Here is a 72089-nt window from a genome sequence, read left to right on the forward strand (position 1 = left end):
TCCAGATCCCTGCTGCACACATGCGATCGCAAAAATGATCATCAGTCTGATCGCCATCCAAGCAGATTATTCTTATTATTTGGAACAAAAATAGGAATCCCCTTCTCGCAAGGCAATCCCCCAAATGTGTTACAAAGATAACTTTGTTATAATATATCATTGCCTATAACGATATCCGCTGTTTTCCATATACATCAAACGTAAAGATGTGTTTGTAATCATACTGGGGGCTGAATAAGCTTCCTCGGGAAAAACAACTGACAGCATGCACAAATAATAAGAAAAAATAAGGTAGCAAATCGGGAAATGTCTACTTACGATTTGAGGGGGTTCTGTACCGCTGTGGCCATTTTGATATAGTATGATAGAATGCAACACTGCAGAGCCCCGGTATTGTACATGTAATGTACCAGCAGCTATTTCAATTTCATTCATTCTCTGGGGCTGCGGCTGCGGCGGCCCAGCCAATGGGAGGCTGCGGCTGCGGCGGACCAGCCAATGGGAGCGAGGGGGGAAGTGACAGCGTTGGGAGAAGTTGTAGTTTTTTACGCATGTCAACATGGAACATGTGGCGGGTGGGCGGACTACAAGTACCAGCACTTCTAGCGTGTTCCGAGTGTGCCACTGGTCCCGCCTCGGACTTGTAAAGCATAGAGCCCACAAACCAGCGTTGCCATGTCAGCTTATTATAAGCGACTTTGGGCTTTTTTTCTTTACTTTTTTTTTTTTGAGTAGCCAATTGTTTTACTCCCTTTTTCTTCCCAATTTAGTTGTTATGCAAATTGATTCCTCCCCACACACATTTCAAATGTGTGTTGTCACTGCTGTTGTGTCCTACTCACCTCACCTGCCAGTGAGGAGCCCCTACCGGGAGGACGTAGAGCCTTCGTCCTACTCATCCCGCATTCCCGCCCAACACTCCCCACTGACAGGTGCTGGCGTGCCGCCCCAGCCCGTAGGAGTACATGCAATGACCAATATCACCCTCCCCGCCCGGCCTCCACCGAACACGGGCCAATTGTGTTCGCATAGACAGGGACGGATTTATAGGAGTTGAGGCACCTGGGCTAGAGTTTTTTTCGAGGCCCCCCTGCACGAAAACATTTTTTTCCTTTTATTTCGGGTTTTTGTCACTTTAATTCGGTTAATTCGGTAGGATTACTTTACAATTTGATCACAAAGGCCCCCCCAGTTGGGGGCCCCTGGGCTGCAGCCCACCCTCCGGCCCTACGCATAGACGCCCAACAAAGCCGGATGCACCACGGTGGATTCGAACACACAACCTCTGTGGTGGTGGGCAGGGACTTTACCTCTGCTGGGGGCTTCTTTTTCGGTGAAGTTGCTTGTAAAAAGCGTTTTTTTTTTGCCTGGTTTCTAACGTCGCTAATTTAGGCTTGCTTCACAAGTTTTTTTTTAAATTATTTAAACCAGTGGTTCTCAAATATTTTCATGAAAATGTTTTGTGCCCAAGGGACCATTTGTGTTGTTTAGAATGTTTAAAAAATATTCCACATTTTATATTCCAAGTTTTTGAAAATAGTCATCTACAAGCTCACACGCGTTGTGAGCTTGTAGATCGGTTATTTTCAAATAGCCGACGGTTTAAAGTGTTCATGTGACCTAAGTTGCTTCTTTTGGGCTTGTTTTCCTAGGCCTGGATGCTTATTTCTCTCACAAAGTATGGCAACACTGCCCCAAACCGTCTCCAGTTATGTCAAGGTTGGGTTACAGGACTGTCTGTCAGGCTGTATAGGTGCCACTCTTCTCTTTTTCTGATGCGTTGGTGCCTTTTCCTTGTCTGTCTGGCTACTGATGGGCGAGGCTGTGTATGCACTGACATGCAGCTGCAGCATGCATGCAGCAGCAGCAGCATTATGGCACGTTTAAATAAATGCAACAAAACATGTGATGATGCTGATCACTTACTTTCTTTCTTTCTTTTTGCTCTTTTTTGCTTGTTCAAATTACATCGAAATGAAGCAACAAAAATATATATTAATCCTGTCCCAATTGTCAAGGTGGGATGAAAAGGAAGTTGTTCTGGTCTCTGCTCTGTCTGTCTGTCTGTCTGTCTGTCTGCCTGCGCGCGTGCGCGCGTGCGTGCGTGCGTGCGTGCGTGTGTGTGTGTGTGTGTGTGTGTGTGTGTGTGTGAGTCTCTCTCTCTCTCTCTCTCTCTCTCTCTCTCTCTCTCTCTCTCTCTCTCTCTCTCTCTCTCTCTCTCTCTCTCTGGTAGCCTAGCTGTCACTGGTGACAGTGGTATTGCATATTTGCAGACCACAGTCATGCTCAATTGTTAGGCTACAGCACAAAAGCCCTGCTTCAATATTAATAAATAATGTGTTATTAGGTTATTTTCAGATGCAGCTGACATGGCTATAATAAGCTAATAAGAGATGCTCAGCAGTGGCATTGCAGTCTGACTGAGCCAGTCATTTGGAAGTGGTCAGTGAGCATGCATGTGCCTACAGTATAATTGATGTAACTTAACATTAGCAGTGACGTTGTGCTAGGACAAGGGATAATCTTATGTACAGTAGTGTCTATTCTAGGTGGCCCTGCACTCAACAGACTGAATTATTCATAATCCAGGGGGGGTTGAGAGAGGGAGTAGTGAGGATAACTGATTCTTCAGACCTTTGTCTCTTTTGCATTTGAGAAAACAGCGTGAACAATTCATATGATAGGCTACACTGTAAATTCCTTATCTCCTTCACTGTTTGTTTCCTTCCCTACTTCCCCTATTCCATCAACAACCTATCTATAGCCTACCAATCTAGGCCCATATACCCTTAACAGGGAAATTGCTAGCTTCTCACTCATGAATTAGAACTATATTGTAGACTAGTAGACAGAACTTTTATGGCAAATGATTTTACCCTTTAAAGCAACATTATTATCAAAGGGACAATCACATTTTGATCAATATCGGCCTAGATTTCAATGACTGAAATAAGGAAGGAGGCTGCCAGACCAGGCTCAGTCCAGGACAAGACATCAGCCATGCTGAAATCTCTCTCCCCATGTCAGTTTAGCAGCAGTGTGGCGCCACTCGGAAGCCATTCTGACATGTGATATTTATAGATCTGTGCTAACAAATATTTAATGAACATTAGCAAGCAGCTCTAACCATGGCAGCACTGCCCCAATAAAACACTTTGTGTCAGTTAAATGGAAATTAGTGTTTACTGTGTAGTGTACTAATAACTAGTTTACATGCATTCATCATCATCAACTGGCCTTTGGAAATAATCACCCCTAGCCAGCATGAATGTATTTCTTGTTTGTAAGAATGAATCAAAGTAAGTATACTCGACTGCCTCAATGCACGTTCTTTGTGGGCTGTACATTCATTATCTCATCTCATCTAATTTTACGCTTTCTAATTTATTGATTCTTGGAGTTTATAATACTGAATCACACAATAGTGCTCAGTTCTGACTTCAGTTTCGCATTTTCACCACAAGATGGTGCTAATTTCCATCATATACAGCGTGGTCCAAAGACGTGCGTCTGGTCTGTGCGTGAACGTCTTCCCTAGGCTCCTCCCCAAACGTGGCGTTGTTGTTGGGTTGAGTCTACATCCCATAGCTCGAAGGAACCGCCGGTTTCGGGCTAAGCAAAATGTCAGTCAGAAAAAAAAAAAAAAGATCTGACTAATAAAAAAAGATTGTATTGTGGTATTGTGGTATTGTAGCCTACTGATTTGTGTCTATTATTATTAAAAAATAAAAATATATTGTCTCAAAAGTTACAGTCAGAAATTACTAATAAATAATATGAATATATAAAAGATTTTGTCTAATTATTGAACATTTTTAAATCATTTTATTTTATTTTTTTGTACAGAATTGTTTCAATTATTATAATTGTAATAGTTATTATTATCATTATTATTATTACATTTAAAATACGTCGTTTCCGTGACAACAAACTTAAGTAGCCAATGGCAGCGTGGCGTAAAGAAAGGCCTTCCTCAGGGGCAATGGGATCTCTACGCTGTGTCGTGTGTGTGTGTTGTGACTGGTGGTGGGGTGACATGACAGTCAGACAGACAGACAGAAGTGGGTGAACTTTCGCTTTAGTCTGCTTCTCTGACTCCCTCCCTCCCTCCTCCCCTCCCTGCCTGCCTGTCTGTCTGTCCCTATACCTCTATGGTCTGTCCTCTCAGAATCAGAAACATGTCGTGTTGAACAACAACAACAACAACAACAACAACAACAACAACAACAGACAGATCCATGTCCGAGACACTGATGAGAGAAATGGACATGAACGCGTCGCTGTGTCTCGGCAACAAGCCGGGGGGCGACGGGCGGACAGACCGCAGCTTCCTGTTGGTGGACGAACAAGAAAACCTGCAGGTGAAACTCATTTATAGCTAAACTCTTTAAGCTAGCTGCGGTGGGTAAGCGTTAGAAGGAGTTCTCATTGACACCATGTTACTTTCGAGCCGTTGCCTGAACAAACACCCCCGGTAGAGCAGGCTGGGCAGCCTCTCGTCTTTAGTAAAAAATACGCTTTCGCTACTCACCAAAACAAATGGGGTTTTAAGATGGTGAAAGCCTACTTTCGTCAGTGGGGTCACTCGGAGCCCCCCACCTCACGTCTAAAATACACCTTTTGGACCAGAAAATAAAATATTTCACCGTAAGGAGTTGCTCCACTGCGCACACTACAGATCTGGTCAATGGAATGTTTCTATCGACCACATCTGTAGGGGGCGCAGCGGAGCAACGAAAACGTTTTTCCTTCCGGTGAAATATTTTATTTTCTGGTCCAAAAAAAGTGTATTTTAGACGGGGTGGGGGAGGGGCTCCGAGTGACCCCGCAAAGGAAAGTAGGGTTTCAACATCTTAAACTCGTCCGTGTTTTGGTGAGTAGCGAAAAGTGTATTTTGTATTTTCACTAGAGACGAGAGGCTGCTCTGCCGCGGGTGTGCGGGCAACTCCTTCTAACGCTATGGACCAGAGCTAGCCATGGTTCACATGATGGTGCCGAGTCCCCCTGGTTTATAGCGGTGTTCGATTTTTTTTTACATTGCCAACTCTCACATGTACATAAACGTTCATATTTCAAATATAAAGTGCTTACCCCCGAGCCACGGATGTTACAAGGCGACCCGGACCGTGATAAGTACCCGTATCTCCCGTATTGTTCAATAAAAAGCATTTTAATCCGACCGCCAGCCATTTTCTCCAAATTTTCTCCGATACTTTCAACCATGCGACACTAATGGTTGGGAGGTGTATTGCACTCTGATACATTACAAAAAAGAAAAAAGAAAATGGCTGGCGATGGGATTAAAATGCTTTTTATTGAACAATACGGGAGACACGGGTACTTATCGCGGTCCGGGTCGCCTTGTAACATCCGTGGTTCGGGGGTAAGCACTTTATATTTGAAATCTGAACGTTTATGTACATGTGAGAGTTGGCAATGTAAACAAATCGAACACCGCTATAAACCAGGGGGACTCGGCACCATGACTGTCAGTCATGTTTCAGGACTAGACCAGAGCTAGCGCTACCGCCCGAAAACAGCAGATCTAGATCGGCTGTTTTTGCTGACCGCCTGGGGGGGTGGCGGGGGGAGAGACTCAAAACAAAGTCCACATTAAGATTTAAAAGGCCACGCTTGTTATTATGTTTTATTATGACAGTTGCGTTGTTGGTAATTATAGCAAGTGCAATACATGACTGCGCCGTTATTTTAAAAGTTTTAACGATTGAACGTCATTTTAACGATAATAACCGAGCTATAATGATGATAAATGACAGGAATACTAAATGATGTTAGCCAATAGCTGTTAGCAGCAGCAGTTGATGACTTCCTGTATGGGTGATGCTGCCCACCATGATACTGCAACAATAATAACAACAACAATAAATGATATAGGTTTTATTTTATTATTACTGCCTGTTAGCTACGTTTTGTCTTTGCCTGGGTAATGTGCAAAGGTAGAGTGTTTTGGCCGGTGGTGGAAAAAAAGTACTCACATTTGTTGTTACTTAAGTAAAGGTATTAATATGTAGAAATACATACAATCTGTGGAAAATAGCAGATTAATGATGCAACGCATAGTGAGCTTGTAGATCGGCTATTTACAAATGGCAATAATAATCTAAATCTACAAGTAACTCAAGTTTTCAAATAATTCTAGTGGAGTAAAAGTATAATATTTCTCTCTGAGGTGTAGTGGAGTAAAAGTATAGAAAATTGGAAATACGTAAAGTAAAAGTACCTCAAAATTGTACTTAGGTACAGTACTTATATTGAAAGACACTTTGGGAAATCCCCTTGTGAGCCATATGACTCATGAGTCATAACTGCATGGACAGATAGAACTAGGACAGGAGCCAACACTGGTACAATAAAAGTGGTACAAACACACATAATCCTTGTGGATACTGTAGCAACGAGTGTGTTTAGCCTAGATAACTAATGAATGCAACCCAACTGCCTCTGATTGAAGCAGTGCCATGTCCTCTCCTATAGGTTTTTATCACAATATTTGAGTTGAAATATATCACTATTCCATATCATTCAACGTATTTTGAGGGCATAACATTGTTTAATGAGATAAACATCGATATCATGGCTGAAAACAGTATTTGCAGTTGTAGTAACTGATGATGATATAGTAATACCCAAAAGGAAAGTTTACACTATCAGCACAGAAAGGTTCCAATATAGACATTAAAAAGACAAAACACATCCTTTGTGCTATCCTGTGTTTTAACATGGTTCTCACCCCCCCCCCCCCCCCCCTGGAGTGGGTGGATAATGAGAAGGGGGCAGGATTATCCCCCCCAAGTCCCCTCTTGACATAATGGGGAGAAAAATCTGAATGGCTTGTTGAATCACATACTGCCATGCCTGCTTATATAAGCGACTTTGGGCTGTTTTTTCTGTAAAGTTGCTTGTAAATCTAGTTTTAGGTTGCGTTTTTTTGGGCCCGCTTCCTGGTGTTAGCGGAGCAGCTAAGTGCTACGATCTTTCAATTTATGATAAAAGCGTGAAAATTGGCGTGAGCAGTCTCCATGGGTCACTTGACAAGAATATTGTCTGAGCCATTTGTAATTTCAAGATGGCGGCCATTTTTCAAGATGGCCGACACCTTAGTGGGCAGTTAAGTGATATGATGGTTTATTTGGTGATACAAGCATGAAAATTGGTATGAGCAGTCTCTGTGGGTCACTTGACAATAGGCCACCCACAGCTATTTGAAATTTCAAGATGGCGGCCATTTTTCAAGATGGCAAACACTTTAGTGGAGCAATTAAGTTATATAATGGTTTATTTGGTGATACAAGCATGAACATTGGCATGAGCAGTCTCTCTGGGTCACTTGACAATAGGCCACCCACAGCTACTTCAAATTTCAAGATGGCGGCCATTTTTCAAGATGGCCAACACTTTAGGGGAGCAATTAAGTTATATAATGGTTTATTTGGTGATACAAGCATTACATTTGCCATGAGCAGTCTCTAAGGGTTGCTTGACAAGAAAACACTCCCAGCCACTTGAAATTTCTATTTTCAAGATGGTCACCCCCTGGATCCTCAAAAGACATTTTCTCATAGAAATGTACGGGTTTTTTTTTCATTAAGGACGATTATTATTATTATTATTATGCTAAAACAGTTGTGTTGATTTGTTGATCATAGATAGATTAGATAAGAGTGAATATCTGCACTACCAGGGCACACTGGTGATATATCACTGCTGTTAAACCTCAGAGTGGGGTTCAATGTCAGCTAATTGAAAGTTAGTATCCCAAATGCTGTCTAATTTACCCCAAAACAGTTAGATAGCCGCACCTGAATTGACAGGTTGTGCCAGCGCGGGAGAGCCTAGCCAAGGTTAATGGGGTTTTAATTAACCGGATGGTGTACAGATCACATGGGATTTAAATGGCATTGGATGAACGATCGGACTAAGTGTTGGGTTAAGGCACAAACTTAGTTGTATCCCATACATCAAAGTGCTTGGTAAAAGGTGGTAAAAGGATAAACCCTCTGCCTCTGCCTATGCTGCAGACATGGCAGAAGCCATCATAACAGTTGTGAAAACTAACTGGGACAGATGTTTCATTTGTCAGCAGGTCACCAAGGAAAAACTCATTCAGCCAAGTTTATTCAACAGAGAGCACGATCGTACTGGTCATGATACCATTGCAAGAAATGTTCCATTATTTCATAAGATCAATGCTCTGCCTATCTTACTTAGTCCAACCCGACTAGATGAAGGTGATGGCATAGAAAGCACATTGACAAGAAACAGAGCAACATATCATTCAAGCTGTTCAACAACACAGAGCTGGAAAGGGCCCAAAAGAGAGCATCTACATCTGCTGAAGACACTGAAGATACCAAAGATATCCATGTCAAGAGACTAAGAAGATCTAATGTATGACCGGTCCAGTGATGTCACAACTGTGAACGAGGCCAGGCTTGATCTCTTTGCCAGAAAGCAAAGACGATATGACTTGATCCTGCCAACTCAAGCAGCACTCAAAGAGCATGCCAAACGTGCTTCTTATGAGGCTGGATACGTGTGGGGACAGGCATTGAAGCGACCTCCACAAATGCCGAGCCCATCTGACTGGGGATGGGTGGAACAGGACGAGAAGTGGAAAGTCTTCTGGACTCCACTTCCACCTATTGCGGAGAGTTGTTGGGAGTTGACCAATTGTGGGTGCACCAAGGCATGTACTGGAAGGTGTAAGTGCTTCAGATATGGACCCAGTTTCACATGCCTATGTAATTGCCCCTGCTAGAACCTATATTTGCATGTTTATTTTGCCAGAGTTATTCCCCGTTGTCCTCTGTGTTTTCAAGGGTAGGCCTATGGCTCGGCTTCCCCTCGCCACATCGGCGCATCATGTTTTACTTTGTATCTAGTCTATTACTGTGTAATTTTCAGTTGTTACTTTGTAACATTGCTTCCACTACCTTCCACTGCCATATCTAACAGTGAAGCACATTTTCAGTTTAGTTCCTTAGTATAGTTTGTCATGGTTCCGTGGCTATTGCCATTCAGTGTTAGCCATTGCTCATAATTTTGGAGCACTGTCCGTTCAGCACCACAACTGTGCTTATCAGCACCACAACTGTGTTAATTTATTCATCTTATTTTTTGTTTCCCCACCCCTTAGTATCTATTTGACACATGTAATGGCTGTTAGTTTAAAAAAAAAAAGATATATATTATCCTCCCTTGTGACTGTTACCTTGTCGTGGTAAGGGAGCTTGTGCAAGCCTACCTCAGTGAACACTGAGAGCTATGCCGGTGGGAGGCAACTCCTGACAGGTTTTACCAAACTGGACAGCTTGTGGGCGAGGAGTCAGACAAAACACAGTCAAACAACCTCTCTTGACAGAGCTTTTTGAGGAACCCAATACATTTCTATGAGAAAAGGTATCATTTAAGGATCCACATGGCGCACGGCAGACATCTTGAAATTTCAAGTGGCTGTGGGCGGTTTCTTGTCAAATGACCTTTTGAGACGGCTCATGGCAATTTTCATGCTTGTATCACCAACTAAATGATTTCTTAAGCTTACTGCTCCACTAAGGTGGTGGCCATCTTGAAAAATGGCCGCCATTTTGAAATTTCAAGTAGCTGTGGGTGACTTATTGTCAAATGACCCACAGAGACTGCTCATGGCAATTTTCATACTTGTATCACCAAATGAACCATTATATAACTTAAATGCTCCACTAAAGTGTCGGCCATCTTGAAAAATGGCCACCATCTTGAAATTTCAAGTAGCTGTGGGTGGCTTATTGTCAAGTGACCCACAGAGACTGCTCATGCCAATTTTCATGCTTGTATCACCAAATAAACCATCATATCACTTAACTGCCCACTAAGGTATCGGCCATCTTGAAAAATGGCCGCCATCTTGAAATTACAAATGGCTCAGACAATATTCTTGTCAAGTGACCCATGGAGACTGCTCATGCCAATTTTCACGCTTTTATCATCAACTGAAAGATTCTGCCAGAAAAAAAGCATTTAGCCGCTCCACTATGTTGTTTAAATCAGTGGTTGTAAAAAATATTTTGTGCCAGGGACCCCCACACAAGATTTGTGTTGTTAAAATGTTTCAAAAACATTCCACTTTTACAATTTCAATATAGGTGTAAAGTGGTTAAATTGTATGCTATATATTAACACATTTAGCTAGGGCATGTGTATGTGATCATGTGGACTATACGCTTATTTTGGGCTTGTTTTAGTAGACCTGTATGTTGTTTCTGTCACAAAACCTGGCAACACTGGAGATTAATCTGAATGGCTTGTTTTCTGACCTCAGAAAACCTAGGCAGCCGCTGGCACAAGGTTAACTTATTTTACAGTTTTTGTGTTAATAGGCACACCAGAGACCCATAAGTGTGTGCGCAAGGCCCTCAAGCAGTTGAAGTGTTTTTTCCCGGGGACCGCGTACTCTGTGTGTGTGTGCGTGTGCGTGAGAGAGGCGACAGGCCATTAGTGTCTGTTATTCATAAGCCTGTTTGCCTGATGGAGCCTGCTAGTCCTGGCGTTTATGCTGTGGTATCACAATGCCAGACAGTAGCAGCTGAAACAGTCCGTGGTCGGGGTGAGTCGGGTCCTTTCATAAATCCTACAGGTTTAGTGACACACCATCCTAGATGGAGGGAAGCCCACGTCCACTGATGGGCTGTCCATACCTCCCTCTGCGTTTTTATTTTCACTCAAGTTTTCATAGCTTTCCGTCATCTGCTGCAGCAGACGTGCTGTGCAGACAAGGAAGGGGCAAAGACTCCATCCGTGCTTCTGAGTAGCTCTCTTGTTGGCGAAGAAAGAGAACAATGTGAGCATACAGTTCCAAAAATAGGGCACGTAACATAATGTGATTTGGAAATGATTGAGTTACAGGCAAAATGATACTGAACAAACAAACAAGTTGTTTGTAAGACGACTTGCATGAAAGATGTTGCGACAAAGACAGGCGACGCTAGAAATGTATTCAATCTGAAGATAAAACACGTTATCAACGTAAGTGCGATGAATGTATCAAGTTGACCCATTTAAACCGGGAACGCATCTGTGTAACCACTTTATCCATATTGTATACTTTGGCTGTTCAAAAATAGCAGATCTAAAAATTGTAGATCTGCTATTTTTGAACATTTATATTTTATATATTTTTTTTATTTTTATTTAAAGGGAACATTTGTAACTCAAATATTTGCTTCTGGGAGTCCCTGAAACTAAATATTTTGAGATGGGGGTCCGTGGCCAAATACATATAATTTTGGGGGTCCTTGACATGAAAAAGTTTGACAACCACTGATATAGAAAGAAACATACGTTTTTCAAAGAACTGTAGGATTTAGAAGACATTTGTAGAATACCCAGAAGCAAAGATGTGAGTTACAAATGTTTGCTTTAAGAATATATATATATTCAAAGCTCTTAAAGGCGCTATGAGCTTGTATACTGCATCTGCTATTTTTTAATAGCCAAAGAAATCTAAGAATTACACAGATTCTTTCCTGTTCCTAATGGGTTACAGAGTCGTGACTCCCTTTGACTCCTGTAAGAGTCACCACTGCCAAATGTCTGAAACTTTCTTCCTCTCCCCCTCCATCTCTCACATCTGTCCTACACCCCCCATCTTTCTGTCCCTCTCTCTCTCTCTCTCTCTCTCTCACACACACACACACACACACACACACACACACACACACACACACACACACACACACACACACACACACACACACACACACACACACACACACACACACACACACACACACACACACACACACCCCTCTTTCTCTCCCCTCCCTCTCACTCTCCCCCTCACACACACCCCTCCTCCCCCGTCTCTTCCTCTCTCTCACACACACACACACACCCTCTTTCATAGCAAAATGGTGTTAAGCTTGATATTGTGTGCTAATTCAATCTGAATACTATTCATATTCATATGTTGTAAAATCTTATATTTTTGCCAACACTAATTCCCCTCACATCAATTGTCTTGAGACTGAAGAAAACACAGCAGTGGTAGAAAGAGGAAGAAGTATCACAGTACTTTGTATTGTCCACCTTAAATGTTCCTTTTTAACGACTGTTTTGTCCAAAACAGAAGGGTTTTATGGTGGAAGGGTTCTTAGCTTTTTGCCTTTAATGAGATCAAATTAACAGGCGAGTTATTCATGTTGTTTTAACAAAGCAGAAGGCAGAAGGTAACAACCAGTTAGTGTACTACTGCAAATGTGATGTCCTGTGACTCTGTCCTCCACTTGCCCGTTGCCCTTTCTTCCCTGTCCATTTCCGCTGTGTTGTACTGTAAAACAGATAATACCATTCCAAGATAATCTTAAAGGGTCTGTATCTAACTTCCCTTGGAGTGTCCGGGTACCCCAGTCAGTCCTTTGAAAGTCTGCAAGGTTCTGGGTTCAATGTCGGGCACTCAGCATAATGAGTAGCACAGCTAAACTAACTGAAGACATCACTCTCCGCTGCGCCCCCTACAGATCTGGTCAATAGAACAATTCCATTGAGAGCTTGATGGTTGGTGTGGTGCTCCACCACAGCAACCAGTCTCCCAGTGGTGAGGGGTTTAGCATTGCATGGATTAAAGTTCTCAGTCGCCACGGCTGTTTTCAGTCATTTGCATTCCACTTAAAGGACGACTTCACCGCTTTTCAACCTATCTTCATATAATAGGTCCTCACTAATGCTCATGATAAAATTATACCATTTTTTTATACTTGGTCTCTGTCTCATAGCAGGGCTGTGGACTGTCCAGAAACCCGTCTACCAGTGACATCATCGTTAGGCAGGATTTTTTCCCCCAAAAAGATTACATTTTTTTAATTCCGATTTTTATTAAGGCGAGAACAATGGGATCTATTATTGCATTGAAACTTTCCAGGAATACAAAGCCTGCAGTTTCTATTAGCTTGGATTCCCCATCGATGATGTCACTGGGTTTCTGAACTGTCTAAAGCCCTCCTCTGAGACACAGACTGATTAGAAAAAAATTGTACCATTTTATCATGAGCATTAGTGAGGACCTATTATATGAAGATATGTTGAAAAGTGGTGAAGTCATCCTTTAATGTTCTTCTATGGAAGCATGTTGTGCAGCGAAAATAGCCTGTCTACTACCTCTCAATGCATCTATTTTTGGTTATTATTTTAAGATTAGAGCATTTGAAGTGATCAAACTAACAATATGTTCAGAAGCCTCTTTCGTAAAATCTTAATGGTCTCGGATATTTCATATAAAAGCAAAGGTTAGGGACAAGTCGAAATTTAGGAAATGGGGGGTATGGAGGAAAATAGGGGAGGGTCATGCCATTTTAAATTTAGTCCGAGGGAGGGTCAACTAATTTTACTTTGAGTCCAAGGGAGGGTCATGCATTTTTAAATTAATAAAATAGTCCGGGTTTTTATATATATATTTTACTACAGTTTTTCTGAATTCAGGAGAACTGTGATCAACACAACATCATCTACCCCTCCGTTTTTTCCCCCAATGGTACTTCCCAAAAGGTGCCCTCTCCAGACCATGAATGCAGCATTTATTATGGTGAAAAACGCAAATGCCCTCCTCCAAGGCAGCATTCAAGGCTAAGAACATTGCCCTTACTCTCTAAACGCGCATCTCCAGTAAAGCTATTTTCGGTACGCGATACAGCGCACAACGAAGTGTCCAATCGAAACCCTGCCGGGCGCACGCACTCACATGTACATTGTCCATTATACAACAGGTAGTTCCGACCAAGCAATCTGATTGGCTGAAATAGCTATCTAGCCGTGCTTCAAACCAGCATCATAGCACGGGCCTAATCACATTAATAAATCACTCCGCACTGAGTCCGCACCTGATTAGACCATATATCGCACAGCTGTGCTGTGAAGTCACGCTGTCCCACGGTAGGAAAACAAACAGACCCACCGCCGCCACTGGAGAACAAACAGCTATGCAAAATGGACTATGTTGTTAATTTTTACTTATTTGGTGGACTTACGGTTGATCAATGGTTAGAAGGTTATAAATATCCTCCTGTATAAAGTAAAACTACTCCCATTTCGTTAACAGTCCAGTGTATGTTATACTTTATCGTATAAAGGTATCGCACGGCAAAAATAGCCGATCTACAAGTTCACAACGCGTCGCGCGTTGTCAGCTTGTAGATCAGTTATTTTGGCCACGTGACACGGTCGTACGACGGAGCATATAGCCTACTGGAATTCATTCCACTGCGCAAGCATTGATAGCTCAGCTGTGTTGATGAGACGGTGCCTCAAACTCAAAGCGCTGCTACAGGGACTATTTAATGTCTCTCAGTCAAAAACTCTTCTCTTTACAGGGAAAAGGACAATAGCGAAACATTTTTATGATTAATTGCCGCACAATATGAATACATTTGGATGTGTTTTGTTGGTAACTGTTGTATAATCGCAATATTACACTCGAGGGTGTGCTTTACCTTACATTATTGGCACTTCAGTGATGCGCGCGGAACTCGGCTTCGCCTCGTTCCTGACCGCATCACTGGCGTGCCAATAATGACGGTAAAGCACACCCTCTCGTGTAATATTGCTTAATTCAACAAGAGCAGCAGACGCACACAGAGAAGCGCAGACACTAGTGATCCGTCTTAATTTGAGACAGATAGCCTACAGTAGGTATTTGTGGACGAAAAATAATTATACTGTTCATATCCTCTCTCTCTCTCGCTCTTTATCTAATATAGCCTTAGATAAAAACTCTCGTAGATGTATTTTATCGATTTTAACATGTTTTATCTCTACGAGAGTCTTATCTACCAACCACCCCCCAGAGTGCTGTGAAATGTCAGCTTCAAAGCCTGTACTTCTCCAAACATGTACAAATGCGAAAGCGGGTAAGCACCTTACATTTAGCATTTGTACATGTTTGGAGAAGTACGGGCTTTGAAGCTGACATTTTGGCGCCAGCAATAGGTGCCCTTTTGAAATTCCAGCCCCTGCCTCCAAATCTCTCTGCATGTCTCTGTACACATCACATGTGCAGATTGTGCACTCCAGGCACCTGCCTCTCATTATACCGCGCTTGTCTTTCATACTTGTTTTTAATACAGCAAGTGTTCTCTATTGATGATGCGCAGTGTTGCTATGCTCATTTGGGAAGTGCTTACACTGTATTTTAATGATGTGACGCGCACGTCGCTTAACACCTAGGCTATATACACTATAGGTCACACAATGGACAATTGATATGCATGTAGGCTAATTCCTATGTTAATGTACCTGGCGTGAGTCGGGAGCCTTTGTAAACTTTGTTGAAGTGTGAATTTAAAGTAGTTTTAAATCTATGCGTGTGCCTGCGCGTGCTCCTGGTCAAATAGGCCGTCTAGTGAGCATTGCACCCTGATGATGCGTCGCGAGCAGCGCTGCTTTGAAGAACATAGTCACTTCCATGCCCAGACGGGGGCCAGTCGTGAGCTTTTATTTTGCTTTAATCCATGGCATGCACATTGTGAAGGGGATTGACCCTCGGCTGATGCCAACAATAAGCCCACTCCGTTCTTACTTATTAACTTCCCTCCTGTCACCCTGTTGCCCTACCCCCCCCCCCCCCCCCCCAGGTGCGTGATGAAGCCGAGTTCCTGCAGGGGCTGGGCTGCGGCCAGGTGGCGGGGGTCAAGGTCCTGTCCATCTTCGGCAACACCGGAGACGGCAAGTCCCACACCCTCAACCACATCCTGTTTGGAGGGCAGAGCGTCTTCTACACCTCCAAGTCTCCCAACTCCTGCACCGTGGGCGTCTGGGCCGCGTACGACCCCACCCTCAACCTGGTCGCCCTGGATACCGAAGGCCTGTTGGGGGCCGCAGCCAATCAGAACCAGAGGATGAGGTTGTTGCTAAAGGTAATGATAATGCCCAGCGGTGGACAGTAGAGCCCTGCATTGGGACTGGGCCCAACTAGGGCTGTCATTACAAATTCAAGTTGACGATTAATTGTCACACAAATGATTGCGATTAACGATTTAATTGTGTTTGTGACGTTTAAAGGTAGGGTAAGTGATATGCTTTGGTTAAAATAAGTGTTAAATAGCTCTATATTCAGTTAGTACTCATTGCTATAGAGTGTTTGTTCAGTATAAGGAGTCTCCTTGTCTCTCCAGCTCTTTATTAACTCATTCCCTGCCAGACTTATTTCTGGCTGTGTTTGCCCACTGCCAGCGATTTAGTGTTTTTTATAAAATTGTTTAAAAATTCACAATTTTTTTTTTCATTATGATCACAAGTCCAGTCGTTTCTAAACACACAGGCGAGTCGTGCACGGCGCTCAGACAACAAACATTACGGTCGAGGCGGAGCCCTTCTCCTCCAGCCCAGCGTTAAACACCATGCATGGCCATCAGAACGGAAAACTCACTTTCTTTTTTCACCTCGCCACAGACCTCGCTAAATCCCTTATGATCGCGTGTTCAACTGTTTGTAGACACACAGGGTAGTTGTGTGAGTGGCCCAGAGAAGAAATTTTCAATCGGCGACATTCCATTTTGCAGCAGTAGCAGTTTCAAAACAGCGACGCGAAACAGTGTTCCTCGACGGAGAAATGCAAAGCCGAGATAATGGCGTTTGAAAGCGGAACATAAACAGGAAGTGGGCGGGAGCGAAAATCTTTGATATGACGTATTTCCGTATCCGGGTGTGCTACAATGAAATGCTTCCCTTCGAGAGATGAAGGACGGTGAGATCTTGTTTTAAAAAATGATTAATCAAAATTACGTTTTTTACGTCAGTGGCAGATTTGGTAATTGGAAAAAATTACGTTTTTTACGTCAGAGGCAGTGGATGAGTTAAACAAAAAATGCATTTTCGTTTCAGTTTCATTTCCAATTTTATCCAATCAGGATAGAGAACTCAATCAGGATATAGATTAAACAAGTGAAATTGGAAGTGATGACACTAAGAAATGAGCAGGCAAAATTGGAACTGGGACACTATACAAATTAAGCTTAAAAATTGGTAGTTTCTCCTGATTGGCTGAGATTTTGACACCTACCGGAAAATGTATTTTCTGTTTATTAAAGAGCTGGAGAGACAGGGAGACATCTGTTTCTGAAAAAACACTCTATAGCAATGATTACTATCAGAATATAGTGTTTTAACCTTTTAACAAAAGACTTTTTGTTTTAACCAAAAAATATCACTTACCCTACCTTTAACTTTGGAAATTAATTTCGGTTTGCCTTTTAGGCTTCATAATCATAAATTGCACAAGGCAGATACCATATGACAAATAACCTAAATTTACAAAGAAATTACTGACATATTTTTGTCAATTACGACAATTATGCAAAAATAATTGCAATTATCTCAAATAATTGCGATTAGACGATTATGACGGGCCTAGACCCGACAACAACAAAAACTGTACCGCAAAATCCCACGCTGTCCCACAATAAACCGGATGTAAGCGCACCTAAGCATGTGTGGTTGCTTTTCACTTAGCTTGATATGAACACATTTATCTTAGGCTAAATATAGAGGAGAACAAAATTTATGTGCATGTCAGTAAGTCCAGCCGAGCGCACTGCCTCTGTCCGTGGTGCTGTAATGGCTGTCTATCTGTCTCCGTCTGTTTCTCTCGCTTTTTCTGTGTTCCTCAAAAACATTACAAACAGAAGGTTTCTGTTTGTAATGTTTCTGAGGCCCAGTGGAAATATTGCAGGATTATGCGGTTGTTGTTCAGAAATGAAACCACGATCAGAAAATCGAGCGGGAGCGGGAATATAGACTGCAGTCCCGTGCAGGGCTCTAGTGCAGTGGTTCTCAAACTTTTTCATGTCAAGGACCCCCAAAGTTACACTTATTAGCCCGCGGACCCCCATTTGAAAAGATAAGCCAGGGACCCCAATAAGAGAAGGTTTTTACGGCTCTCTAGCAGTGATTCTCAACCATTTTATTTTCAAGGACCCCCAGTGTGACATGCATTAGGCTACGGACCCCCATTTAATGGCATTCATACCTCTGGGACCCCAATTCATATTGTAAAACCAATGTTAATTTAACTCTGAGAGTGTACAAATCCATTTGTACACTCTCAGAGTTACAGACTCATAAGGGTCCATTTGGTCCCTGTCCATCATTTAGCTGGGGACCCCCTGGAACCCCCTCAGGTACCCCTGGGGGTCCCCGGACCCCACTTTGAGAACCAACGCTCTAGTGGACAGTTTGAGTTATTCTACCAACCTTTTATGGTTTGGTACATTTGCACACAGTATTGTCTTGTCTTTCTGCAAAGTTCACGGTTCCCACATCTGTCTTCTTCTTTAGCCATTCTCACTGAATGAGAGAATGAAAACTTTGTCGTTTTCACATCTGGACACATCTGGTTCCTCTGGCTTTCACAGTGAAAGGTTATTTGTTATTTTAAGATTGAAGAGTATTTGAAGTGGTCATACTAGCGATTAAAGAGTGTTTGAATTGATTAGATCAGCAATAGAATTCAATAATAATAATAATAATAAAACTCTAATGGTCTCGGCCTAGAGAGCCCTGGGCTATTAGGCATCTGATCTCAGACATGACCTCACAGTGTCTCTGCCCCCACCCCGCCCCGCTCTCAAGGTCCTGGCAGTGTCAGACGTGGTGGTGTACCGCACGCGGGCAGAGAGGCTCCACAACGACATGTTCCAGTTCCTGAGCAACGCGTCGGGGGCCTACCTGAAGCACTTCACCCCGGAGCTGAGGGCCCTGTCCAGCCGCTGTGGTCTGGACGTGCCCCTCTCCTCCCTGGGTCCTGCCGTCGTCGTCTTCCAGGAGACCACGCACACTCGGCTGCTGGGAGACGGTAGGTGAAAAGCAATGCAGGCTGTGATGGTATATGGATGGAATTAGGTTTACGATTCCGGTTCTTTCAACGATTCCCTCTTAACACATTCGGTGCCAGAGGTTTATTAACACATTCGGTGCCAGAGGTTTATTAAAACAGGGTACATCTAGTGCCAGCGTTCTTACCATTTACGCTGGGCTGTTTAGAGCTGTAGAATCAACGACGAGCACCCGGATGTAAAATCCGATGCATTGCATTGTAGTGTTTCTCAAAGTGAGGTCCACGGACCCTCTGGGTTTCCAAATGGACCCGTACAGGTCTGTAACTCTGAAATGGAAACAAATGCACTCTACATGCACTCCTGTAACTTGCACCAGCTAAAATTAGATGTGGATAATCAATGTTCATAAGAAAGCCTGAGGAGCGTACGCTTCACTGGCAATCCTTCCCTGTCTCCCTCACACTCTGTTGCGTTCCCACTTAAAATATGCTCTCTGCCTCATGCTGAAAGTGGCTGTACCTGTCACCCTTCTAACATCTTTTGTGCTCACTCCAATGTGTGTGAAGACTGTTTTCACGTGTGTGACACAAACTCTCCAGGAAAATCGCTCCTTCTTTCTATCACTGTCATTATTTTTGCATTTATTAAAGGACTACTTCACCCATTTTCAACCTATCTTCATATACTGTAGTTGGTCCTCACTGTCTGCTCGGTCTGTGTCTCAGAGGAGGGCTGTGGACAGTTCAGAAACCCAGTCTACCAGTGACATCATCGATGGAGAATCCAAGCTAATAGAAACGTCAGGCTTTCTATTCCCGGAAAGAAATATTTATAGAAATATTTATTTTTAAATCTTGTTGAAAGATTGAAAAAAAAAAAACCCTGCCCAACGATAATGTCACTGGTAGGCTGGTTTCTGAAGTGTCCACAGCCCTCCTTTTGAGACACAGACCGAGTAGACAAAAATGGTACCATTTTATCATGAGCATTAGTGAGGACCAATTAAATGAAGACGGGTTGAAAATGGGTGACGTCGTCCTTTAACCGTTGAGGGGTGTGTTTTCAATAGGAGAAGCAAGCCCCAGGGATAACTTGTGAGTTTTGGGGTCATATCTGTTGAGTGTGACTCCACTGTTAACCCACTAACCCATTCCACACCCCCCCCCCCGCCTGCCTCCTCCCAGCAGAGTCCAGAGTGTCCGGCCACGGCGATACGTTGCTCCAGAAGCGCTTCCATGAGCTGGGCCTGGGCACGGAGGCCTTCAGCTCGGTGCAGTACGTGGGCACACAGACCATCACCCCCCCTACAGACTACAGTACGCTGCTGGAGGCCGTGAGGCAGCAGGTCAGGAACACCCACACCCGCTCCCCACGCCAGCCTGGCATCGTGTTCCATGCCTTGGAGGTAGGTGGCCAGAGGGTGGGGGTGTGTGTGTGTGTGTGTGTGTGTGTGTGTGTGTGTGTGTGTGTGTGTGTGTGTGTGTGTGTGTGTGTGTGTGTGTGTGTGTGTGTGTGTGTGTGTGTGTGTGTGTGTGTGTGTGTGTGTGTGTGTGTGCGCGTGCGACAAAACACTGTGGGGAAGAATTAATTGGCATAATAAATTGGGGAGAAAACGTCTATTTGCAAGGTAGTTGCTGGAATAGTACAGCCGCTAATAAACATACACCGACTACTTTGGAAATCAATCATGTCACACTGCTCCAGTATGAAGGGCCGACCTAAATGTTTTGTAGATAGTTTTGTAGATAGCCGATCTACAAGCTCACAACGTGTCTGCGAAGCATTGCGAGCTTGTAGATTGGCTATTTTCGGCACACAGCTAAGTTTAAATCAGGCATTACGACGCCATCACAGCAAAATGTTGACTAAATCAACTGTAGATTTAGTTGACAAAAATCTTACGATATTTAGTCAACTAAAACTAGACTAAAACATTTCAAATGACTCAAATATGACTAAAACGGAATGGAATTGTATTCAAAATGAACACTGCTCCACTCCTCACTTTCCCATCTACTCCCCCACCTCTCTCTCTCCCTCTTCTCTTTCTCCTCCGCCAGGCCCTGAGCGAGCGGTTCTGTGGAGAAATCTCAGACGAGAGGATGTCTCTGTACTCCTTCTTCCCTGACGAGTACTTCACCTGCTCCTCTGTGTGCCTCAGCTGCACGTAAGTCAATGACAAACAGTCCCAAACAAGTCAAGTTCTACCCAAGTCAAGAATTTCAATGATGGCTCACATGGTAGAGCGCATACCGCTAAGGCTCAGTCCTTGCGCAGCCGGCCTGGGTTTGAATCTGACCCTGAGGCCTGCTGCATGTCCTCCTCTCTCTCTCCTGCCATGTCCTGTCTCTCGCCCCTGTCCCTATCAAATCCAGGCTTGAAAATGAACAAAACAAATAATTAAACAAAACAAAAAATATTTTAAAATGATATTGTGTTGAACCTGAATCCTACCCAACTCTGAGCAAGTTAACTCTTAAACTGCCAGGGGTTTTCTAAAACAGTTTGCAGCCTCTGCCAGCAGTTTACATGGTAAAACATAGGACAAATGATATTGATTTATGTCATAGAGAGGCTACACAACGTCATTTATAAAATGACTTTTTTTAACATTGAAGTGAATGGAGCAGCAACATTTTGGAAAATGTTATCTCCTGGTTCTTTGTGAAGAACGGAAAAATGGAAAAACCCAAAAAATAAAGAATCATTTTAGAAATGTTTTTATTTTGTTTTTTATTTATTTAAAAACAGGCAATAGCTTAATTCTCAAAAACGTTTATAAACGTTTTTGGCAGGCAGAGAGTTAAATTAACCCAAATCACTTGAATCCAGGCAACTCCCAAAACGTCGTATTTGGTGCTAGCGTAAATGCCAAGCTGCAGTCTAGTCTTTGTATTCAGCTGTGCAAATTTAAAGATGACAGATTATATTGTTCTGTAATAGGCTCTATAGAGCGTGCCAACGACTCGTCACCACGGGGGGTGTGGCATAGTAGCCGCAGACATACTTGAGGGGGGCAATGTTAAGTCAACCTGGTTTTTACCCCTCAAAGATGTCCGCCGCTACCAAAAGACACTTGTTGACGCCCCCTTCAGGATTTTTGGCACGCTCTATACACCATACAGTATGTCATATTGGAAAGAAATGGGGCTTTCTTACTTTTACAGGTCTTACCAATTATACTTATAAAGGCTCTGTTCCATTCTGGTCAAACAGAGTCAGGGTGCTGATATTGTGCATGTTGGCTCACTGGAAACACTCTGTTACACCAGGGGGCTCAAAGTGTGGTCCAGGTACCCTCATGGTTCCTTGAGGAGGATCCAAATGGCCCATTACGGTTGTGTAACTCTGAGAGTTATGGAGGTCCATGATATTAAAAAGTTTGAGAATAACTGTGCTACCCTAAATGGAACAGAGCCTTAATAAATGTCATTGGTGAAGGAAGTAAGGAAGGGGCCCAATGTCAGGCCAATATGGCTGCTGTGCATAGAGCCTATTTTCCATTGTATTCTATCTGTTTGGAGTAGGTTGTGCTCAGCTGAGAAAATGACCAATATCACCCTGTTGATATACAGTATATTTAGATTTTGTTTAGAGCTGTAGTCTATAGATAGCCTACTGTATGGTGCATGTTGTTATCTGATGCCTGTGTATGCACTATGCTGTGTGTGCATGTCACACCAACACCAAGTCAAATTCTTAATGCATGCAAATGTATATTTTGAATAAGAGTACAAATGGACTTGTAAGGGTCCATTTGGTTTTGTTCACTCTCAGAGTTAAATTAACACTAAGGATTTCGCGGTGTAGGAACCGTTCATCTTCTTACAATAAACACAAGGAATCTCTGTACGTACGTACAGTATGTACGTCTGTAATCCTCGTATCTCGAGAACCGTTCCACCAAAGTCGCCACGCATGTTGCAGACGAGAGAGTGCCGTGCCCGGCGTTGTGTTTTTTTTTTGTAAATTAACGCCCTACTTGATCATACTACAGCGCCACACAAAAGCATCAAAAATAGCAGATCCACAAGCTCGAAACGCGGCGCAGAGCGACGCGTTTTGAGCTTGTAGATCTGCTACTTTTGATACTTTAGAATAAGAATCCTGAAAAGTAACAGTTTAGGACATATGAGGGTTCCACCCGACAGAGACGATTGTATGGATTTAAGTCAAATTCAATGTTTATTGTCACATCATACGTTTACTAGTGTAATCTTCCATAGAATTGCAGTTTCAAAAGATAATCAGAAAAACAGGAAAATGTTAAATTAAGAAAACAAGCAACATATATATAAAAACAATATAAAAACAATAAAATAGAAATGGAGTACCTCTACCTCTAGTGCAAGTAAGATATCTTGATATACTGCATGTTGATATCCGCTCACTTCTTATCAGCAGATATCAAGTATGTAGAAAATGTGTGGGAATTGAGTATGTTCACAGTCATACATTGTGGCGATCAGCCAAAATAACACTTTATATGCACTAGCAGCTACAACATAAAGATAGTGATAGATAATGAGTTCCATTTTTAAACCTTTTGAGTAAGATTACTGGTGAGTTTATTCCAACTGTCCAGCTGATCATATGATGGACATTAATAAATGTCAAATCAATAAATGAAGTTTTACTAGTCTTACTGGTACAGTAAAATAAATAGGGGGGAAAAAAGTATTTTAATATATTGTTGCTGTCGGACAGAAACCTCCTAACTCCATATTCAAACTTTTTGTTTTTTTGTAAAGTTTCGTAAAATGAACACCCTATTTGATCATACTACAGCATGGTAGATCTGCTACTTTTTCTGCTTTTGAAGGTGAAAAAGTAACAGTTTTGGACATGTGAAGACTTATGTGGTTTCCACCCAAGAGAGACGATATATTTTTTTTTATCTGCTGCCAAGTTTGCACAAGTAGACTGTTAATGAAGAAATGTAATCACGTCAAATTTCTAATAAGAGGCTGGTTTGATAATGTCGTCTCCTCCCATCAGACACTTGTCTAAAGGTGCTCTGTGACGAGGATAAATTAGTGAGCAACGGGAGAGAAAGTTCTGCATTAATTTCTAGGCCAATGAGGGTGTGTATTTCCAGCAGTATGAAACACTACCCCATCGTGATATGAATACCTACATTTTTCACGTGCGTAACTTTGTGAAAACCATCCTGGTATGAAGTCATCATCCCAACTCCCAAGGTCTCTCTGACCTCTCTCTCTCTCTTCTCTGTCTCTGTTTGGTTTTCTCTGTCTCCCTCCAGTGTGCGCTGTAAAATGGGAATGAACCATCTGAAAGACGGGGTCCCCCACATGGCCGATGGACTGTGCCAGTACGCACACCAGTACAACAACAAGGTTCTCATATGCAAGGTGAGAGCCCCGTTCAACACCAAAACAATCTCAACCCTGTTTCAGTACTAGAACACTGATAGAGTGTGTGTGTGTGTGTGTGTGTGTGTGTGTGTGTGTGTGTGTGTGTGTGTGTGTGTGTGTGTGTGTGTGTGTGTGTGTGTGTGTGTGTGTGTGTGTGTGTGTGTGTGTGTGTGTGTGTGTGTGTGTGTGTGTGTGTGTGTGTGTCATGCGTGCACGTTCTCAACAGAGATGCTATGAAGGAGGCAGAGAGGTGATTGTTGTGCCTAAAACATCTTCATCCTCTGACAATCCCTGGCTTGGACTGGCCAAGTTCGCCTGGTCTGGGTAGGTACACACACATGCTGTTCCATTGTTATTGTATTTTTTACATGTCTAATGGGTACCCTTTCTTACGTCCTTCTTTCCCTTCCTCCTTCCCTTATATCGTCTCTGTCAGGTGGAATGTCCAAAACTGTTAATTTTCAGGATTCAAATTCAAAATCAGCAAAAGTAGCAGATAGTCAAGCTCGAAACATGGCTACTTTTGATGCTTTTGTGTGACGCTGTAGTATGATCAAGTAGGATATTAATTTACGGAAAAAAAAACACAAAAAGACAGCAACGATATAGCGTACATACAGTATAACACAAGTGTTATCATTGACGTCATTGTCATAGCCTGTTTCTTCTGTTTCCTTCCTTTGTAGCTATGTCCTGGAGTGTGCCAGCTGTGGTATCATCTACCGCAGCAGACAGTACTGGATGGGAAACCAGGACCCTGAGAGCGGCGTGGTGAGACCAGAGGTCAAACATGTCTGGGACGGGGTGAGTACTCTCTGCACACCCCCAATCTGTCTGTCTATCTATTGGGTTATATACAATTTACAATTACAATGTAGGCATTTAAACACAGGCACAAAACATTTTCAGATGGGCCAAATGCATATCATTTTGGGGGTCCTTGGCACGAACATTTTTGAGAATTTCTGACTTAAAATGTATTTGTAGAATCGGCCTCAGGTCTAAATGAGACACACAAATGAGACAAAACCAATCAAGTTGTGTGACCTCATTGGGTCCACATGGGGCACTCGGGCATGTTCCCTCAGCCGTTAAGAGACGTTGCTGTGTTGTCAACACGGTTAAAAGATAAAGCACGCTTTAAATAATGTTTTTTTACGAAGGCAAGGCTCAAAGGTTACAGATAAGGGAACATTCATGGCCCCTATGGTAGGTAGCACAGTTTCCTCCTCATCATGTAGGAAAATAATTAGTCATCATTGCAAGTACAGTAGTAATAACTCACTCCTCTTTCTATCTCCCTTCATGTCTAGATAGATAGTCAGACCAGGGGAAATTCAGTTGTCAAAGACAGTACAGCATTAAGAGACACAGCACAGATACAGAAAAAGGAGATACAAGCTAAAGGGTAGTTACAAATGAATAATGATAAAATGATAAAAGCTACAAAAAAGTGTCAGCAGGGAGAAACACACTGGGACTAGGAAAGGAGTACCAGACACCAGGTTGCTACAGAAAAAACTTGCCCACCCGTCTCTGCCGGGTGGAAACCTCATATGTTGCGCTTTTGGGGGTCCTTGACATGAAAAAGGTTAAGAGCCACTGCGTTAGATCACCATGGGTAAGAGTGGAAAACCAGACGCAACACTACGACACACTAGCAGTAATATGAATCAGAGGCGAATGGTAATCGTCTCCTACACAGCTAAATACTCAGTGTTAATTTAACTCTGACAAAAAACAAAACCAAACCTTATACGATTCTATTTTTACTATGTATGTATTTTATTATTCAAAATTAAGAATTGGACTTGGTGTTGCTGTGACATGCAAGCACATAATGACATAAAAATGGACGTTAGAGCAGCGAAGGACTAACAGTCTAACCCCCAATTAGACAAAAAGCTAGAACGTAACGTACGGGTGTGAGCAAGAGTCTGTATAGTTCATGACCTACTGTACAGTACACACCTGTTTACACCAACATTTAATCTGGCCCCTCCTGCTTATTGACTCCTCATATAAGTCAGTGTGTGTGTGTGTGTGTGTGTGTGTGTGTGTGTGTGTGTGTGTGTGTGCAAGCGTGTAGCAGAGTAGCTCAGCCTGAAGCCCAAACGCTATATTTCTCCCCTGGCCCAGGGGGATTCCCTCTCAACCTAAGCTGTAGATGTTTGTGTGCTGTTGTACTACTTGGGGTTCTGCCAGTGTGGTACATAACTGGAAGCACATTGGGCCGGATTCATAAAGGGATTTGCGACCATATTTTGTACGTACCGGCATTTAGGACAAGTCGTACACATACACCTGATTCATAAAGATTTTTTGGTCTGTGTCTTGTGTGTCAGGTGCGCACGTTCTCACGTCACCCCCGAGGCAGTCTTGCCAGGGCTGAAATGTGCGTATGTCTTTAGAATGCTTTATTCTTCATGCCAAAATCTATTACAACAGTGGCATACCTCAAATAAAATATATATGTGCCCAACATTTGTCAACACATATATAAATAAAAAATAAATGTCAAACGATGTATTGCTTGTAGCCTATGCATAATATAGACATGATGTAGATTCCACCGCTTTTTATTTATTTTCTAGGCTATGAGTCGCATTTAGAGCTGAATTATTAGGTCCCTGAGTGTGTTTGCCAGCGGGCCATCTCAGCCAAAGTGTCACGTAATAATGAAAATAGGCTTCATGCCTTAATGAAACTGCGGATGGACTGATGCACCAGTGTCCGTGCCGCGGTATTAATTTGTAGGCTAATAGTCTACTGTAGGCTACTCTACTGTATATTGATCACATGAACGCCACACACAACAGCCTAATAAATGTTACCATCTGATGAGGAAACTATAGTGATGAAAGCTGTGTCCAGAAGATCCATTCCCCATTCAGACGTAGGACAGTGATATATTAATCCAAAATTAACTCATTTAATCAATAAGTAATCAATAAGCTCTGGTCCATAATCGTTCCATCCACTTGTATGCCCTGGATTTATTCTCAACATCATCTTTTTACCTGGTAAACGTGAGCATGTTATATCCTTTCCAGGTTATTAGTCTATTATTTGCTGGCGGGGTTAAACCTTGTAAACATTACATATTACGTTCAGCTGATCCATCGTGCAATAGTGGGACTCGCTTCCAGACAGATCAGAATGATGTTCAAGTTCTCTGTCAGTGTCATTGCGGCCGACAGCTGTAAGTTTGGACGAGAAGTTAAACTCCGGTGTTGCCAGATTTTGTGAGAGAAATAAGCAACCAGGTCTATGAAAATAAGCCCAAAAGAAGCAACTGGCACTTAGGCCATTATAAGCACTTTAATTAAACCGTTGTGAGCTTGTAGATCTGCTATATTTAAAAAGAAATCTTGTAATAAAATGTGGAATATTTGGAAGATTTTTTAAACATTCTAACACAAATCTGCCTCCAGCTGGCACAAAACATTTTCAGATGGGGCTTATAGGGATAAATTAGCCTACATATTAACTTGGGGGTCCATGACATAAAATATTTGAGAACCACCGGTTAAAACAATTGAACAATTGTGAAGCAAGCCCAAATAACCAACTATACTTTAGAAACAAGCCCAAAAAACCGCACCCCACTTCTACCAATATTTACAAGCAACTTTACAGAAAAATAAGCGCAAATTCGCTTATAATAAGCGGACATGGCAACACTGTTCAGTAAAGTGACAGATTTGATCAGAGAGAAACTGCTGAGTCACGGTTCACGCCTTTTATGGTGCAAAATAGGGCGTGGAGCAATGTAAATGAACCTCTCGGGATCATCACGCCCAGCTGGCTGTCATTATAATATAGAACTGGTCATACGCACGTCTCTGTCATATACGACCCCCTTTTTGAATTGCACGTCCGTTAGTGAGTACCAGAAATACGACCTCCTTTACGAACTTCATTTACACCATATTTACGACCCTCGTTATGAATCCGGCCCATTGTCCACAGATACAACGTGCCAGCTGGATGTCTTTGGGCATGACGGGGACTCTCGTATAGGTCACATATAAGCACCAGTGATGGCCTGCTCTTCAGTGTTTGCCCTTTGACTGCAGAATTGATTTAAAAATCCTTTTAACCAACCTACACAGCATCACACGGACTGGCCACACTTAACATCTCTGAATTACTGTCCACTTCAAAATGTGAGATCTCTCAGGTCTTCTGACCCGCAGTTTTGAGTCTATAGTCTTAGGGACAACCAGAAGGCCTTCTTCTGGTTGTCCCTAAGACTATCAGACTCAAAACTACGGGCGACCGAATCTTTCCGTCACCCTCAGTAGAATGTTTGAAGAATTTGTTAAAAAAAAAAAAAAAGTTAAATGGTTAATGTCGACCCCTACTCCCGCCCTCCCTCTCTGGCCCCTGCAGTCGGATGCCTTCCTGACGGACCACCAGAACGCAGCCCAGAGGGTCCTGGACGGCATGAACTACGTGATCCAGTCTGTGTCCGACTACAGCACCGGCCCCACCAAGGCTGTCACCGCCTGGCTCACTGACCAGGTGGCGCCGCCCTACTGGAGACCCAACGTCCAGATCACTGTGAGTGACGCAGCACACACACACACACACACACACACACACACACGCAGTGGTGGAAAGTAACTAAGTACATGTACTCAAGTACTGTACTTAAGTAAAATGTTGAGGTATTTGTACTTTACTTGAGTATTTCCAAATATTGTACTTTTACTCCACTACAATTATTTGAAAACTTTAGTTATTAGTTACTTTGCAGATATAAATGATTACATTATAAAACATATATTAACCACTTTAGTCCTATTTTATACAAAAATCGTTATATTTTCAGTACATTTTACATAGTACTGTACATGTACTGAAAAGTACATTTCAGTACTTTTACTTTCGGTATGTTTGTATTACTATACCTGTGTGAGGACATCCATATTTTAGGACGCAGATTTTAGGAATGCCATATTTAAAATGTTAAGATGTTTTTTCTCTCCTCTCGTCTCGTCTCGTCTCGTCTCGTCTCGTCTCGTCTCCTCTCCTCTCCTCTCCTCTCCTCTCCAGGCGTGCCACGGCTGTCAGAAGGCGTTTGAGGAGGCGGACAGGAAGCATCACTGTCGCTCGTGCGGCGAGGGTTTCTGCCAGCCCTGCTCCACCTACAGGATGCCCGTGCCAGAGAGGGGCTGGGGCAACGCCCCCGTCAGGGTGTGTGGCGCCTGCTTTCGCCAGGGAGGACCGGCCGACACCAACAACCAGGGTGAGACCGCGTATAGACCAGTAGTTCTCAAACTTTTTTGAATTTCAAGGACCCCCCCCTGCATTTTTATACACATGAGACCACAGCCCCCCCATTCCTTTCTGCCCGACACGCAGTGGTGGAAAAAGTACTCAAATTCTTTACTTAAGTAAAAGTACCAATACTGCATTATAAAAATAATCTGTTACAAGTAAAAGTCCAGAATTAAAAATGTACTTGAGTAAAAGTACAAAAGTATTGGCATCAAAATGTACTTAAAGTACCAAAAGTAAAAGTCCTAAATATTTGAAAATAGCAGATCTACAAGCTCGGCTATTTTCAAATAGCATATGTATAAATTAGGGATGAAGTGGTTAATGTATGTTTTATAATATCATAATGTATATCTGAAAAGTAACTAGTAACTAAAGTTGTCAAATAATTGTAGTGGAGTAAAAGTACAATATTTGCCTCTGAGATGTAGTGGAGTAAAAGTAGAAGTATTGGAAATTGGAAATACTCAAATAAAGTACAAATACCTCAAAATTGTACTTAAGTACAGTACTTAAGTAAACATACTTAGATACTTTCCACCACGGTGTGTATGTAATTGTCCTTGAGGGGGTTCCAGGGTGTCCCTAGCAAAAGGTCTTAATACATTTTCACCCCTTTATGCATATTGTTAATGTTTACGTTGGCTATTTAAAAAATAGCAGATTTACAAGCTCACGCGTCACTTCGTGCCACACTGCCAGCGTGTATATCTGCAATTTTTTTTTTTTACAATTTTCTGGCACGAAACATTTTCAGATGGTTCAAATGTTTATCAATGTAGGGGTCCTTGGCATGAAAAAGGTTGAAAACCACTGTCCTATTGCATACTGTGGAATTGATTTCAGAACCTGTGTGTGTGTGTGTGTGTCAGTGTGTAAGGTGGAGCCTCGTGGCCTGATAGCTCGCAGGGTGACCGAGGTGGCTCAGTCCACTCTAGACATGGTCAGCACAGCTGTGGACTACCCTCTCTGTGAGTATACAGCTCCATCGCACAAGCTTTTTTTTGTGTTTTTCTGTCATAAATTAACGCCCTACTTGATCACACTAGAGCGTCACACAAAAGCATCAAAAGTAGCAGATCTGCTACTTTTGATGCTTTTGAATTAAAATCCTGAAAAGTAACAGTTTTGGACATATGAGGTTTCCACCCGATGTCACTGCCATGATAAAACTCAAACCACCGCATCGTGCTCTGAAAGCAGTCACCGCCAGTTTACCTTCACCGCACTAGGACTGAAAGTCACGACATAAAAAACTAAACGCAGACGTATCGAATATCTCCAAGGTCGCAGACTTCCCGACAGATCTCAGAAAAAAACACATCCAAAGCTGACTAATCAGGTCAAAAAGCTTGAGCATGCTGTAATTCACCATTAGTCGACACACACAGAAAATGACCTTGTCAGAAAAAGAATCCCTTTAAAGTTCTCAGTCGCCACGATTTCAGTCATTTGGATTCCATATGAAGCCAGCATGTCTTCTATGGAAGAATGTTGCCCAGCGAAAAATAGCCTGTTCTACAAGATGCATTGAGAGCTTGTAGAACAGGCTAGTTTCGGTTTTTAAGGTAGGGTAAATGATATATTTTGATAATTTTTTTTTTTGTGTTAACACGTTGCCTGCCAATAATGCATATATGCATTCTATTGAATCCATCACTTGCCTGCCAAGAATGACTAAAGTCATTCTAAAAAAAAAAGAAGAAAAAAATCTTTAAAAAAAAAAAATTGACACAAAGACCAAGGAGATATGATTTTTCGAAGATCTAGACTCCTATCCACTTCCTAGTTAACTTAAAACTTAAAAATTCTGTATCTCGGCTCCTGAGTACTTTTTTGTTTTTTCAATGAAAAATCTCTGGCAGAAAACTGCAAAAAATCTGAAATAATTCTGGCAGTCAATGTGTTAAAAAGGTTTAAGTATGACAAATAACCTAAATATACAATGAAATGACTGACATATTTTACAACTTTATACTTTCATAAAAACATTATTAAAGAACCCGTTGTGAGCTTGTAGATCTGCTATTTCCACTATGTTTGAAAATGTATGAAAATGTTTCAACTTGATTCTTCAAATCTTTGCTTTTATTCCATGAACTTCCACCAATCGTTCCTTTTCATGTACTTTCATGTTGCCTCAGGTTTCGTGAAGGGCGTGGCACGACCGGAATACTGGGTGCCGGACCAGGACATCGCCCAGTGTCACCAGTGTTCCAAGACCTTCACCCCCGCCATGTCCAAGCACCACTGCCGGGCGTGCGGGCAGGGCGTGTGCGGCCCCTGCTCCACGCACATCAAGCCCGTCCCCTCCCGGGGCTGGGATCACCCTGTCAGGGTGTGTGACGGCTGCCACGCACGCAAAGGAACCTTGTGACACCCCCCCCTCTCCCCCATTGTGGGTAGTGCAGTACACCTTCTGGACTGGAATACTTAAGTCAGGGGGCAACACTTTTTAAGGTCCCAAGAAATAATCTTTTGATACTTTAAAAGAACTGTTTGAGTTGACAAACGAATCGGACGTGTTTATTGGCTGACATGGGGACTGTCACGGATGCTGTGGCGCAAAGAACTAGTAGTGCTGAATTAATAAATAAATGGCCACCATCTGGATGGCACTTCTGGGATGAATTTTCATTCTCCTTGACTGTCCTTACACGGTAAAATTGTTAATTGTCTCCAATTGTAACTCTGAGAGTACAAATGGAACCGAATGGACCCCATTTGTACCCTCTCAGAGTTAAATTAACACTGGGGGATTGTACTGTGTGAGCGAAACCGAAAGAAAGTAGATCAGCACTGAAAATGGAGCACTGTTGAACAAACCAGCAGTAAGGAGCTGCAGAACAATGCTGCAAGATGGCAGTACAAACCAATCTAAAGGCTATAACTGGACAAAAAGGGAAGACTGGGTGAAAAACAATCATTATTAACTGAACTTGAATACTTTCCAAAAACAAACCCAGAGGAAAGGAGAGGTGACAGCCACTTCGCACAGCCTATGGCATTTCAACTACAACACAGCCAAGTACACTAAAAGACACTTTGACAGATTTTAAATATTAGCACAGACTTAGTCTCGCGAGCCAGACTGTTGTCTCCCACAATTTTCAAATGCTTCCGCCATACAGTCTGGAGGGGGGGGGGGGGGGGGGGGGATTGAAGCAGATAAGCTTATCAGAAATTGGAAATTCTAAAATTAAGATATTTTAAAATATATTTTATATTGTGAACGGAAATGACGAACAGATGACAGCTTCCGTTCTCGGATTTCAGGAGGTGTAGTTATATAGCATTTGGAGATTAGGGAATATTTGTCTGGCTACACGAGACTAGCGCAGACTTAATCCCACGTAGACAGGCGATCTGAGATCTCCACCTATACCAATACGTCTGGTGACATATAAATTCAATGTATGGGGCTAAAACTATTAAGAAACAGCAATGAGCTCTTAAAATAAACTGCATTGTAGAACCAATGCAAAGACTTTGTTGGGCTGTTCTATCCATTTTTGTGGGTCGATCTGATTTTGATGTACTTTTTTTTTATTTTTTTTACTACATTTAGTTTTTAATTATTATTTCAGAAGATTTTCAAAACTGTTTGGGAACCCCTGTTCTAGCCGATACCTGTATATTGAATTTAAACATCACCAGACATGTCACTAGGCAGAGATCTCAGATCGTTTGGCTAGTGGCTTTGCGAGACCAGCATAAACCCGCTGCTGCATAGCCCATCATCTCCACATCACACTGATACCCTCGTATCTCCGTGACAAGTTGACTGACGCAGGAAGACGTCATGTGGACACACTGGGAATTCGTCGGTGTGACTAGAACTATTCCTCTTAACTCACGACAATGCACTGCATATCGTTGCTGTCGGGCAGAAACCTCCTAACTCTATATTCTAACTTTTTTTTTTTTGTAACCCTTATTTTTCACCCGGTGCCAATTTGCTAAGTGATCCTGGGCACTACACTCCCCTCACCAGCCTAGGGATACCAGGGCCGAGCTCATGCCTCCTTCAATGCATGAGAGCCAACTGACCTTCTTGTCACCTGACAGGGGGGAGTTTCCCTGGTTGGACGTAGCGCGTGGAAGGATCACGTTATTCCAACCAGTTCCCTTCCCCTCCATCAGGCGCCCCGGCTGTCATGGGGGAGGAGTTTAGTGACCAGGATTACTACATGTTTTTGTGAGGGTATCAACTACCCTGAGAGACACGGGGAGAACATGCAAACTCCACACAGAGTGGGCCCTTTCGCCAACCCCACCTAGGGTATGGGCGCTGATGACGCGGAGGAGGAGACACGCCCACAGCGTCCCCGGCGGGAATTGAACCCAGGACCTTCTAGCTGTGAGGCGACAGCGCTACCGACTGCGCCACCGTGCCCTCACCGTGTGTTTTTCGTAAATTAACGGTGTACTTGATCATACTACAGCGTCACATAAAAGCATCAAAGAAGCAGACCCCCATCAGACCCCTATCGGGGGCACGGTGGCGCAGTCGGTAGCGCTGTCGCCTCACAGCTAGAAGGTCCTGGGTTCGATTCCCGCAGGGGGGCGCTGGGGGCGTGTCCTCTCCTCCGCGTCATGGCGGGTCTGCCAGTTGGCAAAAGGGCCTTCTGTGTGGAGTTTGAATGTTCTCCCCGTGTAGGTACCCTCACAAAAACATGCAGTAATCCTGGTCACTATACTGCCTCCCCCTGCCCAGCCGGGGCGCCTGATGGAGGGAAAGGGAACTGGTTGGAATAATGTGTTCTTTCCACGCGCTACGTCCAACTAGGAAAACGCTCCCCTGTCAGGTGAAGAAGGTCAGTAGGCTGTCATGCATTGAAGGAGGCATGAGCTCGGCCCTGGCCTCCCTAGGTTGGCAGAGGGAAGGTAGTGCCTAGGATTACTAGACATTATTAGACAATTGGCACTGGGTGTAAAAAATAGTGGTTACAAAATCGTGGGATAAAAATGTAAGTAAACAAAATAATAATAATAGCAGATCCACAAGCTCAAAACGCGTTGAGCTTGTCGATCTGCTACTTTTCCTACTTTTGAATCCTGAAAAGTAACAAGTTTTGGACATATGAGGTTTCCACCCGACAGAGACAATATAATGGCTTCAGAATGAAGCAAGTGCTCTCCTCTCAATATTGCACAAGCCTAAACGTGAATGTGTGAGATTTTTTTTATATTTTCATGCCCATTCCTGTCTTGCCTCGTTTGTTTTGTTTTGTTTTCCCCAGTGCCTACCAAGGGTTTTGCCAGCTTTCAGTGGCTGGCAATGGAGGAGTGAAAACAAACAATTGCCAATTTTTAATCTTTAGGGGAGAACGGAAGGAAGTGTGAGTCCCTGCTGTGCTTAAAGGGCAGAGACAGGTGCTGTAAGGAGGATGGATGGGAATAAAGACAGGAGCTGCAGTTCTGTGTGCACTCATTTAAAGCTCAGGGTTTATCACTTTTTAGAAAGATGCTTAAATTGGTATTAGAGGCCGATGGATTTCTGGGTCCGTTGGCGATCCCAACTTTGGAGAGTCCTAGACCAATGATTACCGATGTTTTAATATCTCAACAGCAGAATCTGTCAGCACCACTGCCCTAATCATGTAGTGTTGTTGTTCGTGGGAATAAACACAGAAGCACCCGGAAGGAAGTGGATTAAGAGAGGGGCGGAACTAAACCGAGTTGCCCCCAACGGCAAAAACAAAAGGGGGGTGAAAAAATCATCTTTTTTTCCTTTTTATTTTACGAATGGGTTCCCAGATTGCTGATGTTTTGACCCGTATTTGTGTTCAATTTGAACCACTTAAGCCCTATTCAAACATTTTCAGAAATAGCTAGCTCACGACACACAACGTGTTGAGCTTGTAGGTCGCCGGCTATTGTTGAAAACATTTGAAAATCTTCGCCTACAATAATTGTCTTATACCCTCAAACTCTGCATTCTAAAACCAGGGACTCTGCCTGGGTTTATTTTCATCTGTGTTCCCCCCGCCCCCCCCCCCCTTTACTAGACACTAGGGGTCTATATTATGCTCTGGAGCACATACAGTATTTCCACCAGGAAGTGGCCAGTATAGGTCAGTCATCTATGACAGATGTTCTCAAACCTTTTTTGTGCCAAGGACCCTCACATTGATATATTTGGCCGCGGACCCCCATCTGAAAATGTTTTGAGCCGGGGTTCCCCAGAAGAGAAGATTTGTGTAAAAACAATCGCAATTTTTCAAACGCTTTCAAAAATTGCAGATGTACGAGCTTGTACATCTGCTATTTCTGAATATCCAACGTATAAAATATGGAAAAAGTGGTTTAAATGATTGTGATGCTGTATTAACACATTTTGCTGGGGACCCCCTGGAACCCCCTCAAGGACCCCTTGGAGGTCCTTGGACCCCACATTGAGAACCACTGTGGGCAAAGTTTCAACACGATCCGACCGCCATTGATCCTTTTATAAAAATTAAAGTTGAATATTTAAAATATATATAGTACAGTATGAAAACGTGTGTAGGCCTACTGTACCTTGGCCTACTGGCATCGTACACAAGAAGTTTCGCTCATCGGTCCAGCTGTTTGCTAGATTAAGATGAAAACATGATCTCTCCCTTTGCCTATGGCCTGGCAGAGACAATGAACCAATGATTGATTGAATATTTTATTAACAGTTTTCAAAAAGTGCACATGTACAATTATGCTAAAAGGATAACACAAAAACCCTGAGGGCTTGTTTCCATTGTGGTCCTATGTATGCAATTAATCAAGACATATAAAGACATACTATACAGGAAATCATCAATACTATGAGCAGTAAAAATATATTTACAGAAAAACAGTGGGGGGTCATTTCTTTTGGCAAGCTAGAAGACTTATCTTATGGCGGTTTTGAAGGAGGGTTTTTTGATGGTTGGTGGTATGGCATTCCACATTTTGGTGGCATAATAGTAGAATTAATTCATCCCCATATTTATGCCGATATACAGTTTGCATATTCGTTGTTCACTCACGGGAAGCTCTTAGTTCTCTGTCTAAAGCCCAGAGGCATTTTATTACATTTGTGTAGCACTCATAAAGTTATTTATGTATACATATATATTCATGATCATCCATGCATCATTTTACTATAAACATCCATGAAAGAATAAACTATTCTGGGAAAACAATTACACCAAGACCTTGGGTTCTGATTATGAAAAGTTACTTCTCATATACAAATCCTACTATAATTCTAGTAAGCTGACGGTGGATGGGGTCTTGGGTGTCCGATCAAACTGCGCATGCGTCGTGTTGCCAGGTTTCGCGAGGAAAAATATTGCCTAGGGCGCCAAATTACCTAGCACCGGCACTGTGTGCATGGTGTGACACCATGCACATACGCACACGCGCACTTTTAGATCCAGTACTATTTTAAAAGTCTGCGTATGGGGGACTCGCTTATCCGCGCGCCTGGTGTAGCCGCTATCATTGATAATCACTTGGATATAAACAAACGCGCTGGACGATCTCTGTGTGTGTGTGTGTGTGTGTGTGTGTACGCCATTCTCCGTGCTGTGTGTGTGGGTGGGGGGGAGATGAATCTGATCGCACCACAATTGCAACTTGGGTCCGCGGCCGTGTATGCGTGGACACGCACGTGCGCATGCACGTTAGGGAGCCACGTGTCACAATGTACTTTATTTGTACTTTATACACACACACGCGACGCCCGTGTGTGTGTGTGTTCGCGACGGGAGGATGTACCGTGGTGTGTGTGTGTGTGTGTGTGTGTGTCTGTGTTTGTGCGCGCTCCCGACGGGGGACGGCTCCGCCTGTTATATGCGCGGGTGTTTGTGTTCTGTGCCTCCACGACGGGATGTGCGTGTGTGTGTACACACGAATACACCATTGGTTCTCAAAGTGGGGTCCAGGGACCCCCAGGGGTCCCTGAGGGAGTTCCAGGGGGTCCCCAGCTAAATGATAGATTAGGCACCAAATGGACCCACCGGCTACACGAGGCGCGCGGATACGTGCATCCCCCATACGCAGACTTTTAAAATAGGACTGGATCTAAAAGTGAGCGTGTGTGCGTCAAAAACTCTGCTGTGTTTCGTGTGTGTGTGTGTGTGTGTGTGTGTGTGTGTGTGTGTGTTTGCGACGACGGGGGGGACGGGGGGGGAGTAGCATCGTGCCTCCGTGGTGTGTGTGTGTGTGTGTGGCTGGGGGGGGAGATGATCGCCCGTGTGTGTTCGCGACAGGCCACGGGCCGCATGGATGTACCGTGGTGTGTGTGTGTGTGTGTGTGTTGGTTTTTGTGCGCGCTCGCGACGGCTGACGGCTCCGCCTGTTATGCGCGGGTGTGTTCTGTGCCTCCACGACGGGATGTGCATCCGTTTGTGTGTACACACGACTGACTACACCAGTGGTTCTCAAACTTTTGCATGTCAAGGACCCCCAAATTGACACTTATTAGCCCGCGGACCCCCATTTGAAAAGATAAGCCAGGGACCCCAATAAGAGAAGGTTTATACGGCTTTCTAGCAGTGATTCTCAACCATTTTAATGTCAAGTACCCCCAGTTTGACATGTATTAGGCTACGGACCCCCATTTAATGGCATTTATACCTGGGGCCCGAATTTGTATTATAAAATCAATGTTAATTTAACTCTGAGAGTGTGCAAATGGACACGTTAGGGTCCATTTGGTTCCATTTGTACACTCTCAGAGTTACAGAACCATAAGGGTGCATTTGGTTCCTATCCATCATTTAGCTGGGGACCCCCTGGAACTGCCTCAAGTACCCCTGGGGGTCCCCGTACCCCACTTTCAGAACCAATGGACTACACAGTACAAACTCACTTTCGATCCCTGATAAACTCTCTGTTCTCAGCGCATAAGCCAAACTACACACTTTAGGTGCTCATATTCCCCAACGGGTATGGTCTAGTCTATATAAACTATGACATGGAGAAATATGCCATTTCATTTGTCATACTTGTTCTTCCAGGGGCGAATGGATCATTGGAGAGTCCATGTAAAATCTTAAAAAACTAAGAATATTATTTATTTGTTTGTTTACTAAAAACATTTATCTAAAACAAATCTAGCAGCTTGACCAGTAGACCTGAAACATGACTGTCATACCATGACAGACGTCATGTGAACCATGGCTACTTGACCAGCAGACTCTGGCTTAGGCTGACTGGGTGACTGACCAGCCATACCAAGCTGACAAACCAGCAAAAACCAACCTGACCAGCTTGTCCAGCCTGGTAAGGTGCCGTGTCATTGTTCCGACGGTTACTAACCCTATACCTAACCCTAACCGCACGCGGAATGAACATCACGTGTTGTGAGCTTGTAGATCGGCTATTTTTGGCAAAGAGATTTGGTGTACAGTAGATGGAAAAAGAACGCAGTGAGGTGAAGTGGTTAAACTGAAGTGATATATTGATGATTTGCAAATATTATCAACGTATTCTGCGCCCACCCTGGGCCCTGGACTTGTGTCACGGCACCCTAGGGTGCAACGGGGGCCGGGGCACCTACTTTGAGAAACCCTGCCCTTGGACAGTGGTTCTCAACTTTTTCAGGCCGTGACCTTCCAAAATAATCATATTTGAACTGGGGACCCCCCAAAATAATCATATTTGAACTGGGGACCCCCCAAAATAATCATATTTGAACTGGGGACCCCCCACCCTGACAAGAACTTTGAAAGTAGGAGTTGAGGCGTTACATTTAGTTTAACTCCACAGATAAATATTGTGAAAATAACAGATGTAAAATGTTTGACCAGTTTTTATAGTATTTTGTTGATGTTGGGTTTGTTGATTACTTTTGATGTAGTACTTGTGTTTTTGGTATTAAAAAGGTCTTAAAATTCCTTTATTTGTCACTTCACTGTCAGGGAACCCCCCCCCCCCCCCCCCCTCAAAAAAATCATGTGGGGTCCAGACCCACAGGTTGAGAACCACTGCTCTAGGAAGCAGGGAGGGGCGGGGCTATTAGAGTCCTTTAATTGTCAGCCCCTCCCCCTCACACCTTCCAGCAATCACAAATGTTTGTGACCCACTCACAGAGTGAAAAGGACCCACTCTGTTTGCAAGGAAAAAATACTCTTATAGTGAAATAAACAACTCCTAAAGTAACGTTACTCCACATGGACGTCGAGTAGAGTTATCAGTGTTTAACAGGTTGGTGAAAAAAGCTGTTAAAACACACTGTGACCAGACTGTGAAAACATCTCCATCCAGACCACCGAACAGGTAAGTGTTCTGCAGGTGTGTGTTAGCTACTTAGCTTAGCTAATTAACTGCTTAGCATTAAGGAATTGCGTGTGTAATTTCACTGTTATTTGACTTGGTAAAAAAGCAACAACTAGTGAGGATGAAGCATTGCTGTGTGAAGTGAATATGAATCGTCTTTTTTTAGTCCTGAAACATGACTGACTGTCATATCATGACAGTCATGGATTAACTTCAACCTGGTATTTGCAATTTCTCCATTTACATCTACATTAACGATCATATTTCAAATATAAAGTGCTTACTTTATGGCCACGGATGTTATTCTAGTGTAAGGGCCCTCAGAAGTACCTGTATCCTCCGTATTTTTCAATAAAAAGCATTTTAATCTGATTGGTGGCCATTTTCTCCGTCGATTCACCATATGCTTGAAACTACGCTACCCTATCGGCTGGGAGGTGTATTGCACTATGCTACATTATAACTCTATGAGGAAAATGGCCACCGATCGGATTAAAATGCTTTTTAATGAACAATACGGAAGATGCAGGTACGTTGGAGGGCCCGTACATAATTATAACATCCGTGGCCATGAAGTAAGCACTTTATATTTGAAATTTGAATGTTTATGTAGATGTACAGGCCGTAAATGGGGAAGGTGCAAACACAAGGTTGAAGTTAATCCATGACGGTCGTGATGCTGACACCAGCTTTGCAGGCCTAGTACGGTGTAAAGTAACTAAGTACATGTACTCAAGTACTGTACTTGAGTACAATTTTGAGAAACTTTTACTTAACTGGAGATCCAATTTTCAATACATTTACTTCTACTCCACTATATCTCAGAGATAAATATTGTACTTTTACTCCACTACAATGTACTTTTGATTATTACAAAACATGGACTAACCACTTCAGCCCTAAACATTTGTGTGTGTGTGTGTGTGTGTGTGTGTGTGTGTGTGTGTGTGTGTGTGTGTGTGTGTGTGTGTGTGTGTGTGTGTGTGTGTGTGTGTGTGTGTGTGTGTGTGTGTGTGTGTGTGTGTGTGTGTGTGTGTGTGTGTGTGTGTGTGTGTGTGTGTGTGTGTGTGTGAGAGAGTAAAAATAGCAGATCTGCATTCTTGATATTTTCAAAATATTTGAATAAATTTTGAAAACTTTAAGAGACATTTCTGCAGAATGAGTACTTTTACTTTGAGTATATTTTTGATGCTTATACTTTTGTACTTTGACTCAAGCATGTTTTTAATACAGTACTTTTACTTGTATTTCTACATTGTGGTATTGAGACTTATTCTGTTACAAGTAAAAGTCCAGAATTCAAAATGTACTTATGCAAAAAGTACAAAAGTATTGGCATTAAAGTACCAAAAGTAAAGTACTCATTGTGCACAATGTCCCATTTCAAGTTCTCAAATGTATAACATATGAAAATAGCAGATCTACAAGCTCACAATTCGTAATGATGTGACACATTGTGAGCTTGTAGATGGGCTATTTTCAAATGGCCGAAATGTATATAGGGCTGAAGTGGATGTATGTTTTGCAATAATAATAATAATCAAAATGAAAGCTAAAGTAAAGTTATACTAATGTTTTCAAATAATTGTGGAGTAAAAATGTAGTGGAGTATTGGAAATACTCAAGTAAAGTACAAGTCCAGTGTAGTCTCGCGTCACCAGACTACTATTCCACAATCTCTGAATGTATGTCGGAAACATTTGTAAATTGTGGGAGGCAACAGTCTGGCCACGCGAGACTAAGTCCAGTGGTACTGGATTTGACGCTCAACAAAAGCTAATTCATCCTTATATTGCATAAACTTGTGTTGCTTTTCATTGGTTTCATGTTAATGTGTATTTTCAGACATTTAACCACTTAAACCATCAACACTAAGTAAACTTTCACTCTGTACTTAGTGTGCTCTTTTCCCCCTCTCTTTGCCGAAAATATCTACAAGCTCACAAAGCTTGTAGATCGGCTATTTTCGGCTAATGTTCCCCTCAGAATAGCGATATAATATTCAAGTGGTTAATGTACAAAAAAAAAAAATCCTATCACACAAAGATTTGGCGGACCCCCTGTAGTAACTCTGAGGACCCCCTAGGGGTCCCGGACCCCCTGTTGAAGACCTCTGCTCTAATGGGTTTATAAATATGCACACATGTGTGCACCGATGGATGCCTGTTGATGCTGTTTGCCTAAACCTTGTACGGCACTTTGCACAGCTTCTGATGTTTTGAACCCATTAAGACCTAGAACTCATCTGTGTCACTTTTTCATGAGCTTAAAAAGCATCATTTTACACTTTGGCTATTCAAAAATAGCAGATATACAAGCTCATAGCGTGGCACCGAGTGCCACGCTATGAGCTTGTAGATCTGCTATTTTAGAAAAATCGTGAATATGTATGTATATGTATGTATATATTGCTTCTGGGGGGTCCCTGGAACAAAATATTTTGAGGTGTGTGTGGGGGGGGGTCCGTGGCCAAATTCATGTCCTTTTGGGGGTCCTTCACATGAAAAAGTTTGAAAACCACTGATATAGAAACATACGTTTTTCAGATAACCGTTGACATTTTGCAGAATCGGAACCTCAGGCTTCAATTGGTTAGATGTGCTGTGTGTAAGGGCAGGTGATGCTGGTGTTCCGTTATGCAGATTACGCATTATTTGGTGTCAGCCCTGGTACCATTTGCAGGCAGGTGTGTGCCAGGCACAGGTGTGTGCCAGTCACAGGTCTGTGCTAGGCACAGGTGTGTGTGTGTGTGTGTGTGTGTGTGTGTGTGTGTGTGTGTGTGTGTGTGTGTGTGTGTGTGTGTGTGTGTGTGTGTGTGTGTGTGTGTGTGTGTGTGTGTGTGTGTGTGTGTGTGTGTGTGTGTGTGTGTGTGTGTGTGTGTGTGTGTGTGTGTGTGTGTGTGTGTGACTGGCACTGGCACCTGAGCATGGGTCCTGCAACTTTGACATCTGTCTTTGGTACCGTTGTGTAAATCTATGGTTCCTCAGTGAAGCAATTAAGGGGTCTTTGGTTGTTGTCTTCCTTGTTGACTTCACCAGTCTCGCAGAACTTGGTCCTAAGTTTGGAAATGACATTTACTTGTAACTTGTACATTTAGTCCATGAGCCAGAGCCCCAAAATTGAGCAATGATTATCGAAAGAGTGGGCAAACCATACCTATATTAAATTGTTTATAGGATCTATATAAGTAAATAAATATCGGTAGCGTCACTACCGAAACGGAAAAAAAAATTCACAAAAAAGTCACTACCAATCAGCTTTAAATTGCCTGAAACGTGCTCCTAAGAGGTTTTTGGGGGAACAATTTTTTTTCTGTTTTCGTCACTTGTCACTTTTCGTCACTACCTAAACGGAAAAAAAAATTCACAAAAAAATCACTACCAATCAGCTTTAAATTGCCTGAAACGTGCTCCTAACAGGTTTTTGTTTTCGTCACTCGTCACTTTTCGTCACTAGGAGCAAACGTGCTCCTAACAAGTTTTTGGGGGAACATTTTTTTTTCTGTTTTCGTCACTCGTCACTTTTCGTCACTGCCGAAACGGAAAAAAACATTCACAAAAAAATCACTACCAATCAGCTTTAAATTGCCTGAAACGTCCTCCTTACAGGTTTTTGGGGGAACAATTTTTTTTCTGTTTTCGTCACTCGTCACTTTTCGTCACTACCGAAACGGAAAAAGAAATTCACAAAAAAATCACTACCAATCAGCTTTAAATTGCCTGAAACGTGCTCCTAACAGGTTTTTGGGGGAACAATTTTTTTTCTGTTTTCGTCACTCGTCACTTTTCGTCACTACCGAAACGAAAAAAAAAATCACAAAAAAATCACTACCAATCAGCTTTAAATTGCCTGAAACGTGCTCCCAACAGGTTTTTGGGGGAACATTTTTTTTTTCTGTTTACGTCACTCGTCACTTTTCGTCACTACCGAAACGGAAAAAAAAATTCACAAAAAAATCACTACCAATCAGCTTTAAATTGCCTGAAACGTGCTCCTAACAGGTTTTTGGGGGAACATTTTTTCTTCTCTTTTCGTCACTCGTCACTTTTCGTCACTACCGAAACGGAAAAAAAAATTCACAAAAAAATCACTACCAATCAGCTTTAAATTGCCTGAAACGTGCTCCTAACAGGTTTTTGTTTTCGTCACTCGTCACTTTTCGTCACTAGGAGCAAACGTGCTCCTAACAAGTTTTTGGGGGAACATTTTTTTTTCTGTTTTCGTCACTCGTCACTGCCGAAACGGAAAAAAACATTCACAAAAAAATCACTACCAATCAGCTTTAAATTGCCTGAAACGTCCTCCTTACAGGTTTTTGGGGGAACAATTTTTTTTCTGTTTTCGTCACTCGTCACTTTTCGTCACTACCGAAACGGAAAAAGAAATTCACAAAAAAATCACTACCAATCAGCTTTAAATTGCCTGAAACGTGCTCCTAACAGGTTTTTGGGGGAACAATTTTTTTTCTGTTTTCGTCACTCGTCACTTTTCGTCACTACCGAAACGAAAAAAAAAATCACAAAAAAATCACTACCAATCAGCTTTAAATTGCCTGAAACGTGCTCCTAACAGGTTTTTGGGGGAACATTTTTTTTTTCTGTTTTCGTCACTCGTCACTTTTCGTCACTACCGAAACGGAAAAAAAAATTCACAAAAAAATTACTACCAATCAGCTTTAAATTGCCTGAAACGTGCTCCTAACAGGTTTTTGGGGGAACATTTTTTCTTCTCTTTTCGTCACTCGTCACTTTTCGTCACTACCGAAACGGAAAAAGAAATTCACAAAAAAATCACTACCAATCAGCTTTAAATTGCCTGAAACGTGCTCCTAACAGGTTTTTGGGGGAACATTTTTTCTTCTCTTTTCGTCACTCGTCACTTTTCATCACTACCGAAACGGAAAAAAAAATTCACAAAAAAATCACTACCAATCAGCTTTAAATTGCCTGAAACGTGCTCCTAACAGGTTTTTGGGGGAACATATTTTTTTCTGTTTTCGTCACTCGTCACTTTTCGTCACTACCGAAACGGGGAAAAAAAATCACAAAAAAATCACTACCAATCAGCTTTAAATTGCCTGAAACGTGCTCCTAACAGGTTTTTGGGGGAACAATTTTTTTTCTGTTTTCGTCACTCGTCACTTTTCGTCACTACCGAAACGGAAAAAAAAAATCACAAAAAAATCACTACCAATCAGCTTTAAATTGCCTGAAACGTGCTCCTAACAGGTTTTTGGGGGAACCATTTTTTTTTCGTTTCGGTAGCGTCACTACCGAAACGGGAAAAAAAAATCACAAAAAAGTCACTACCAATCAGCTTTAAATTGCCTGAAACGTGCTCCTAACAGGTTTTTGGGGGAACATTTTTTTTTCCATTTCGGTAGCGTCACTACCGAAACGGGAAAAAAAAATCACAAAAAAGTCACTACCAATCAGCTTTAAATTGCCTGAAACGTGCTCCTAACAGGTTTTTGGGGGAACATTTTTTTTTCGTTTCGTTAGCGTCACTACCGAAACGGAAAACAAAAATCACAAAAAAATCACTACCAATCAGCTTTAAATTGCCTGAAACGTGCTCCTAACAGGTTTTTGGGGGAACAATTTTTTTTCTGTTTTCGTCACTCGTCACTTTTCGTCACTACCGAAACGGAAAAAAAAAATCACAAAAAAATCACTACCAATCAGCTTTAAATTGCCTGAAACGTCCTCCTTACAGGTTTTTGGGGGAACAATTTTTTTTCTGTTTTCGTCACTCGTCACTTTTCGTCACTACCGAAACGGAAAAAAAAAATCACAAAAAAATCACTACCAATCAGCTTTAAATTGCCTGAAACGTGCTCCTAACAGGTTTTTGGGGGAACAATTTTTTTTCTGTTTTCGTCACTCGTCACTTTTCGTCACTGCCGAAACGAAAAATAAAATTCACAAATAAATCACTACCAATCAGCTTTAAATTGCCTGAAACGTCCTCCTTACAGGTTTTTGGGGGAATTTTTTTTTTTCTGTTTTCGTCACTCGTCACTTTTCGTCACTACCGAAACGGAAAAAAAAATTCACAAAAAAATCACTACCAATCAGCTTTAAATTGCCTTTATACGTGCTCCTAACAGGTTTTTGGGGGAACAATTTTTTTTCTGTTTTCGTCACTCGTCACTTTTCGTCACTGCCGAAACGGAAAAAAAAATTCACAAAAAAATCACTACCAATCAGCTTTAAATTGCCTGAAACGTCCTCCTAACAGGTTTTTGGGGGAACATTTTTTTTTCTGTTTTCATCACTCGTCACTTTTCGTCACTACCGAAACGGAAAAAGAAATTCACAAAGAAATCACTACCAATCAGCTTTAAATTGCCTGAAACGTCCTCCTTACAGGTTTTTGGGGGAACAATTTTTTTTCTGTTTTCCTCACTCGTCACTTTTCGTCACTACCGAAACGGAAAAAAAAAATCACAAAAAAATCACTACCAATCAGCTTTAAATTGCCTGAAACGTGCTCCTAACAGGTTTTTGGGGGAACAATTTTTTTTCTGTTTTCGTCACTCGTCACTTTTCGTCACTACCGAAACGGAAGAAAAAAATCACAAAAAAATCACTACCAATCAGCTTTAAATTGCCTGAAACGTCCTCCTTACAGGTTTTTGGGGGAACAATTTTTTTTCTGTTTTCCTCACTCGTCACTTTTCGTCACTACCGAAACGGAAAAAAAATCACAAAAAAATCACTACCATTCAGCTTTAAATTGCCTGAAACGTGCTCCTAACAGGTTTTTGGGGGAACAATTTTTTTTTCGTTTCGGTAGCGTCACTACTGAAACGGAAAAAAAAAATTACAAAAAAATCACTACCAATCAGCTTTAAATTGCCTGAAACGTGCTCCTAAGAGGTTTTTGGGGGAACATTTTTTTTTCTGTTTTCGTCACTTGTCACTTTTCGTCACTACCGAAACGGAAAAAAAAATCACAAAAAAATCATTACCAATCAGCTTTAAATTGCCTGAAACGTGCTCCTAACAGGTTTTTGTTTTCGTCACTCGTCACTTTTCGTCACTAGGAGCAAACGTGCTCCTAACAGGTGTTTGGGGGAACAATTTTTTTTCTGTTTTCGTCACTCGTCACTTTTCGTCACTGCCGAAACGGAAAAAAAAATCACAAAAAAATCACTACCAATCAGCTTTAAATTGCCTGAAACGTCCTCCTTACAGGTTTTTGGGGGAACAATTTTTTTTCTCTTTTCGTCACTCGTCACTTTTCGTCACTACCGAAACGGAAAAAAAAAATCACAAAAAAATCACTACCAATCAGCTTTAAATTGCCTGAAACGTGCTCCTAACAGGTTTTTGGGGGAACAATTTTTTTTCTGTTTTCGTCACTCGTCACTTTTCGTCACTGCCGAAACGAAAAATAAAATTCACAAATAAATCACTACCAATCAGCTTTAAATTGCCTGAAACGTCCTCCTTACAGGTTTTTGGGGGAATTTTTTTTTTTCTGTTTTCGTCACTCGTCACTTTTCGTCACTACCGAAACGGAAAAAAAAATTCACAAAAAAATCACTACCAATCAGCTTTAAATTGCCTTTATACGTGCTCCTAACAGGTTTTTGGGGGAACAATTTTTTTTCTGTTTTCGTCACTCGTCACTTTTCGTCACTGCCGAAACGGAAAAAAAAATTCACAAAAAAATCACTACCAATCAGCTTTAAATTGCCTGAAACGTCCTCCTTACAGGTTTTTGGGGGAACAATTTTTTTTCTGTTTTCGTCACTCGTCACTTTTCGTCACTACCGAAACGGAAAAAGAAATTCACAAAAAAATCACTACCAATCAGCTTTAAATTGCCTGAAACGTCCTCCTTACAGGTTTTTGGGGGAACAATTTTTTTTCTGTTTTCCTCACTCGTCACTTTTCGTCACTACCGAAACGGAAAAAAAATCACAAAAAAATCACTACCAATCAGCTTTAAATTGCCTGAAACGTGCTCCTAACAGGTTTTTGGGGGAACAATTTTTTTTCTGTTTTCGTCACTTTTCGTCACTACCGAAACGGGAAAAAAAATTCACAAAAAAATCACTACCAATCAGCTTTAAATTGCCTGAAACGTGCTCCTAACAGGTTTTTGGGGGAACATTTTTTTTTCTGTTTTCGTCACTCGTCACTTTTCGTCACTACCGAAACGGAAAAAAAAATCACTAAAAAATCACTACCAATCAGCTTTAAATTGCCTGAAACGTCCTCCTTACAGGTTTTTGGGGGAACAATTCTTTTTCTGTTTTCGTCACTCGTCACTTTTCGTCACTACCGAAACGGAAAAAAAATTTCACAAAAAAATCACTACCAATCAGCTTTAAATTGCCTGAAACGTGCTCCTAACAGGTTTTTGGGGGAACAATTTTTTTTCTGTTTTCGTCACTCGTCACTTTTCGTCACTACCGAAACGGAAGAAAAAAATCACAAAAAAATCACTACCAATCAGCTTTAAATTGCCTGAAACGTCCTCCTTACAGGTTTTTGGGGGAACAATTTTTTTTCTGTTTTCCTCACTCGTCACTTTTCGTCACTACCGAAACGGAAAAAAAATCACAAAAAAATCACTACCAATCAACTTTAAATTGCCTGAAACGTGCTCCTAACAGGTTTTTGGGGGAACAATTTTTTTTTCGTTTCGGTAGCGTCACTACTGAAACGGAAAAAAAAAATTACAAAAAAATCACTACCAATCAGCTTTAAATTGCCTGAAACGTGCTCCTAAGAGGTTTTTGGGGGAACATTTTTTTTTCTGTTTTCGTCACTTGTCACTTTTCGTCACTACCGAAACGGAAAAAAAAATCACAAAAAAATCATTACCAATCAGCTTTAAATTGCCTGAAACGTGCTCCTAACAGGTTTTTGTTTTCGTCACTCGTCACTTTTCGTCACTAGGAGCAAACGTGCTCCTAACAGGTGTTTGGGGGAACAATTTTTTTTCTGTTTTCGTCACTCGTCACTTTTCGTCACTGCCGAAACGGAAAAAAAAATTCACAAAAAAATCACTACCAATCAGCTTTAAATTGCCTGAAACGTCCTCCTTACAGGTTTTTGGGGGAACAATTTTTTTTCTGTTTTCGTCACTCGTCACTTTTCGTCACTACCGAAACGGAAAAAAAAAATCACAAAAAAATCACTACCAATCAGCTTTAAATTGCCTGAAACGTGCTCCTAACAGGTTTTTGGGGGAACAATTTTTTTTTCATTACCAATCAGCTTTAAATTGCCTGAAACGTGCTCCTAACAGGTTTTTGTTTTCGTCACTCGTCACTTTTCGTCACTAGGAGCAAACGTGCTCCTAACAGGTGTTTGGGGGAACAATTTTTTTTTTGTTTTCGTCACTCGTCACTTTTCGTCACTGCCGAAACGGAAAAAAAAATTCACAAAAAAATCACTACCAATCAGCTTTAAATTGCCTGAAACGTCCTCCTTACAGGTTTTTGGGGGAACAATTTTTTTTCTGTTTTCGTCACTCGTCACTTTTCGTCACTACCGAAACGGAAAAAAAAAATCACAAAAAAATCACTACCAATCAGCTTTAAATTGCCTGAAACGTGCTCCTAACAGGTTTTTGGGGGAACAATTTTTTTTCTGTTTTCGTCACTCGTCACTTTTCGTCACTGCCGAAACGAAAAATAAAATTCACAAATAAATCACTACCAATCAGCTTTAAATTGCCTGAAACGTCCTCCTTACAGGTTTTTGGGGGAATTTTTTTTTTTCTGTTTTCGTCACTCGTCACTTTTCGTCACTACCGAAACGGAAAAAAAAATTCACAAAAAAATCACTACCAATCAGCTTTAAATTGCCTTTATACGTGCTCCTAACAGGTTTTTGGGGGAACAATTTTTTTTCTGTTTTCGTCACTCGTCACTTTTCGTCACTGCCGAAACGGAAAAAAAAATTCACAAAAAAATCACTACCAATCAGCTTTAAATTGCCTGAAACGTCCTCCTAACAGGTTTTTGGGGGAACATTTTTTTTTCTGTTTTCATCACTCGTCACTTTTCGTCACTACCGAAACGGAAAAAGAAATTCACAAAGAAATCACTACCAATCAGCTTTAAATTGCCTGAAACGTCCTCCTTACAGGTTTTTGGGGGAACAATTTTTTTTCTGTTTTCCTCACTCGTCACTTTTCGTCACTACCGAAACGGAAAAAAAAAATCACAAAAAAATCACTACCAATCAGCTTTAAATTGCCTGAAACGTGCTCCTAACAGGTTTTTGGGGGAACAATTTTTTTTCTGTTTTCGTCACTCGTCACTTTTCGTCACTACCGAAACGGAAGAAAAAAATCACAAAAAAATCACTACCAATCAGCTTTAAATTGCCTGAAACGTCCTCCTTACAGGTTTTTGGGGGAACAATTTTTTTTCTGTTTTCCTCACTCGTCACTTTTCGTCACTACCGAAACGGAAAAAAAATCACAAAAAAATCACTACCATTCAGCTTTAAATTGCCTGAAACGTGCTCCTAACAGGTTTTTGGGGGAACAATTTTTTTTTCGTTTCGGTAGCGTCACTACTGAAACGGAAAAAAAAAATTACAAAAAAATCACTACCAATCAGCTTTAAATTGCCTGAAACGTGCTCCTAAGAGGTTTTTGGGGGAACATTTTTTTTTCTGTTTTCGTCACTTGTCACTTTTCGTCACTACCGAAACGGAAAAAAAAATCACAAAAAAATCATTACCAATCAGCTTTAAATTGCCTGAAACGTGCTCCTAACAGGTTTTTGTTTTCGTCACTCGTCACTTTTCGTCACTGGGAGCAAACGTGCTCCTAACAGGTGTTTGGGGGAACAATTTTTTTTCTGTTTTCGTCACTCGTCACTTTTCGTCACTGCCGAAACGGAAAAAAAATTCACAAAAAAATCACTACCAATCAGCTTTAAATTGCCTGAAACGTCCTCCTTACAGGTTTTTGGGGGAACAATTTTTTTTCTCTTTTCGTCACTCGTCACTTTTCGTCACTACCGAAACGGAAAAAAAAAATCACAAAAAAATCACTACCAATCAGCTTTAAATTGCCTGAAACGTGCTCCTAACAGGTTTTTGGGGGAACAATTTTTTTTCTGTTTTCGTCACTCGTCACTTTTCGTCACTGCCGAAACGAAAAATAAAATTCACAAATAAATCACTACCAATCAGCTTTAAATTGCCTGAAACGTCCTCCTTACAGGTTTTTGGGGGAATTTTTTTTTTTCTGTTTTCGTCACTCGTCACTTTTCGTCACTACCGAAACGGAAAAAAAAATTCACAAAAAAATCACTACCAATCAGCTTTAAATTGCCTTTATACGTGCTCCTAACAGGTTTTTGGGGGAACAATTTTTTTTCTGTTTTCGTCACTCGTCACTTTTCGTCACTGCCGAAACGGAAAAAAAAATTCACAAAAAAATCACTACCAATCAGCTTTAAATTGCCTGAAACGTCCTCCTTACAGGTTTTTGGGGGAACAATTTTTTTTCTGTTTTCGTCACTCGTCACTTTTCGTCACTACCGAAACGGAAAAAGAAATTCACAAAAAAATCACTACCAATCAGCTTTAAATTGCCTGAAACGTCCTCCTTACAGGTTTTTGGGGGAACAATTTTTTTTCTGTTTTCCTCACTCGTCACTTTTCGTCACTACCGAAACGGAAAAAAAATCACAAAAAAATCACTACCAATCAGCTTTAAATTGCCTGAAACGTGCTCCTAACAGGTTTTTGGGGGAACAATTTTTTTTCTGTTTTCGTCACTTTTCGTCACTACCGAAACGGGAAAAAAAATTCACAAAAAAATCACTACCAATCAGCTTTAAATTGCCTGAAACGTGCTCCTAACAGGTTTTTGGGGGAACATTTTTTTTTCTGTTTTCGTCACTCGTCACTTTTCGTCACTACCGAAACGGAAAAAAAATTCACTAAAAAATCACTACCAATCAGCTTTAAATTGCCTGAAACGTCCTCCTTACAGGTTTTTGGGGGAACAATTCTTTTTCTGTTTTCGTCACTCGTCACTTTTCGTCACTACCGAAACGGAAAAAAAATTTCACAAAAAAATCACTACCAATCAGCTTTAAATTGCCTGAAACGTGCTCCTAACAGGTTTTTGGGGGAACAATTTTTTTTCTGTTTTCGTCACTCGTCACTTTTCGTCACTACCGAAACGGAAGAAAAAAATCACAAAAAAATCACTACCAATCAGCTTTAAATTGCCTGAAACGTCCTCCTTACAGGTTTTTGGGGGAACAATTTTTTTTCTGTTTTCCTCACTCGTCACTTTTCGTCACTACCGAAACGGAAAAAAAATCACAAAAAAATCACTACCAATCAGCTTTAAATTGCCTGAAACGTGCTCCTAACAGGTTTTTGGGGGAACAATTTTTTTTTCGTTTCGGTAGCGTCACTACTGAAACGGAAAAAAAAAATTACAAAAAAATCACTACCAATCAGCTTTAAATTGCCTGAAACGTGCTCCTAAGAGGTTTTTGGGGGAACATTTTTTTTTCTGTTTTCGTCACTTGTCACTTTTCGTCACTACCGAAACGGAAAAAAAAATCACAAAAAAATCATTACCAATCAGCTTTAAATTGCCTGAAACGTGCTCCTAACAGGTTTTTGTTTTCGTCACTCGTCACTTTTCGTCACTAGGAGCAAACGTGCTCCTAACAGGTGTTTGGGGGAACAATTTTTTTTCTGTTTTCGTCACTCGTCACTTTTCGTCACTGCCGAAACGGAAAAAAAAATTCACAAAAAAATCACTACCAATCAGCTTTAAATTGCCTGAAACGTCCTCCTTACAGGTTTTTGGGGGAACAATTTTTTTTCTGTTTTCGTCACTCGTCACTTTTCGTCACTACCGAAACGGAAAAAAAAAATCACAAAAAAATCACTACCAATCAGCTTTAAATTGCCTGAAACGTGCTCCTAACAGGTTTTTGGGGGAACAATTTTTTTTTCATTACCAATCAGCTTTAAATTGCCTGAAACGTGCTCCTAACAGGTTTTTGTTTTCGTCACTCGTCACTTTTCGTCACTAGGAGCAAACGTGCTCCTAACAGGTGTTTGGGGGAACAATTTTTTTTCTGTTTTCGTCACTCGTCACTTTTCGTCACTGCCGAAACGGAAAAAAAAATTCACAAAAAAATCACTACCAATCAGCTTTAAATTGCCTGAAACGTCCTCCTTACAGGTTTTTGGGGGAACAATTTTTTTTCTGTTTTCGTCACTCGTCACTTTTCGTCACTACCGAAACGGAAAAAAAAAATCACAAAAAAATCACTACCAATCAGCTTTAAATTGCCTGAAACGTGCTCCTAACAGGTTTTTGGGGGAACAATTTTTTTTTCATTACCAATCAGCTTTAAATTGCCTGAAACGTGCTCCTAACAGGTTTTTGTTTTCGTCACTCGTCACTTTTCGTCACTAGGAGCAAACGTGCTCCTAACAGGTGTTTGGGGGAACAATTTTTTTTCTGTTTTCGTCACTCGTCACTTTTCGTCACTGCCGAAACGGAAAAAGAAATTCACAAAGAAATCACTACCAATCAGCTTTAAATTGCCTGAAACGTCCTCCTTACAGGTTTTTGGGGGAACAATTTTTTTTCTGTTTTCGTCACTCGTCACTTTTCGTCACTACCGAAACGGAAAAAAAAAATCACAAAAAAATCACTACCAATCAGCTTTAAATTGCCTGAAACGTGCTCCTAACAGGTTTTTGGGGGAACAATTTTTTTTCTGTTTTCGTCACTCGTCACTTTTCGTCACTGCCGAAACGAAAAATAAAATTCACAAATAAATCACTACCAATCAGCTTTAAATTGCCTGAAACGTCCTCCTTACAGGTTTTTGGGGGAATTTTTTTTTTTCTGTTTTCGTCACTCGTCACTTTTCGTCACTACCGAAACGGAAAAAAAAATTCACAAAAAAATCACTACCAATCAGCTTTAAATTGCCTTTATACGTGCTCCTAACAGGTTTTTGGGGGAACAATTTTTTTTCTGTTTTCGTCACTCGTCACTTTTCGTCACTGCCGAAACGGAAAAAAAAATTCACAAAAAAATCACTACCAATCAGCTTTAAATTGCCTGAAACGTCCTCCTTACAGGTTTTTGGGGGAACAATTTTTTTTCTGTTTTCGTCACTCGTCACTTTTCGTCACTACCGAAACGGAAAAAAAAAATCACAAAAAAATCACTACCAATCAGCTTTAAATTGCCTGAAACGTGCTCCTAACAGGTTTTTGGGGGAACATTTTTTTTTCTGTTTTCATCACTCGTCACTTTTCGTCACTACCGAAACGGAAAAAGAAATTCACAAAGAAATCACTACCAATCAGCTTTAAATTGCCTGAAACGTCCTCCTTACAGGTTTTTGGGGGAACAATTTTTTTTCTGTTTTCCTCACTCGTCACTTTTCGTCACTACCGAAACGGAAAAAAAAAATCACAAAAAAATCACTACCAATCAGCTTTAAATTGCCTGAAACGTGCTCCTAACAGGTTTTTGGGGGAACAATTTTTTTTCTGTTTTCGTCACTCGTCACTTTTCGTCACTGCCGAAACGAAAAATAAAATTCACAAATAAATCACTACCAATCAGCTTTAAATTGCCTGAAACGTCCTCCTTACAGGTTTTTGGGGGAATTTTTTTTTTTCTGTTTTCGTCACTCGTCACTTTTCGTCACTACCGAAACGGAAAAAAAAATTCACAAAAAAATCACTACCAATCAGCTTTAAATTGCCTTTATACGTGCTCCTAACAGGTTTTTGGGGGAACAATTTTTTTTCTGTTTTCGTCACTCGTCACTTTTCGTCACTGCCGAAACGAAAAATAAAATTCACAAATAAATCACTACCAATCAGCTTTAAATTGCCTGAAACGTCCTCCTTACAGGTTTTTGGGGGAATTTTTTTTTTTCTGTTTTCGTCACTCGTCACTTTTCGTCACTACCGAAACGGAAAAAAAAATTCACAAAAAAATCACTACCAATCAGCTTTAAATTGCCTTTATACGTGCTCCTAACAGGTTTTTGGGGGAACAATTTTTTTTCTGTTTTCGTCACTCGTCACTTTTCGTCACTGCCGAAACGGAAAAAAAAATTCACAAAAAAATCACTACCAATCAGCTTTAAATTGCCTGAAACGTCCTCCTTACAGGTTTTTGGGGGAACAATTTTTTTTCTGTTTTCGTCACTCGTCACTTTTCGTCACTACCGAAACGGAAAAAGAAATTCACAAAAAAATCACTACCAATCAGCTTTAAATTGCCTGAAACGTCCTCCTTACAGGTTTTTGGGGGAACAATTTTTTTTCTGTTTTCCTCACTCGTCACTTTTCGTCACTACCGAAACGGAAAAAAAATCACAAAAAAATCACTACCAATCAGCTTTAAATTGCCTGAAACGTGCTCCTAACAGGTTTTTGGGGGAACAATTTTTTTTCTGTTTTCGTCACTTTTCGTCACTACCGAAACGGGAAAAAAAATTCACAAAAAAATCACTACCAATCAGCTTTAAATTGCCTGAAACGTGCTCCTAACAGGTTTTTGGGGGAACATTTTTTTTTCTGTTTTCGTCACTCGTCACTTTTCGTCACTACCGAAACGGAAAAAAAATTCACTAAAAAATCACTACCAATCAGCTTTAAATTGCCTGAAACGTCCTCCTTACAGGTTTTTGGGGGAACAATTCTTTTTCTGTTTTCGTCACTCGTCACTTTTCGTCACTACCGAAACGGAAAAAAAATTTCACAAAAAAATCACTACCAATCAGCTTTAAATTGCCTGAAACGTGCTCCTAACAGGTTTTTGGGGGAACAATTTTTTTTCTGTTTTCGTCACTCGTCACTTTTCGTCACTACCGAAACGGAAGAAAAAAATCACAAAAAAATCACTACCAATCAGCTTTAAATTGCCTGAAACGTCCTCCTTACAGGTTTTTGGGGGAACAATTTTTTTTCTGTTTTCCTCACTCGTCACTTTTCGTCACTACCGAAACGGAAAAAAAATCACAAAAAAATCACTACCAATCAGCTTTAAATTGCCTGAAACGTGCTCCTAACAGGTTTTTGGGGGAACAATTTTTTTTTCGTTTCGGTAGCGTCACTACTGAAACGGAAAAAAAAAATTACAAAAAAATCACTACCAATCAGCTTTAAATTGCCTGAAACGTGCTCCTAAGAGGTTTTTGGGGGAACATTTTTTTTTCTGTTTTCGTCACTTGTCACTTTTCGTCACTACCGAAACGGAAAAAAAAATCACAAAAAAATCATTACCAATCAGCTTTAAATTGCCTGAAACGTGCTCCTAACAGGTTTTTGTTTTCGTCACTCGTCACTTTTCGTCACTAGGAGCAAACGTGCTCCTAACAGGTGTTTGGGGGAACAATTTTTTTTCTGTTTTCGTCACTCGTCACTTTTCGTCACTGCCGAAACGGAAAAAAAAATTCACAAAAAAATCACTACCAATCAGCTTTAAATTGCCTGAAACGTCCTCCTTACAGGTTTTTGGGGGAACAATTTTTTTTCTGTTTTCGTCACTCGTCACTTTTCGTCACTACCGAAACGGAAAAAAAAAATCACAAAAAAATCACTACCAATCAGCTTTAAATTGCCTGAAACGTGCTCCTAACAGGTTTTTGGGGGAACAATTTTTTTTTCATTACCAATCAGCTTTAAATTGCCTGAAACGTGCTCCTAACAGGTTTTTGTTTTCGTCACTCGTCACTTTTCGTCACTAGGAGCAAACGTGCTCCTAACAGGTGTTTGGGGGAACAATTTTTTTTCTGTTTTCGTCACTCGTCACTTTTCGTCACTGCCGAAACGGAAAAAAAAATTCACAAAAAAATCACTACCAATCAGCTTTAAATTGCCTGAAACGTCCTCCTTACAGGTTTTTGGGGGAACAATTTTTTTTCTGTTTTCGTCACTCGTCACTTTTCGTCACTACCGAAACGGAAAAAAAAAATCACAAAAAAATCACTACCAATCAGCTTTAAATTGCCTGAAACGTGCTCCTAACAGGTTTTTGGGGGAACAATTTTTTTTTCATTACCAATCAGCTTTAAATTGCCTGAAACGTGCTCCTAACAGGTTTTTGTTTTCGTCACTCGTCACTTTTCGTCACTAGGAGCAAACGTGCTCCTAACAGGTGTTTGGGGGAACAATTTTTTTTCTGTTTTCGTCACTCGTCACTTTTCGTCACTGCCGAAACGGAAAAAAAAATTCACAAAAAAATCACTACCAATCAGCTTTAAATTGCCTGAAACGTCCTCCTTACAGGTTTTTGGGGGAACAATTTTTTTTCTGTTTTCGTCACTCGTCACTTTTCGTCACTACCGAAACGGAAAAAAAAAATCACAAAAAAATCACTACCAATCAGCTTTAAATTGCCTGAAACGTGCTCCTAACAGGTTTTTGGGGGAACAATTTTTTTTCTGTTTTCGTCACTCGTCACTTTTCGTCACTGCCGAAACGAAAAATAAAATTCACAAATAAATCACTACCAATCAGCTTTAAATTGCCTGAAACGTCCTCCTTACAGGTTTTTGGGGGAATTTTTTTTTTTTTTTTTCGTCACTCGTCACTTTTCGTCACTACCGAAACGGAAAAAAAAATTCACAAAAAAATCACTACCAATCAGCTTTAAATTGCCTTTATACGTGCTCCTAACAGGTTTTTGGGGGAACAATTTTTTTTCTGTTTTCGTCACTCGTCACTTTTCGTCACTGCCGAAACGGAAAAAAAAATTCACAAAAAAATCACTACCAATCAGCTTTAAATTGCCTGAAACGTCCTCCTAACAGGTTTTTGGGGGAACATTTTTTTTTCTGTTTTCATCACTCGTCACTTTTCGTCACTACCGAAACGGAAAAAGAAATTCACAAAGAAATCACTACCAATCAGCTTTAAATTGCCTGAAACGTCCTCCTTACAGGTTTTTGGGGGAACAATTTTTTTTCTGTTTTCCTCACTCGTCACTTTTCGTCACTACCGAAACGGAAAAAAAAAATCACAAAAAAATCACTACCAATCAGCTTTAAATTGCCTGAAACGTGCTCCTAACAGGTTTTTGGGGGAACAATTTTTTTTCTGTTTTCGTCACTCGTCACTTTTCGTCACTACCGAAACGGAAAAAGAAATTCACAAAGAAATCACTACCAATCAGCTTTAAATTGCCTGAAACGTCCTCCTTACAGGTTTTTGGGGGAACAATTTTTTTTCTCTTTTCGTCACTCGTCACTTTTCGTCACTACCGAAACGGGAAAAAAAAATCACAAAAAAATCACTACCAATCAGCTTTAAATTGCCTGAAACGTGCTCCTAACAGGTTTTTGGGGGAACAATTTTTTTTTCGTTTCGGTAGCGTCACTACCGAAACGGAAAAAAAAAATCACAAAAAAGTTACTACCAATCAGCTTTAAATTGCCTGAAACGTGCTCCTAACAGGTTTTTGGGGGAACAATTTTTTTTTCGTTTCGGTAGCGTCACTACTGAAACGGAAAAAAAAAAATACAAAAAAATCACTACCAATCAGCTTTAAATTGCCTGAAACGTGCTCCTAACAGGTTTTTGGGGGAACAATTTTTTTTCTGTTTTCGTCACTCGTCACTTTTCGTCACTGCCGAAACGAAAAATAAAATTCACAAATAAATCACTACCAATCAGCTTTAAATTGCCTGAAACGTCCTCCTTACAGGTTTTTGGGGGAATTTTTTTTTTTCTGTTTTCGTCACTCGTCACTTTTCGTCACTACCGAAACGGAAAAAAAAATTCACAAAAAAATCACTACCAATCAGCTTTAAATTGCCTTTATACGTGCTCCTAACAGGTTTTTGGGGGAACAATTTTTTTTCTGTTTTCGTCACTCGTCACTTTTCGTCACTGCCGAAACGGAAAAAAAAATTCACAAAAAAATCACTACCAATCAGCTTTAAATTGCCTGAAACGTCCTCCTTACAGGTTTTTGGGGGAACAATTTTTTTTCTGTTTTCGTCACTCGTCACTTTTCGTCACTACCGAAACGGAAAAAATCACAAAAAAGTCACTACCAATCAGCTTTAAATTGCCTGAAACGTGCTCTTAACAGGTTTTTGGGGGAACAATTTTTTTTCTGTTTTCATCACTCGTCACTTTTCGTCACTACCGAAACGGAAAAAGAAATTCACAAAAAAATCACTACCAATCAGCTTTAAATTGCCTGAAACGTCCTCCTTACAGGTTTTTGGGGGAACAATTTTTTTTCTGTTTTCCTCACTCGTCACTTTTCGTCACTACCGAAACGGAAAAAAAATCACAAAAAAATCACTACCAATCAGCTTTAAATTGCCTGAAACGTGCTCCTAACAGGTTTTTTGGGGAACAATTTTTTTTCTGTTTTCGTCACTTTTCGTCACTACCGAAACGGGAAAAAAAATTCACAAAAAAATCACTACCAATCAGCTTTAAATTGCCTGAAACGTGCTCCTAACAGGTTTTTGGGGGAACATTTTTTTTTCTGTTTTCGTCACTCGTCACTTTTCGTCACTACCGAAACGGAAAAAAAAATCACTAAAAAATCACTACCAATCAGCTTTAAATTGCCTGAAACGTCCTCCTTACAGGTTTTTGGGGGAACAATTCTTTTTCTGTTTTCGTCACTCGTCACTTTTCGTCACTACCGAAACGGAAAAAAAAAATCACAAAAAAATCACTACCAATCAGCTTTAAATTGCCTGAAACGTGCTCCTAACAGGTTTTTGGGGGAACAATTTTTTTTCTGTTTTCGTCACTCGTCACTTTTCGTCACTACCGAAACGGAAGAAAAAAATCACAAAAAAATCACTACCAATCAGCTTTAAATTGCCTGAAACGTCCTCCTTACAGGTTTTTGGGGGAACAATTTTTTTTCTGTTTTCCTCACTCGTCACTTTTCGTCACTACCGAAACGGAAAAAAAATCACAAAAAAATCACTACCATTCAGCTTTAAATTGCCTGAAACGTGCTCCTAACAGGTTTTTGGGGGAACAATTTTTTTTTCGTTTCGGTAGCGTCACTACTGAAACGGAAAAAAAAAATTACAAAAAAATCACTACCAATCAGCTTTAAATTGCCTGAAACGTGCTCCTAAGAGGTTTTTGGGGGAACATTTTTTTTTCTGTTTTCGTCACTTGTCACTTTTCGTCACTACCGAAACGGAAAAAAAAATCACAAAAAAATCATTACCAATCAGCTTTAAATTGCCTGAAACGTGCTCCTAACAGGTTTTTGTTTTCGTCACTCGTCACTTTTCGTCACTAGGAGCAAACGTGCTCCTAACAGGTGTTTGGGGGAACAATTTTTTTTCTGTTTTCGTCACTCGTCACTTTTCGTCACTGCCGAAACGGAAAAAAAAATTCACAAAAAAATCACTACCAATCAGCTTTAAATTGCCTGAAACGTCCTCCTTACAGGTTTTTGGGGGAACAATTTTTTTTCTGTTTTCGTCACTCGTCACTTTTCGTCACTACCGAAACGGAAAAAAAAAATCACAAAAAAATCACTACCAATCAGCTTTAAATTGCCTGAAACGTGCTCCTAACAGGTTTTTGGGGGAACAATTTTTTTTCTGTTTTCGTCACTCGTCACTTTTCGTCACTGCCGAAACGAAAAATAAAATTCACAAATAAATCACTACCAATCAGCTTTAAATTGCCTGAAACGTCCTCCTTACAGGTTTTTGGGGGAATTTTTTTTTTTCTGTTTTCGTCACTCGTCACTTTTCGTCACTACCGAAACGGAAAAAAAAATTCACAAAAAAATCACTACCAATCAGCTTTAAATTGCCTTTATACGTGCTCCTAACAGGTTTTTGGGGGAACAATTTTTTTTCTGTTTTCGTCACTCGTCACTTTTCGTCACTGCCGAAACGGAAAAAAAAATTCACAAAAAAATCACTACCAATCAGCTTTAAATTGCCTGAAACGTCCTCCTTACAGGTTTTTGGGGGAACAATTTTTTTTCTGTTTTCGTCACTCGTCACTTTTCGTCACTACCGAAACGGAAAAAAAAAATCACAAAAAAATCACTACCAATCAGCTTTAAATTGCCTGAAACGTGCTCCTAACAGGTTTTTGGGGGAACAATTTTTTTTCTGTTTTCGTCACTCGTCACTTTTCGTCACTGCCGAAACGAAAAATAAAATTCACAAATAAATCACTACCAATCAGCTTTAAATTGCCTGAAACGTCCTCCTTACAGGTTTTTGGGGGAATTTTTTTTTTTCTGTTTTCGTCACTCGTCACTTTTCGTCACTACCGAAACGGAAAAAAAAATTCACAAAAAAATCACTACCAATCAGCTTTAAATTGCCTGAAACGTCCTCCTTACAGGTTTTTGGGGGAACAATTTTTTTTCTGTTTTCGTCACTCGTCACTTTTCGTCACTACCGAAACGGAAAAAAAAAATCACAAAAAAATCACTACCAATCAGCTTTAAATTGCCTGAAACGTGCTCCTAACAGGTTTTTGGGGGAACATTTTTTTTTCTGTTTTCATCACTCGTCACTTTTCGTCACTACCGAAACGGAAAAAGAAATTCACAAAGAAATCACTACCAATCAGCTTTAAATTGCCTGAAACGTCCTCCTTACAGGTTTTTGGGGGAACAATTTTTTTTCTGTTTTCCTCACTCGTCACTTTTCGTCACTACCGAAACGGAAAAAAAAAATCACAAAAAAATCACTACCAATCAGCTTTAAATTGCCTGAAACGTGCTCCTAACAGGTTTTTGGGGGAACAATTTTTTTTCTGTTTCGTCACTCGTCACTTTTCGTCACTGCCGAAACGAAAAATAAAATTCACAAATAAATCACTACCAATCAGCTTTAAATTGCCTGAAACGTCCTCCTTACAGGTTTTTGGGGGATTTTTTTTTTTTCTGTTTTCGTCACTCGTCACTTTTCGTCACTACCGAAACGGAAAAAAAAATTCACAAAAAAATCACTACCAATCAGCTTTAAATTGCCTTTATACGTGCTCCTAACAGGTTTTTGGGGGAACAATTTTTTTTCTGTTTTCGTCACTCGTCACTTTTCGTCACTGCCGAAACGGAAAAAAAAATTCACAAAAAAATCACTACCAATCAGCTTTAAATTGCCTGAAACGTCCTCCTTACAGGTTTTTGGGGGAACAATTTTTTTTCTGTTTTCGTCACTCGTCACTTTTCGTCACTACCGAAACGGAAAAAGAAATTCACAAAAAAATCACTACCAATCAGCTTTAAATTGCCTGAAACGTCCTCCTTACAGGTTTTTGGGGGAACAATTTTTTTTCTGTTTTCCTCACTCGTCACTTTTCGTCACTACCGAAACGGAAAAAAAATCACAAAAAAATCACTACCAATCAGCTTTAAATTGCCTGAAACGTGCTCCTAACAGGTTTTTGGGGGAACAATTTTTTTTCTGTTTTCGTCACTTTTCGTCACTACCGAAACGGGAAAAAAAATTCACAAAAAAATCACTACCAATCAGCTTTAAATTGCCTGAAACGTGCTCCTAACAGGTTTTTGGGGGAACATTTTTTTTTCTGTTTTCGTCACTCGTCACTTTTCGTCACTACCGAAACGGAAAAAAAATTCACTAAAAAATCACTACCAATCAGCTTTAAATTGCCTGAAACGTCCTCCTTACAGGTTTTTGGGGGAACAATTCTTTTTCTGTTTTCGTCACTCGTCACTTTTCGTCACTACCGAAACGGAAAAAAAATTTCACAAAAAAATCACTACCAATCAGCTTTAAATTGCCTGAAACGTGCTCCTAACAGGTTTTTGGGGGAACAATTTTTTTTCTGTTTTCGTCACTCGTCACTTTTCGTCACTACCGAAACGGAAGAAAAAAATCACAAAAAAATCACTACCAATCAGCTTTAAATTGCCTGAAACGTCCTCCTTACAGGTTTTTGGGGGAACAATTTTTTTTCTGTTTTCCTCACTCGTCACTTTTCGTCACTACCGAAACGGAAAAAAAATCACAAAAAAATCACTACCAATCAGCTTTAAATTGCCTGAAACGTGCTCCTAACAGGTTTTTGGGGGAACAATTTTTTTTTCGTTTCGGTAGCGTCACTACTGAAACGGAAAAAAAAAATTACAAAAAAATCACTACCAATCAGCTTTAAATTGCCTGAAACGTGCTCCTAAGAGGTTTTTGGGGGAACATTTTTTTTTCTGTTTTCGTCACTTGTCACTTTTCGTCACTACCGAAACGGAAAAAAAAATCACAAAAAAATCATTACCAATCAGCTTTAAATTGCCTGAAACGTGCTCCTAACAGGTTTTTGTTTTCGTCACTCGTCACTTTTCGTCACTAGGAGCAAACGTGCTCCTAACAGGTGTTTGGGGGAACAATTTTTTTTCTGTTTTCGTCACTCGTCACTTTTCGTCACTGCCGAAACGGAAAAAAAAATTCACAAAAAAATCACTACCAATCAGCTTTAAATTGCCTGAAACGTCCTCCTTACAGGTTTTTGGGGGAACAATTTTTTTTCTGTTTTCGTCACTCGTCACTTTTCGTCACTACCGAAACGGAAAAAAAAAATCACAAAAAAATCACTACCAATCAGCTTTAAATTGCCTGAAACGTGCTCCTAACAGGTTTTTGGGGGAACATTTTTTTTTTCATTACCAATCAGCTTTAAATTGCCTGAAACGTGCTCCTAACAGGTTTTTGTTTTCGTCACTCGTCACTTTTCGTCACTAGGAGCAAACGTGCTCCTAACAGGTGTTTGGGGGAACAATTTTTTTTCTGTTTTCGTCACTCGTCACTTTTCGTCACTGCCGAAACGGAAAAAAAAATTCACAAAAAAATCACTACCAATCAGCTTTAAATTGCCTGAAACGTCCTCCTTACAGGTTTTTGGGGGAACAATTTTTTTTCTGTTTTCGTCACTCGTCACTTTTCGTCACTACCGAAACGGAAAAAAAAAATCACAAAAAAATCACTACCAATCAGCTTTAAATTGCCTGAAACGTGCTCCTAACAGGTTTTTGGGGGAACAATTTTTTTTCTGTTTTCGTCACTCGTCACTTTTCGTCACTGCCGAAACGAAAAATAAAATTCACAAATAAATCACTACCAATCAGCTTTAAATTGCCTGAAACGTCCTCCTTACAGGTTTTTGGGGGAATTTTTTTTTTTCTGTTTTCGTCACTCGTCACTTTTCGTCACTACCGAAACGGAAAAAAAAATTCACAAAAAAATCACTACCAATCAGCTTTAAATTGCCTTTATACGTGCTCCTAACAGGTTTTTGGGGGAACAATTTTTTTTCTGTTTTCGTCACTCGTCACTTTTCGTCACTGCCGAAACGGAAAAAAAAATTCACAAAAAAATCACTACCAATCAGCTTTAAATTACCTGAAACGTCCTCCTAACAGGTTTTTGGGGGAACATTTTTTTTTCTGTTTTCATCACTCGTCACTTTTCGTCACTACCGAAACGGAAAAAGAAATTCACAAAGAAATCACTACCAATCAGCTTTAAATTGCCTGAAACGTCCTCCTTACAGGTTTTTGGGGGAACAATTTTTTTTCTGTTTTCCTCACTCGTCACTTTTCGTCACTACCGAAACGGAAAAAAAAAATCACAAAAAAATCACTACCAATCAGCTTTAAATTGCCTGAAACGTGCTCCTAACAGGTTTTTGGGGGAACAATTTTTTTTCTGTTTTCGTCACTCGTCACTTTTCGTCACTGCCGAAACGAAAAATAAAATTCACAAATAAATCACTACCAATCAGCTTTAAATTGCCTGAAACGTCCTCCTTACAGGTTTTTGGGGGAATTTTTTTTTTTCTGTTTTCGTCACTCGTCACTTTTCGTCACTACCGAAACGGAAAAAAAAATTCACAAAAAAATCACTACCAATCAGCTTTAAATTGCCTTTATACGTGCTCCTAACAGGTTTTTGGGTGAACAATTTTTTTTCTGTTTTCGTCACTCGTCACTTTTCGTCACTGCCGAAACGGAAAAAAAAATTCACAAAAAAATCACTACCAATCAGCTTTAAATTGCCTGAAACGTCCTCCTTACAGGTTTTTGGGGGAACAATTTTTTTTCTGTTTTCGTCACTCGTCACTTTTCGTCACTGCCGAAACGAAAAATAAAATTCACAAATAAATCACTACCAATCAGCTTTAAATTGCCTGAAACGTGCTCCTAACAGGTTTTTGGGGGAACATATTTTTTTCTGTTTTCGTCACTCGTCACTTTTCGTCACTACCGAAACGAAAAAAAAAAATCACAAAAAAATCACTACCAATCAGCTTTAAATTGCCTGAAACGTGCTCCTAACAGGTTTTTGGGGGAACAATTTTTTTTCTGTTTTCGTCACTCGTCACTTTTCGTCACTACCGAAACGGAAAAAAAAATTCACAAAAAAATCACTACCAATCAGCTTTAAATTGCCTGAAACGTGCTCCTAACAGGTTTTTGGGGGAACAATTTTTTTTTCGTTTCGGTAGCGTCACTACCGAAACGGGGAAAAAAAAACACAAAAAAGTCACTACCAATCAGCTTTAAATTGCCTGAAACGTGCTCCTAACAGGTTTTTGGGGGAACAATTTTTTTTTCGTTTCGGTAGCGTCACTACTGAAACGGAAAAAAAAAAAAATCACAAAAAAATCACTACCAATCAGCTTTAAATTGCCTGAAACGTGCTCCTAAGAGGTTTTTGGGGGAACAATTTTTTTTCTGTTTTCGTCACTTGTCACTTTTCGTCACTACCGAAACGGAAAAAAAAATCACAAAAAAATCATTACCAATCAGCTTTAAATTGCCTGAAACGTGCTCCTAACAGGTTTTTGTTTTCGTCACTCGTCACTTTTCGTCACTAGGAGCAAACGTGCTCCTAACAGGTGTTTGGGGGAACAATTTTTTTTCTGTTTTCGTCACTCGTCACTTTTCGTCACTGCCGAAACGGAAAAAACAAATTCACAAAAAAATCACTACCAATCAGCTTTAAATTGCCTGAAACGTGCTCCTAACAGGTTTTTGGGGGAACATATTTTTTTCTGTTTTCGTCACTCGTCACTTTTCGTCACTACCGAAACGAAAAAAAAAAATCACAAAAAAATCACTACCAATCAGCTTTAAATTGCCTGAAACGTGCTCCTAACAGGTTTTTGGGGGAACAATTTTTTTTCTGTTTTCGTCACTCGTCACTTTTCGTCACTACCGAAACGGAAAAAAAAATTCACAAAAAAATCACTACCAATCAGCTTTAAATTGCCTGAAACGTGCTCCTAACAGGTTTTTGGGGGAACAATTTTTTTTTCGTTTCGGTAGCGTCACTACCGAAACGGGAAAAAAAAAACACAAAAAAGTCACTACCAATCAGCTTTAAATTGCCTGAAACGTGCTCCTAACAGGTTTTTGGGGGAACAATTTTTTTTTCGTTTCGGTAGCGTCACTACTGAAACGGAAAAAAAAAAAAATCACAAAAAAATCACTACCAATCAGCTTTAAATTGCCTGAAACGTGCTCCTAAGAGGTTTTTGGGGGAACAATTTTTTTTCTGTTTTCGTCACTTGTCACTTTTCGTCACTACCGAAACGGAAAAAAAAATCACAAAAAAATCATTACCAATCAGCTTTAAATTGCCTGAAACGTGCTCCTAACAGGTTTTTGTTTTCGTCACTCGTCACTTTTCGTCACTAGGAGCAAACGTGCTCCTAACAGGTGTTTGGGGGAACAATTTTTTTTCTGTTTTCGTCACTCGTCACTTTTCGTCACTGCCGAAACGGAAAAAACAAATTCACAAAAAAATCACTACCAATCAGCTTTAAATTGCCTGAAACGTCCTCCTTACAGGTTTTTGGGGGAACAATTTTTTTTCTGTTTTCGTCACTCGTCACTTTTCGTCACTACCGAAACGAAAAAAAAAAATCACAAAAAAATCACTACCAATCAGCTTTAAATTGCCTGAAACGTGCTCCTAACAGGTTTTTGGGGGAACATTTTTTTTTCTGTTTTCGTCACTCGTCACTTTTCGTCACTACCGAAACGGAAAAAAAAATTCACAAAAAAATCACTACCAATCAGCTTTAAATTGCCTGAAACGTGCTCCTAACAGGTTTTTGGGGGAACAATTTTTTTTTCGTTTCGGTAGCGTCACTACTGAAACGGAAAAAAAAAAAATCACAAAAAAATCACTACCAATCAGCTTTAAATTGCCTGAAACGTGCTCCTAAGAGGTTTTTGGGGGAACAATTTTTTTTCTGTTTTCGTCACTTGTCACTTTTCGTCACTACCGAAACGGAAAAAAAAATCACAAAAAAATCATTACCAATCAGCTTTAAATTGCCTGAAACGTGCTCCTAACAGGTTTTTGTTTTCGTCACTCGTCACTTTTCGTCACTAGGAGCAAACGTGCTCCTAACAGGTGTTTGGGGGAACAATTTTTTTTCTGTTTTCGTCACTCGTCACTTTTCGTCACTGCCGAAACGGAAAAAACAAATTCACAAAAAAATCACTACCAATCAGCTTTAAATTGCCTGAAACGTCCTCCTTACAGGTTTTTGGGGGAACAATTTTTTTTCTGTTTTCGTCACTCGTCACTTTTCGTCACTACCGAAACGGGAAAAAAAAATCACAAAAAAATCACTACCAATCAGCTTTAAATTGCCTGAAACGTGCTCCTAACAGGTTTTTGGGGGAACAATTTTTTTTTCGTTTCGGTAGCGTCACTACCGAAACGGAAAAAAAAAATCACAAAAAAGTTACTACCAATCAGCTTTAAATTGCCTGAAACGTGCTCCTAACAGGTTTTTGGGGGAACAATTTTTTTTTCGTTTCGGTAGCGTCACTACTGAAACGGAAAAAAAAAAATACAAAAAAATCACTACCAATCAGCTTTAAATTGCCTGAAACGTGCTCCTAACAGGTTTTTGGGGGAACAATTTTTTTTCTGTTTTCGTCACTCGTCACTTTTCGTCACTACCGAAACGGAAAAAAAAATCACAAAAAAATCACTACCAATCAGCTTTAAATTGCCTGAAACGTGCTCTTAACAGGTTTTTGGGGGAACAATTTTTTTTCTGTTTTCATCACTCGTCACTTTTCGTCACTACCGAAACGGAAAAAGAAATTCACAAAAAAATCACTACCAATCAGCTTTAAATTGCCTGAAACGTCCTCCTTACAGGTTTTTGGGGGAACAATTTTTTTTCTGTTTTCGTCACTCGTCACTTTTCGTCACTACCGAAACGGAAAAAAAAAATCACAAAAAAATCACTACCAATCAGCTTTAAATTGCCTGAAACGTGCTCCTAACAGGTTTTTGGGGGAACAATTTTTTTTCTGTTTTCGTCACTCGTCACTTTTCGTCACTGCCGAAACGAAAAATAAAATTCACAAATAAATCACTACCAATCAGCTTTAAATTGCCTGAAACGTCCTCCTTACAGGTTTTTGGGGGAATTTTTTTTTTTCTGTTTTCGTCACTCGTCACTTTTCGTCACTACCGAAACGGAAAAAAAAATTCACAAAAAAATCACTACCAATCAGCTTTAAATTGCCTTTATACGTGCTCCTAACAGGTTTTTGGGGGAACAATTTTTTTTCTGTTTTCGTCACTCGTCACTTTTCGTCACTGCCGAAACGGAAAAAAAAATTCACAAAAAAATCACTACCAATCAGCTTTAAATTGCCTGAAACGTCCTCCTTACAGGTTTTTGGGGGAACAATTTTTTTTCTGTTTTCGTCACTCGTCACTTTTCGTCACTACCGAAACGGAAAAAAAAAATCACAAAAAAATCACTACCAATCAGCTTTAAATTGCCTGAAACGTGCTCCTAACAGGTTTTTGGGGGAACATTTTTTTTTCTGTTTTCATCACTCGTCACTTTTCGTCACTACCGAAACGGAAAAAGAAATTCACAAAGAAATCACTACCAATCAGCTTTAAATTGCCTGAAACGTCCTCCTTACAGGTTTTTGGGGGAACAATTTTTTTTCTGTTTTCCTCACTCGTCACTTTTCGTCACTACCGAAACGGAAAAAAAAAATCACAAAAAAATCACTACCAATCAGCTTTAAATTGCCTGAAACGTGCTCCTAACAGGTTTTTGGGGGAACAATTTTTTTTCTGTTTTCGTCACTCGTCACTTTTCGTCACTGCCGAAACGAAAAATAAAATTCACAAATAAATCACTACCAATCAGCTTTAAATTGCCTGAAACGTCCTCCTTACAGGTTTTTGGGGGATTTTTTTTTTTTCTGTTTTCGTCACTCGTCACTTTTCGTCACTACCGAAACGGAAAAAAAAATTCACAAAAAAATCACTACCAATCAGCTTTAAATTGCCTTTATACGTGCTCCTAACAGGTTTTTGGGGGAACAATTTTTTTTCTGTTTTCGTCACTCGTCACTTTTCGTCACTGCCGAAACGGAAAAAAAAATTCACAAAAAAATCACTACCAATCAGCTTTAAATTGCCTGAAACGTCCTCCTTACAGGTTTTTGGGGGAACAATTTTTTTTCTGTTTTCGTCACTCGTCACTTTTAGTCACTACCGAAACGGAAAAAGAAATTCACAAAAAAATCACTACCAATCAGCTTTAAATTGCCTGAAACGTCCTCCTTACAGGTTTTTGGGGGAACAATTTTTTTTCTGTTTTCCTCACTCGTCACTTTTCGTCACTACCGAAACGGAAAAAAAATCACAAAAAAATCACTACCAATCAGCTTTAAATTGCCTGAAACGTGCTCCTAACAGGTTTTTGGGGGAACAATTTTTTTTCTGTTTTCGTCACTTTTCGTCACTACCGAAACGGGAAAAAAAATTCACAAAAAAATCACTACCAATCAGCTTTAAATTGCCTGAAACGTGCTCCTAACAGGTTTTTGGGGGAACATTTTTTTTTCTGTTTTCGTCACTCGTCACTTTTCGTCACTACCGAAACGGAAAAAAAATTCACTAAAAAATCACTACCAATCAGCTTTAAATTGCCTGAAACGTCCTCCTTACAGGTTTTTGGGGGAACAATTCTTTTTCTGTTTTCGTCACTCGTCACTTTTCGTCACTACCGAAACGGAAAAAAAATTTCACAAAAAAATCACTACCAATCAGCTTTAAATTGCCTGAAACGTGCTCCTAACAGGTTTTTGGGGGAACAATTTTTTTTCTGTTTTCGTCACTCGTCACTTTTCGTCACTACCGAAACGGAAGAAAAAAATCACAAAAAAATCACTACCAATCAGCTTTAAATTGCCTGAAACGTCCTCCTTACAGGTTTTTGGGGGAACAATTTTTTTTCTGTTTTCCTCACTCGTCACTTTTCGTCACTACCGAAACGGAAAAAAAATCACAAAAAAATCACTACCATTCAGCTTTAAATTGCCTGAAACGTGCTCCTAACAGGTTTTTGGGGGAACAATTTTTTTTTCGTTTCGGTAGCGTCACTACTGAAACGGAAAAAAAAAATTACAAAAAAATCACTACCAATCAGCTTTAAATTGCCTGAAACGTGCTCCTAAGAGGTTTTTGGGGGAACATTTTTTTTTCTGTTTTCGTCACTCGTCACTTTTCGTCACTACCGAAACGGAAAAAAAATTCACTAAAAAATCACTACCAATCAGCTTTAAATTGCCTGAAACGTCCTCCTTACAGGTTTTTGGGGGAACAATTCTTTTTCTGTTTTCGTCACTCGTCACTTTTCGTCACTACCGAAACGGAAAAAAAAAATCACAAAAAAATCACTACCAATCAGCTTTAAATTGCCTGAAACGTCCTCCTTACAATTTTTTTTCTGTTTTCGTCACTCGTCACTTTTCGTCACTACCGAAACGGAAAAAAAATCACAAAAAAATCACTACCATTCAGCTTTAAATTGCCTGAAACGTGCTCCTAACAGGTTTTTGGGGGAACAATTTTTTTTTCGTTTCGGTAGCGTCACTACTGAAACGGAAAAAAAAAATTACAAAAAAATCACTACCAATCAGCTTTAAATTGCCTGAAACGTGCTCCTAAGAGGTTTTTGGGGGAACATTTTTTTTTCTGTTTTCGTCACTTGTCACTTTTCGTCACTACCGAAACGAAAAAAAAAATCACAAAAAAATCATTACCAATCAGCTTTAAATTGCCTGAAACGTGCTCCTAACAGGTTTTTGTTTTCGTCACTCGTCACTTTTCGTCACTAGGAGCAAACGTGCTCCTAACAGGTGTTTGGGGGAACAATTTTTTTTCTGTTTTCGTCACTCGTCACTTTTCGTCACTGCCGAAACGGAAAAAAAAATTCACAAAAAAATCACTACCAATCAGCTTTAAATTGCCTGAAACGTCCTCCTTACAGGTTTTTGGGGGAACAATTTTTTTTCTGTTTTCGTCACTCGTCACTTTTCGTCACTACCGAAACGGAAAAAAAAAATCACAAAAAAATCACTACCAATCAGCTTTAAATTGCCTGAAACGTGCTCCTAACAGGTTTTTGGGGGAACAATTTTTTTTCTGTTTTCGTCACTCGTCACTTTTCGTCACTGCCGAAACGAAAAATAAAATTCACAAATAAATCACTACCAATCAGCTTTAAATTGCCTGAAACGTCCTCCTTACAGGTTTTTGGGGGAATTTTTTTTTTTCTGTTTTCGTCACTCGTCACTTTTCGTCACTACCGAAACGGAAAAAAAAATTCACAAAAAAATCACTACCAATCAGCTTTAAATTGCCTTTATACGTGCTCCTAACAGGTTTTTGGGGGAACAATTTTTTTTCTGTTTTCGTCACTCGTCACTTTTCGTCACTGCCGAAACGGAAAAAAAAATTCACAAAAAAATCACTACCAATCAGCTTTAAATTGCCTGAAACGTCCTCCTTACAGGTTTTTGGGGGAACAATTTTTTTTCTGTTTTCGTCACTCGTCACTTTTCGTCACTACCGAAACGGAAAAAAAAAATCACAAAAAAATCACTACCAATCAGCTTTAAATTGCCTGAAACGTGCTCCTAACAGGTTTTTGGGGGAACATTTTTTTTTCTGTTTTCATCACTCGTCACTTTTCGTCACTACCGAAACGGAAAAAGAAATTCACAAAGAAATCACTACCAATCAGCTTTAAATTGCCTGAAACGTCCTCCTTACAGGTTTTTGGGGGAACAATTTTTTTTCTGTTTTCCTCACTCGTCACTTTTCGTCACTACCGAAACGGAAAAAAAAAATCACAAAAAAATCACTACCAATCAGCTTTAAATTGCCTGAAACGTGCTCCTAACAGGTTTTTGGGGGAACAATTTTTTTTCTGTTTTCGTCACTCGTCACTTTTCGTCACTGCCGAAACGAAAAATAAAATTCACAAATAAATCACTACCAATCAGCTTTAAATTGCCTGAAACGTCCTCCTTACAGGTTTTT

At 40.5% G+C, this 72089-nt stretch overlaps 2 protein-coding genes across 3 annotated transcripts in view; one reads left to right on the forward strand and one right to left on the reverse strand.

Annotated features, from left to right (window-relative positions):
- dpf1 (double PHD fingers 1) overlaps nt 1–401 on the reverse strand; it is a gene marked incomplete at both ends in the record, with an annotated part of 111382 nt that extends 110981 nt beyond the window's left edge. Inside the window, one exon of one of the 2 annotated variants that reach the window (XM_084064459.1) lies at nt 319–401. In XM_084064459.1, coding sequence (XP_083920585.1) covers nt 319–401 — 83 coding nt within the window. The remainder of the gene's footprint in view (nt 1–318) is intronic. The other variant, XM_084064460.1, reaches the window with a different exon arrangement.
- Nucleotides 402–4047: 3646 nt separating this feature from the next.
- On the forward strand, nt 4048–33462 carry LOC311051111 (zinc finger FYVE domain-containing protein 1). The gene is made up of 12 exons (XM_084065511.1): nt 4048–4361; nt 15624–15905; nt 18619–18841; nt 20012–20229; nt 20885–20991; nt 24088–24196; nt 24426–24523; nt 24886–25003; nt 28595–28765; nt 29261–29453; nt 30358–30456; nt 31630–33462. The coding sequence occupies exons 1-12, from the start codon at nt 4239–4241 to the stop codon at nt 31860–31862; spliced, it is 1974 nt and encodes a 657-aa protein (XP_083921637.1). The 5' UTR covers nt 4048–4238; the 3' UTR covers nt 31863–33462.
- The last annotated feature ends 38627 nt before the right edge of the window (nt 33463–72089 follow it).

The sequence above is a fragment of the Gymnoscopelus microlampas genome (genome assembly GCF_963454915.1).
Source record: "Gymnoscopelus microlampas genome assembly, chromosome: 8".
NCBI lineage: Eukaryota > Metazoa > Chordata > Actinopteri > Myctophiformes > Myctophidae > Gymnoscopelus > Gymnoscopelus microlampas.

Excerpts from the sequence above, each read along its gene's own strand:
- LOC311051111 (XM_084065511.1), top strand. The coding sequence starts at position 4,239 with ATGTCCGAGACACTGATGAGAGAAATGGACATGAACGCGTCGCTGTGT. Across the intron at positions 18,842-20,011 it reads CACTCGGCTGCTGGGAGACG|AGTCCAGAGTGTCCGGCCAC; the intron begins GTAGGTGAAAAG and ends TCCTCCCAGCAG. Across the intron at positions 20,230-20,884 it reads TCGTGTTCCATGCCTTGGAG|GCCCTGAGCGAGCGGTTCTG; the intron begins GTAGGTGGCCAG and ends CTCCTCCGCCAG.